Source organism: Ooceraea biroi, chromosome 14 (assembly GCF_003672135.1).
Source record: "Ooceraea biroi isolate clonal line C1 chromosome 14, Obir_v5.4, whole genome shotgun sequence".
NCBI lineage: Eukaryota > Metazoa > Arthropoda > Insecta > Hymenoptera > Formicidae > Ooceraea > Ooceraea biroi.
In genome coordinates, this window is record NC_039519.1 from 5957596 (window position 1) to 6029684 (window position 72089).

Here is a 72089-nt window from a genome sequence, read left to right on the forward strand (position 1 = left end):
CAAATCGCTCTTAATTTCGGAACGATTCGCCGCGGTCGGTCGTACGGCGATATCGAGACCAATGCATGAAGCGTATTTTACTTCTTTTTCCTCCCGCCTCCTGCTTGACCTGCCCTGAGCGCATTTACTGCCAAACTGACTTATAGTATAACGGATGTTACATAATTTATCCTCAATGTTAGAAATGTGGAGGTACAGGTATCGTTTATTGTACGTATCTCGATGTATCTCGATATCTCTCGATATTGCAATTACTGTAAACACTTGTATTTTCTCTCTACAATTAAGTAATTGTGTTATAGTTACTTCATGATCGAAAGGTTAACGTTATTATAATGTTTTATTATTAAATATTCCAATAATATGTGATAATTTCAAATGAAACTTTATCTTCTTTTAATATCAGTAATGCCATTAAAAGATTGTTGGCATGAATTTTGCATAATGTGATAATTTTGAATAAAATTTTATCTTCTTCTAATATTATTCGTAATATCATTAAAAGATTATTTAAAATGAATAATGCATAATGTAACGATATGTCGTCGTTGCTTTTATCGTCAGTTTTTTAGTAATACAATAAACCGTTACGCGTGTAAATTGCATTTTATTTCAATAATTGAAAAATATCTCGAATATTCTAGTGCCGCGTATACACGTACGGTTCCGTACGTACGTATATGCGCGTATATGTAGTCGATTACTGATTTCGGGTCATCGCCGATGGCGCAGCAGCCGCTTTTATGGTGTGGAAAAATGAAACGCTCGTGAGTAATCGCGTTCAATAACCAGCGTTGTCTTTTTTAATTAAATCTCGTTATGATCAATTTACTCTACAATGGCACGTGCGAGCCATCGAATAGCCGTCCTCGCGATAGGGAATCGTCGACTCGCAGTTGGTTGGCCAACACCAATGCGAGGCACAGTGGTTTTTAATCGAGAATATCGATCTGCAGCGCGAAATTCTCTACTTGCGTCGACGCAATTGTTACATTCTGCCGGCTCGATCCGTGAAAATATTTGCCTCTTCCTGACACGCAAAACGTTTTTATTCCCGTTTCACTCGTTAATTCGCAGCCATATTGCTGCAATCCGGAGGACCCCTCTGCGCTTTTATTATGCAATCCGTGTCGAGCCGCGTTCCGTAAGAACCCAATGAAGAATGCATCAATGGCAGAACGGAACACGAAAGAAACCCTCGCTGTGCGTCGCAAGATTTACGCATTACTAATTATGCGTGCGCGGCGGGGGAACGCAACAAAGGGAAATAATAGCGCTGTCGATCACGCTAATGACCAGAGCGAAGGCGAAGATGGGTGGTGGATGGGCGGCAATAACTATGTTATGCGCGTGTACCAGCGGTCGGCGCGATAAGGACGACGTTAAGCTACAGCTACATGCAAATAACGTTGCTGTAAAGTTCCCCCGTCGTTGTCCGTTCCCTCGATACGACAAGAATAATCTGAGGAACGTGTTAACTGTGCCACCCTCCGTTGTAACGTATTAATATTAACGTCCGCGCGGCGCACACGTAGGCGGTGATACATCGATAAGCAGCCGATGTATTCCGAGATTCGAGTGCGCCAGAAAAAGTACACAATTTCGCGACGCGAGAGACGTCACGTAATTGCGCTACATGCGGGATCGCAGGATCGATAAATCCACCCCTTTGAACGATCACGTCGTGCATCATTGCTCATTCAGGTGGCGGGTGATTCCGTTATCCGCGAGATTACATTTCCGGAATTTACGAGCGGCATTCAGATTAGTTGTGCATTACGTCGTAAACAAGGAATGTCTTAAATGTAATGAGGCCAAAAAAGCGATTTCGTACATATGCAGGGTGTCCCGGGTTTTAACCGACAAACTGCGGGAGCATATTCTACTAGTGGAAATAAGAAAAAATTCTTATATCGAGTTTGCTTAGAAATGCTTCATTACAAAGTTATAAACCAATATTGAAAAGAAATATGAGATAAGTAACAACGGATTTTTTCACAAAAATAAAAATTATCTACGCAATGATTTAGCGACGCATTTCAAAATGTTGTCCTTGCGCATCGATACAAGCTAGACACCGACGTAGTACAGAATTTGTTACGGTACGACGTTCCTGAAAATTTTGTTGCATCTCAGTGACTGAATTAGTAATTCGTTGCTTTAAATCTATCTGGTGCTCTCCTGTTAGGAAATCTACGTTGATACTCTCGTACGGCAGCTCGTGCATTTCCGTCACAGAATCCGTACACGAAATGAATATCGGTGTATTCCTCGTTTGAAAACACCAGATTGGCATTCTGATAGTAATTGCTAGTTGACACGACGATTGAAATCTAACGGCTACTGTTGTGAAAGTAACAATCATACTGAATCGTTTCAACATAGTGAACATGAATACATGTGAATACACGTAACATAAACATCTTCGACCTTGCAAATTCTACACTATGTTCCGTTGTTACTTATCTCATATTTCTTTTCAATATTGGTTTATAATATTCATATTAATTAATCATTATGTATATATATACAGGGTGTCCCGGGTTTTAACCGACAAACTGCGGGAGCATATTCTACTAGTGGAAATAAGAAAAAATTCTTATATCGAGTTTGCTTAGAAATGCTTCATTACAAAGTTATAAACCAATATTGAAAAGAAATATGAGATAAGTAACAACGGATTTTTTCACAAAAATAAAAATTATCTACGCAATGATTTAGTGACGCATTTCAAAATGTTGTCCTTGCGCATCGATACAAGCTAGACACCGACGTAGTACAGAATTTGTTACGGTACGACGTTCCTGAAAATTTTGTTGCATCTCAGTAACTGAATTAGTAATTCGTTGCTTTAAATCTATCTGGTGCTCTCCTGTCAGGAAATCTACGTTGATACTCTCGTACGGCAGCTCGTGCATTTCCGTCACAGAATCCGTACACGAAATGAATATCGGTGTATTCCTCGTTTGAAAACACCAGATTGGCATTCTGATAGTAATTGCTAGTTGACACGACGATTGAAATCTAACGGCTACTGTTGTGAAAGTAACAATCATACTGAATCGTTTCAACATAGTGAACATGAATACATGTGAATACACGTAACATAAACATCTTCGACCTTGCAAATTCTACACTATGTTCCGTTGTTACTTATCTCATATTTCTTTTCAATATTGGTTTATAATATTCATATTAATTAATCATTATGTATATATATACAGGGTGTCCCGGGTTTTAACCGACAAACTGCGGGAGCATATTCTACTAGTGGAAATAAGAAAAAATTCTTATATCGAGTTTGCTTAGAAATGCTTCATTACAAAGTTATAAACCAATATTGAAAAGAAATATGAGATAAGTAACAACGGATTTTTTCACAAAAATAAAAATTATCTATGCAATGATTTAGTGACGCATTTCAAAATGTTGTCCTTGCACATCGATACAAGCTAGACACCGACGTAGTACAGAATTTGTTGCAGTACGACATTCCTGAAAATTTTGTTGCATCTCAGTAACTGAATTAGTAATTCGTTGCTTTAAATCTATCTGGTGCTCTCCTGTCAGGAAATCTACGTTGATACTCTCGTACGGCAGCTCGTGCATTTCCGTCACAGAATCCGTACACGAAATGAATATCGGTGTATTCCTCGTTTGAAAACACTTTTGGCATTCTGATAGTAATTGCTAGTTGACACGACGATTGAAATCTAACGGCTACTGTTGTGAAAGTAACAATCATACTGAATCGTTTCAACATAGTGAACACGAATACATGTGAATACACGTAACATAAACATCTTCGACCTTGCAAATTCTACACTATGTTCCGTTGTTACTTATCTCATATTTCTTTTCAATATTGGTTTATAACTTTGTAATAAAGCATTTCTAAGCAAACTCGATATAAGAATTTTTTCTTATTTCCACTAGTAGAATATGCTCCCGCAGTTTGTCGGTTAAAACCCGGGACACCCTGTACATGCAAATATATGTACGAAAATTTCGTTACGAAGTTCGTACGCGGACATACTTTCGCGACATAACTCCACATCGTTGCCTCTCTCTGCCGTCGTTTTTGCTCCCTTCAGATTAAATTCGACTTTACGAGCAAGCTTGCGAGGCAATGTGGTGGCCGGGAAGTTCATCATCATCAAGTCGCAAAGAGCGCTGCGTGACTCGGCGAGGCCCGAACGTAAAGCGAATTTATACCTTTTACGGCTACCGCTCGTTAGCCGCGCGATTCAATGACCTTTGCACTTTACTCCGCAAAAACCTCGGTACTTGTCTACGAATCTCAAGAGCGATCGCGTAGATAGAATGAAATTTTTTCTCACCATATATACCCGTGTGCTGTATTAATATTTGAAAGAAGATCCGCTGCTAATTTTTATTTATCTTCACATCTTTGCAATAAATTTCTCTGGCCGAGTGAAGACAAGTGCGAAAACAAGCAACGATCGAGTAGTCGATAAACGCATTCTCAGGGCGTTAATTCACACGGCGGACGCCTCGAGTTCTCGCTGTTTCGCTGGCTTCGAGATGGAAGCAAGGATGATTACAACCTGCCGAACCGAAATGTCTCGCTCGCGTCGAACGTTACGCCATACCGCGGAGATGGTCCGACGAAAAGGAACGATGAGAGGTTTTATATTCCCTTTTTCCCTTCACTATTTCTTTCTTTTCTCGCCGGCGAACGAGCTGCCGGTACCGCTCTCTATGACGTTCAGCACGCCCCTTTTCTGCTGTCGACCTCGATGGCTCTGCTAGTAGCCGCGGTTCACGGTAATTATTCCCCCTTGCACTTTAAATACAGTAATCCCCGAGTTTCTTCGCCGCGTTGTTTATGGTAATCCCCGTTGCCGCTATAAATATTCCTGCAAATACAAAAATTGCAACCCTCGCCCGGACGATGGCCGCCACTCACGCTAGTGGAAAACACCCGCGGACGCAGAAAGAAAGAAAGCGATATTAGAGAAGAAACGCGGTTAGGACGCTGTCGTGCGAGTCGCATTGCACGTCGCGCGGAAACCGCTCGCTGAAGTATTCAGAAATCCGCCAGGTCGAACGCGCGGCGGCTCTAACTCGGGGAATTTTGCATATCTAACGGTGGATCGCTTTGCCGCTCGTACGGGCATAATAACGCGATACAACGTAATTACGCCTAAGTAAATTCCATGTGTAATGCACTTTGAAACTGAGCGCATGGGATGTTAATGCTCGAGTCGGCGATAGCGCGGAAGAGACGCGATTCCGTGCGGTTTCCACAGTAACCGCTGATTGGCAAACAATTTTTTCGATAACGTCGATGTTGGAATTACATTCGGAGTCGAGGAAGAAGCTGCCACCACGCGGATCTTTCGTCGCGGAATCGCACGAGACATCGGATCATGATTTACGGACTGCAGCGGCGGCGATGCCTCTCGCGCGGGAGAGCAAGATAAATAACGGATCCTCCTTCGCCCCGCCGCCCATCCGCGGCCGTCATTATCCGTTTTCCCATTTAGCTGCGGCGGATTCAAACTCACGATTCCAATTCACTGGGAGACGTCGGTAAATACGTTCGTGCTCGCACGATATTTGCGATAGACAGTCCCTAACGAACAACCGGCCGCGAGAAGACAAACGAGTTATCCGGCCGATTATTGTCTCCACCCATGGGGGCCTCGATTCTCTCGTCCTTTCTCCCCCGGGCGCTATCGATCGCCGCTGTTAATATTAGATGAGCGAGACACCTGCCGCCCTCGTTCTCTAGCCATTGTCACATACCCCTGAAAGTTTAATCGGCTTCTTCGCTCGGCCACCTCGCGCTGACCTTTTTGTCTTGGAAGCAGCTGCTGTCGCGGTCCGTGGATGCCACGAGGAAAAAAATACGATACGGCGAGGCCGCTGATTATTTTATGCCAGCAGAAATTAGGGAGGCGCCGTGCCGCTTGATGCAACGTCGCCACTTTGGACGTTCCTTGTTAGCCAAGGCGAGTTTTATTATATCGCGTTTATGACCGGTCGCGCACCGACATCGGTTACTTCGACCGTGGTTTAAGCGTTTCTCGTTTCTCCTGCTGCATCTTTTTATACTTGGAAGGAAACGATCTGATAAACTGTGGTTACAGCTAATCGACGTCGTCGAATTGATCATCGTTATTGCGTGCGCTTGTAATTAAATCAAAGTTTTTACATCTGTAAATAATCACCACCGAGGTAACGGATAGCAGAAGATAAATTTACGGCGGTAACTGATACGGCGAGATTGATTCCAGCAATAACAAGTATTAATTCTGAAAATATTCTCGATACATTTTTCCGCGGACTTAATAAGACACGCGTGTGCAATTCCGCGGAAATCTTTTAGCTCTTTCGTCGCAATAGAAGGAACGAAATGCGCTACAAATTTGAAAGGAATGCAAGGGATAATAACCGATCGTCGAGATAAGCTCCACTCCAATTACGTAGTAGTCGACAATCACAGGACTCGCGACTAAGTAATCGCGTATATTACCGAGTAATTACCGGCGCGGTATCATTAATTTATCGGCGGCGTGGCGTTTAAAGTAGCCTTCTGCATAATGAGATAATGCCGGGAGGTAGTTTATCTCGATCTCAGAAGACGCTGCAACTGTGCGAGTGCGATTATCTAGACGCTCATCTACGCGTTCTTAACGTATAACAAGTTGTTATTCGATCGCGCGATTTCGCCGAGTCGAGCAATCTTTCGCGGATAAAGAGCGGCATCGATTTCCGCGAAATTACAACAACCGTCACTGATAGATATTTAAATTGTCATCTCTCGCACTCGCCGTATTCATGACGTTACATTATGCCTGAATTATCTGCTGCACGGGCGCCGGATACTTGAACGAGCAACCGGAGAACTCAGCAGACGACAATTTACCTGCTTCGTAACGAACATTTTTATGAAAGCCAGTATGCGTACGCAGCGTCTCATCCGTTGCAGGAACTAATTAAAGCCCAATATAAATAACTTAATTAACTGGCACGCCGAGCGGCATTGCTTCCCGGGTGCAGCCTCGCCTCTCTGCTGAGAAATTTTAGGCCGCGTCGTAGAGATGCATCGTCCGAGGAAAGTAAGAGTCCGCACGTTTACCTCATTCTTTTACTTAATTGCAACGTGTTCATGCAACATGCTTCCGCGTAATATTTCATCTTCTCGTAGAACGCGTTGCATACACCCACAGAAAAGATTTCTGGACTTAATGCTATTACTCTTTAATCTATCATAAAATAAGATCGCTATAGCGACAATCATATTTATTATTCAAAAGAAGCATATTTTAATCTTGAATAGAAAATTCGAAAATCTAGATTCAAATAATCTTCGTGCTATCTCGTTAATTTTCTCAGAAGGATTTAGATAAAAATTTGCAGCAAGTTCAAAATATTCTTGATTTAAGAATATTGTCAGATCTAAAAAACATCTTATTCTATTCTTCTAAGAGAATTTGTAGAATCTGCACAAAACGGCCAATATTTATATGTTGCAATCGAAAATCGGGAAAGTGTTTCTGTGTTTCTGTTATTTACAATGAATAAGTGCAAAAGATATGGAAATGTCTTATCTCGAATCTTATTTCTCAAGTAAGTATATTGTATATATTTACTTACATTTCCATATCTTTTAATATTTCTTGTAGAGTATTGCACTTATTCATTGTAAATAACAGAAACACTTTCCCGATTTTCGATTGCAACACATAAATATTGGCCGTTTTATCGGAATAAAGGACGCAGGAGCGCCGAGTCGACGAGCGACTGTGAGAAAATGATGCGTCGACATCGACAAAGCCTACTATAAAGTGGCGCTAATATCAAATTATTCTACATAGAAGAATATATAAGCATAAATTTGTATACGTTACTCTTGTCTCAAGACAGTAAGACAATCTTGTTTAATTCGAGAGAGAAGAATAGAAATTACTGATTTAAATTAAAAATTGTTTTATTTTCATATTTTTTATACTTGTAATACGATTAAATTAGTGAAGAATATTTTTCGTCTTGTTATCAGAAATCCTTTCCGAGGGTGTACAATAGCCCGCAGACGCAGGCGCGCTTGCGTTCCATCTCTCGTAATCGTCATTAACAATTAATGCAACGCGCTGGCGCGGCTCGCTCTCGAATTCGGCGCGCATCGTCGAGGACGGATACGTCGCATTTTTCCATTCAATTGCCTGGCGCGTACCAGCACCGCGGCCTCGCGTCGGTTAGAAGGAGGTAGCTGAACGTATCTGGAGATACGGCGTGGAGGTCTCTCGGAGCTGGCGAGAATGTAATTATGAAGCGGAGATCCACGGGACGAGATACGGACCCCGCGAGCGTGATGGATGTTTTCAGCGTCTGCTCCGCGTCTGCTCCGCATTACTGAGTTACGAGCTCGCGAGTATAGACACGTCGTCCCTCTCTGCCTGCCTCGGGAAGTGCGTTCTCTAAGCACCGCCGATGTATGCGCCGACGGGACGACCATTCTATGTAAATCGTGTCGCAAAAGACCCGACACCACGAAGGCCGGCGCGCCTCGGGGAGAACGAGCGCCTTCGGCTCGTTCCTTGCGGTAGGATCGTGTCCGTCGATGACGTTAAAATGGCTACCCGTACGGAGCTGTCCCGCGAAAGTCGCCAGCTGAATGATCCCGCCGAGATCACGAGAGAGTATGCCGCGTATTATCGTATGAACGCGCTCTTTATCGTGCCCGAATTAAATTTTAATTCCACGTGTTTAATTCCAGGGTAATTATACGTTGCGAATATAGCGTTATATAGTAGATCCTCGGATTTAATGCAAGGATCGCTACATAAAGCGATGCCCGCAAAAGTTTAATCAGATCTACGCGACGCATCCAAGTTGAGATGATTCCGCGTCTACTTGCGGAAACGATCAAGAACGAAGACTACGTTAACTCGAGATTGGAAAGGTTCCAAGCCTCCGCGAAGGAGCTTTATTTCGGGCGCTTCCATCAGGTGTTCCAATTCTGGATGACGTCGAGCGAGTATATCATACGTCATTTACCAGAAGAAGCGTTTTACTGTAACTACATCCTGCTGTACGGAATCTCAATGATTCGCTGCGTTCGCTGATTCGATTTTCATGTTTCATGCCGGTGCTACTGAAAAGCCGCGCGTTCCGCGGAAATAGCCGGGAGGGAAAGCCCAAAAGGTTTCATAACCGGCCCGGTATACGTGGAGGAACAGCTAATGCAAGACGGGGTTCCTGCCTCTCGTACACACGTGCGCTTGTATAAGTGTGTGCACCGGGCGAGCTCTGGTCCCGCCCAGGTCTGCTGGCCAATAGTCATTAGCTGGGCCCATTAAACCCCCAGCGTGCACGCACGCATGCACGCACGCACACATGCGCGCTCATGCACGTGATCGTGATCACGCGACAAGCTCGCCCGCTCGCGCGCTTGGAGAAGGCGGCAAAGAAGGACGAAGATGAACTGACGTGGAGCACCTTGATGCGAAAGCGAGAGGAAGAACGCCGGCCAGGCGTTCGAAGGGAGCGGGTGAAAGCGGAAAGACGGAAAGAGCAAGAGATATATATGCTCGTCTCCGCGGACCGGGTGCTAGTATGGCGCGCCGCTCTGCCTGCTTCGGCCGTGGTTTGCGCGAGCGTTCGCCAGCTTCGCCGAGGCGAACGCTCGGCTCGGCCGCCAGCTTCATGGCCCGCGGCGGGTCTGGTAGCGTCTCCCGGTGAGAGACGGTGAAACGAAACGGTGGGGAGCGTGCACGGGAGGCAGAGGCGGGTCCGAGAGGCGGCTTTAACGCCCGCCTTCCATCGGCTTTATAGCAGCTGATAGCGGACGGCGTAATCAAACGGCACTCGCCGTGATGTCGCGCGTATCGTGATCCAGGGGGAAGCCGATGCCGGGTGCGCGCACCATTTCCGACGGTCGAACGGGGCAACTGATTTGTCCAGCTTTTCCCTCTTGGACAGACTGGGGGTCTTGATAAAAAAGAAAACCGCAGGCTTTCCTGGCCGACACTGATTCTCGCGTTCTCGCGCGATTGATAAGCGGGCGTTTTAGAGAAGCGCTGATGTCGCAGCGCGGACTAAAGCTTGATGTAACTTCAAATTTATTCTATGGAATAGGAAACTTGTATCTTGATGTTGAGACTCAATTTCCTCTGTTCGAAATACAAAGAGATCTTTATTGCTACATAGATGTCAGAAATTACGCGCGTGCACTCCACCGCGAGTGACAGGCATTTGCCTGGGAATAAATATTGTGTATGGAAAAAAGAAAATAATTATCGGCTCTGAGTAGCAAGTTTTTGCGTTTACAAACTGGTGTAATTACAATTTGCTTTTATATAGCTCTCGATACATGTAATCATGATGTACCAAATCACGCAAGCAGTCTCTTCTGCAACTGGCGCACCAACGTCACTGTCTTTCGAATTCGCGTAAAACATTCCGTTCACTGACGTTCAGCGAGGCCAATAGTCTCCCTTGCACACCTTTCCGAGGTTTTATTCGCGACATCACAGGTCGCGGTCGCAACTAAATCGAGGCATCCACGATGATCCACGATGACCACGTCACATAGCTCCTTCCACAGCACGTTTCACTTCTTTCGAACTCGCGACGCGCATGAAAATTCGCTTATCCTTCCTCCCCTGCGGAATTCCTCGGTACAGGAGACTCCTCTTCCCCTCTCTCCTCGGCGTGCGTCCCGAGGAACGTCGCTTCCTGGCATCGTGCGGAGGACTGCGGCCGCGGAGCGAAGCCGCAGCAGAAGAGCCAGCAACGGGCAACGACGAGCGGATATTTCAGCTGGCGGCTCCTGCTGAGATGCGGCGATTATGTTTGTCCATTAATATGCGCCGAGACAAGGCAACGAGGTCTTTTATCCGTTCCTCCATGGCGGCGTGGCGAGTGGGTCTCTGGGTCTTCGGGTCTAGGGCCGGCCCGGTACGTCCTATCATTTATCACGGCGTTTCACGCACATTTTTCGTCCTACCCACGACCACGAGCCGACGCGTCGTTGGCTTCCATTCACCGGTGCCAAGTGCAGAGTGCGGTTCACTCCGACGACAAAGAGATTGCGCCGCGCGCCTTCCGCGATCTACCGATTCATCATGAGTTTCATTAAAGTGTCGCGTGTTATTGTTATGCACGAAGGAGTGTCGCGTGGCGCAACGTGGACGGTGCAAGTTATCAATATTATCTGCGTTCAAATAGAAAGCTGGAGAAAGCTGGAACATTACTCGTTAACGTTGAAAATAATCTGACGAGCGATATCGTACACGTTGTGTAGCTCTTTTAGGATAGGGCACCATGAATTGCGAGAATTTCTCCATTGTCATCGCGCCATCATTTTTCCGAACGGTTAGCGGCGATCAAAATATCCTGCCTCCGAGTTCCGACTTTGAAACGGCGCACAGTGGTCAAAACGACTGAAAACGTGGCCAAAATCCATTTCAAAAACAGTTTTTTTATCGTCATTACATTATTGTTTGTTAGTTCTAAGTCCGTACTAAATTTCTCTAACGTTATAGTCCAAACAAATTTCATTCATGAGAGCTATAAATGTATAAAGTTCATTATCGTAAGTCTCTAATATGATTTTCGCCATAATCGGTGTCACAATTGTGATTTCATTCACGAAGTTATCACGTACCGGGTTATTAAATCTTTTCATCCTTGTTTTATCGTATCCTTTGTGCTTCTGATAACGCTGTTATTTATTCAATTTTCATTACAGTTAATAGAAAATAAAATAAGATAGTGCTGTTGTGATGTAACACTAATGAAATATTGCGATTCAAAGTCCCCGTCGTGAGTCGGCGCGATAAATCAAACAGAATTTAAAATTTAATTATATATCAAAAGAAATAAGAAAAAGTTTATCTGCGCCAAACTGCGCCGAAGTTTTTTCTCAAAATGCTTCCCTGAAGACATATTTCGGTGCAACTTTTAAAATGGGACACCCTGTATATATAATTAATATTATATTAATTACATTGCATCAGAATTATGGGAAAATCACTAAATTGCAGTTATATATCAACGTTCGAACAGTGTATTGTCGAATACCGATTTACGTAATCACGTTTGACATTGTCGATATTCGACAATACACTGTTCGAACGTTGATCTCCATACACGACAGAGAATGTGGATACAACTAGACGGGTCATTGTTTATCGAAATTCTAACTTCCGGTCTGAAATTTTTTTTTAATGAGATATGGTATTTTTTATTACGGATTCGGATTCTACGCGAGAAAACATGCAACTTTTGTCTGAAACATTTTTCCGAAAAATGTCATCTTATGTCCTTAAAATGATCTTCAAGATGAGTTTTGAGGACGTTTTAAGGACATAAGATGACATTTTTCGGAAAAATGTTTCAGACAAAAGTTACTTACTTTTCGATGGAGAATAAGAATCTGCAATAAAAAGTTGGGGTTTCAATTTAAGAAATTGAAGGTGATCTTCGCGTGACCTTCAAACGACTATTCAAGGTCAAACCAATGGTATCATCTTATATCCCCCTCGAAATCGTGACATGTTTGTCTGAAACATTTTTTCGTATCTCTTTTAGTGTTTTAAAAAATCGACTGTATAAATTAAAATGGGCCACCCTGTATATGATTTAGAATAATTTGAGTATGTACAGAATTTCGACCAGGTTTTTGGTAATCTTGACCACTGTGCGGCTCGTGACTGATCCCCTACGGGTGGTGGACGAAAGCAGAAGTGCGAATCGAGAAATCGCGCAATCTGAAAAAATGACGGATTGCAAAGCCTGACAACGAGCGCCGCGAGCGAGCTTTCGTGATTACGCGCGTTCGCCACGTAGGGACAACCTTGGACCTAAGGAGGCTGACGCTTCCGAGACCAGGCCGCGAAGAGACCGACGAGGGAGTCGTGATAGGAGTCTGTCAGGTATTTCGAATAGGTGGGTTACCAGTAGAGAGTAATAATAATTCCTCTTCGGGAACGGTTATACGGGGCCGGGGCCGCGAGTGATTTAGTAACTCGGTTCTTAACTTGTTTCCTTTTTTCTGCCTTGGGCCGGCGCGGCTCGGGCCCCACGAAGACCGCGTCAATATGTTAATCCAGGGAATATAATCCCCTCGATACGAGTCCGAGAACGATGGAGCGAGGTTATTAAAGCTCCTGAGGAACTCGTCTTCCCGCCTGCCGGTATCGCGTCCCCTCCTGCCACCCCCTCCGTCTCTCTCGCTGGACCCGGAGAAACGTTATGCTCGCTGCGTCGTCGTAAATATGAAATATCGAAGTCCGGATTCACGGATCGTCGGTTTCGTCGATGCCGCGACGACGATGATCATTTTCGGCGTCTCCACCTTTCCCCTTCGAGCTCTTCGTCTTGCTCCGCTTCCCTCCCACCCCCGCGGCGTCCCATTCCACCCGAATGCCAATTAAAAATCTTCCTTTCGGCGATTTTACGAGAGAAGGCCTCGTTTCAGGGATCGTGGGACCGACCGGCCCGGAAAGCTTCGTTCCTCTCTTACGAGGAGAAGGCGCCTGGCTCTGCATCCTGGACCGCCGATGGACTCCTCTTTTCGCACTCGCTGCGACGTCGCGAAATTAGAAATTCCGTACTGTTTAATTTCGTCGAAATTCCACGACGCGGCGTGTAGCCGGGGAAATTGCGCGGGCTGGTTTATTTCCGAGCGTGCCGCCGCGTGCTGCGAAGGAGACGGCCGGATATTCCGGACGAGGCACCTATACCGGGCAGGAAGTGTGTCAGGATACGCCACGTGGTTCCTTGCTCGTCACGGTTGATTGGCGTTTGCATAGTTAATGCATAATGCGAGCGAATTCGCGCGCCGCCGATGACTATGCAGATTTAGACACGAGCTCGTGTACAGCGATTTGCTTGCGAATTGGATCAACGACCCTCTCTCCATCCTCCTCCTATGTATAGCGCGAAGATGAGATGTGACGGAAACGAGGCGTCCGTGGAGTCATCCGACGAGATCTCCCTCAGGGAAGGGAGGGAGAGAGGGAGAATCCGGTATCCGTATATACACCGTATATACGGAAGCGTTTGAATTAAACGGACGAGCGGAATTTATCTCGATGCCGCTGTTAATCCTGCCTCGTTAACGTTCGTTCGTCGGCGCAGGCGAGCACGCGCGACCAAGCAGGAATTTATAAAATCGGCGAGACGTGATTACATCGCGCGACCGCGGTAGATCTGGATTAACGGCGGGGCTGCAAATGCGAGGTTGCACGCAGATTATTTTTTCCCGTCCCCGGAGCACGAAGCCCGCGGGGCCCGATGATACGCGGGCCCCGTGTGTATTGATCGCGGTAAATTTGGATCAGCGTCCCGACGCTTCCTACATATATAACGCGCTCACGAATCGCAGTTTCTTAATACGCACGCAACATTGTCCGACCCCCGCGGCTCCCTCGTCCGGTTTCTCAATGGAATACCGAGTCCAAGAATGAGGGGAGGATAACGACTATTTCTTTTCGCCTCTCGTTCTTTGCGCGCCGGGGCGGCGTGCGATGCAACAGATCAGAAGAGCGAGAAAGTGAAAAATGAAAAAGAGGGGTCAGCGGAGGAGGGTTTGAAGGCGCGGCGCGGCTCCACGCTCGATTTTTCAAAAAGGAAATTATAAAAGCGAACTGGAAACGGGAGGGGCGGCAGTAAAGAGGGATCTTTACGAGACACGGGGCCCCCGAGGCCTGACTCGCAAAGGGAAGTGGTAGACGGGGCCCACCGTGACATCCCAACGTTGTTTATCGAGTTACGGAATCCGAAGATAAAATCGTGCCACTGTACTCCACGCAGGCGGGGTCTACCAAGAGAACGAAGAAACTAACAAGAGAGAGAGAGAGAGAGAGAGAGAGAGAGAGAGAAGCACTCTCGAGTTTGGCATTCGTTAAGAATAGTGTGCGTATCGATTTCGCTGGAAACACCGTGAATGTATCTTCGCACGTTGTAGAGATTTACTTATTAAGAAATACTATCTGCATAAAATTTTATACAGATTTGCTTTTTCCGTTTTCCATTCATTTATATAAAATGATAACGCAGAAAATGTATTTTATATAAAATAAAAAATTATGATAAACCGGCATTTAGAAATCGAAAGTTATGTAGAGAAATTGTAAAATTAATAACGGACAGTGTGTGTTGGGTATTAAATATATATAAAAAAAAGCCTCAGTTTTTTATTTAAATTAATTTGTATCAAGATTTACTTTTTACATGTGAATCGCTATACATGCACAATTATTTTACGTATTAAAAAATCTCATTACACATTTTTATAATAATTTTATTTATCTATTCAATCGATAGGAACATTACATGATTGCCGTTACATGGTTGTCTTGTAAAATTAAATATATTGTTACATAAGAATACCGCCAGTTATTGCCATTTCGATTAGCAACGAATTGCTCTTATTTTACATCTACTATTATGCAATGCACTCCGGTTCTCGTAACAGGGAGTGAATAATTTGGCACGCGAATTGCAAATAATCTGACACGTGAGGTTGAATATGAATTTACGTATTACGAGCAACAGTAGATTTATGCTGTGTCACGAGCCACATAACTTAAACGTCGCGTCGTGCTGCCGGCTCAACAAACTCGCGCGGTCGCGTGATCCGAAATGCGCTATTCCGTGATTTACGTCAATTCTTTTATCCGAAATCTATTAGAGACACGACTCCGCGCAAAATACCTGATCAACAATAAACGTAATGGTTCGTTGCAGGAGCTGCAGGAGCTGCAGCGCGCGCGCTGGAGCGTTTAAGGGGGGAGCCTGCTTTAGAACGCTGAAAATAAGGTATATTTTACGAATTGTTTTTGGAGAAACTATACAGCGGATCATTATAAAACTTTGATGCATTTATTAGTACATGTTTAAAGATAAACAAAATTATTTTTTGATTTGAATATATCGCTTGTAGAGGTCGTCCTGGAGAAATCTTAGTGCAGCCGCGTCGCCGGCATTGCAAATTGGTGAGCATTCTCCTGCCTCCAAATTTCGTCCAAACTGAAAAATTGAAATATGTTCTCGTTATTTATGAATTCCCATCGTCGATGAACCAAAGAGAGAAGAAAAAAGTTGAAAAGTGCCAAAATGGTGGAGCTTAGAACACAAAAGTACGATTTTTAGGCAAAGTGTTTGAACTTTTTCGTGCAAAAATAATTGTTTAACTTAATGTTTTTATGAATATTAAAAGTTCATCGACGATGGGAATTCATAAATAACGAGAAAATATTTCAATTTTTCAGTTTGGATGAAATTTGGAGGCAGGAGAATGCTCACCAATTTACAATGCCGGCTGCACTAAGATGCCTCCAGGACGACCTCTACAGGCGATATATTCAAATCAAAAAATAATTTTTTTGTCTTTAAACATGTACTAATAAATGCATCAAAGTTTTATGCATTTATTAGTACATGTTTAAAGATAAAAAAAATTATTTTTTTATTTGAATATATCGCTCGTAGAGGTCGTCCTGGAGAAATCTTAGTGCAGCCGCGTCGCCGGCATTGCAAATTGGTGAGCATTCTCCTGCCTCCAAATTTCGTCTAAACTGAAAAATTGAAATATGTTCTCGTTATTTATGAATTCCCATCGTCGATGAACCAAAGAGAGAAGAAAAAAGTTGAAAAGTGCCAAAATGGTGGAGCTTAGAACACAAAAGTACGATTTTTAGGCAAAGTGTTTGAACTTTTTCGTGCAAAAATAATTGTTTAACTTAATGTTTTTATGAATATTAAAGGTTCATCGACGATGGGAATTCATAAATAACGAGAAAATATTTCAATTTTTCAGTTTGGATGAAATTTGGAGGCAGGAGAATGCTCACCAATTTACAATGCCGGCTGCACTAAGATGCCTCCAGGACGACCTCTACAGGCGATATATTCAAATCAAAAAATAATTTTTTTGTCTTTAAACATGTACTAATAAATGCATCAAAGTTTTATGCATTTATTAGTACATGTTTGAAGATAAAAAAAATTATTTTTTTATTTGAATATATCGCTCGTAGAGGTCGTCCTGGAGAAATCTTAGTGCAGCCGCGTCGCCGGCATTGCAAATTGGTGAGCATTCTCCTGCCTCCAAATTTCGTCCAAACTGAAAAATTGAAATATGTTCTCGTTATTTATGAATTCCCATCGTCGATGAACCAAAGAGAGAAGAAAAAAGCTGAAAAGTGCCAAAATGGTGGAGCTTAGAACACAAAAGTACGATTTTTAGGCAAAGTGTTTGAACTTTTTCGTGCAAAAATAATTGTTTAACTTAATGTTTTTATGAATATTAAAGGTTCATCGACGATGGGAATTCATAAATAACGAGAAAATATTTCAATTTTTCAGTTTGGATGAAATTTGGAGGCAGGAGAATGCTCACCAATTTACAATGCCGGCTGCACTAAGATGCCTCCAGGACGACCTCTACAGGCGATATATTCAAATCAAAAAATAATTTTTTTGTCTTTAAACATGTACTAATAAATGCATCAAAGTTTTATGCATTTATTAGTACATGTTTAAAGATAAAAAAAATTATTTTTTTATTTGAATATATCGCTCGTAGAGGTCGTCCTGGAGAAATCTTAGTGCAGCCGCGTCGCCGGCATTGCAAATTGGTGAGCATTCTCCTGCCTCCAAATTTCGTCTAAACTGAAAAATTGAAATATGTTCTCGTTATTTATGAATTCCCATCGTCGATGAACCAAAGAGAGAAGAAAAAAGTTGAAAAGTGCCAAAATGGTGGAGCTTAGAACACAAAAGTACGATTTTTAGGCAAAGTGTTTGAACTTTTTCGTGCAAAAATAATTGTTTAACTTAATGTTTTTATGAATATTAAAGGTTCATCGACGATGGGAATTCATAAATAACGAGAAAATATTTCAATTTTTCAGTTTGGATGAAATTTGGAGGCAGGAGAATGCTCACCAATTTACAATGCCGGCTGCACTAAGATGCCTCCAGGACGACCTCTACAGGCGATATATTCAAATCAAAAAATAATTTTTTTGTCTTTAAACATGTACTAATAAATGCATCAAAGTTTTATGCATTTATTAGTACATGTTTGAAGATAAAAAAAATTATTTTTTTATTTGAATATATCGCTCGTAGAGGTCGTCCTGGAGAAATCTTAGTGCAGCCGCGTCGCCGGCATTGCAAATTGGTGAGCATTCTCCTGCCTCCAAATTTCGTCCAAACTGAAAAATTGAAATATGTTCTCGTTATTTATGAATTCCCATCGTCGATGAACCAAAGAGAGAAGAAAAAAGCTGAAAAGTGCCAAAATGGTGGAGCTTAGAACACAAAAGTACGATTTTTAGGCAAAGTGTTTGAACTTTTTCGTGCAAAATAATTGTTTAACTTAATGTTTTTATGAATATTAAAGGTTCATCGACGATGGGAATTCATAAATAACGAGAAAATATTTCAATTTTTCAGTTTGGATGAAATTTGGAGGCAGGAGAATGCTCACCAATTTACAATGCCGGCTGCACTAAGATGCCTCCAGGACGACCTCTACAGGCGATATATTCAAATCAAAAAATAATTTTTTTGTCTTTAAACATGTACTAATAAATGCATCAAAGTTTTATGCATTTATTAGTACATGTTTAAGATAAAAAAAATTATTTTTTTATTTGAATATATCGCTCGTAGAGGTCGTCCTGGAGAAATCTTAGTGCAGCCGCGTCGCCGGCATTGCAAATTGGTGAGCATTCTCCTGCCTCCAAATTTCGTCCAAACTGAAAAATTGAAATATGTTCTCGTTATTTATGAATTCCCATCGTCGATGAACCAAAGAGAGAAGAAAAAAGTTGAAAAGTGCCAAAATGGTGGAGCTTAGAACACAAAAGTACGATTTTTAGGCAAAGTGTTTGAACTTTTTCGTGCAAAATAATTGTTTAACTTAATGTTTTTATGAATATTAAAGGTTCATCGACGATGGGAATTCATAAATAACGAGAAAATATTTCAATTTTTCAGTTTGGATGAAATTTGGAGGCAGGAGAATGCTCACCAATTTACAATGCCGGCTGCACTAAGATGCCTCCAGGACGACCTCTACAGGCGATATATTCAAATCAAAAAATAATTTTTTTGTCTTTAAACATGTACTAATAAATGCATCAAAGTTTTATGCATTTATTAGTACAGGTTTAAGGATAAAAAAATTATTTTTTTATTTGAATATATCGCTCGTAGAGGTCGTCCTGGAGAAATCTTAGTGCAGCCGCGTCGCCGGCATTGCAAATTGGTGAGCATTCTCCTGCCTCCAAATTTCGTCCAAACTGAAAAATTGAAATATGTTCTCGTTATTTATGAATTCCCATCGTCGATGAACCAAAGAGAGAAGAAAAAAGTTGAAAAGTGCCAAAATGGTGGAGCTTAGAACACAAAAGTACGATTTTTAGGCAAAGTTTTGAACTTTTTCATGCAAAAATAATTGTTTAACTTAATGTTTTTATGAATATTAAAGGTTCATCGACGATGGGAATTCATAAATAACGAGAAAATATTTCAATTTTTCAGTTTGGATGAAATTTGGAGGCAGGAGAATGCTCACCAATTTACAACGCCGGCTGCACTAAGATGCCTCCAGGACGACCTCTACAGGCGATATATTCAAATCAAAAAATAATTTTTTTATCTTTAAACATGTACTAATAAATGCATCAAAGTTTTATGCATTTATTAGTACATGTTTGAAGATAAAAAAAATTATTTTTGATTTGAATATATCGCTTGCAGAGGTCGTCCTGGAGAAATCTTAGTGCAGCCGCGTCGCCGGCATTGCAAATTGGTGAGCATTCTCCTGCCTCCAAATTTCGTCCAAACTGAAAAATTGAAATATGTTCTCGTTATTTATGAATTCCCATCGTCGATGAACCAAAGAGAGAAGAAAAAAGTTGAAAAGTGCCAGAATGGTGGAGCTTAGAACACAAAAGTACGATTTTTAGGCAAAGTTTTTGAACTTTTTCATGCAAAAGTAATTATTTAACTTAATGTTTTTATGAATATTAAAGGTTCATCGACGATGGGAATTCATAAATAACGAGAAAATATTTCAATTTTTCAGTTTGGATGAAATTTGGAGGCAGGAGAATGCTCACCAATTTACAACGCCGGCTGCACTAAGGTGCCTCCAGGACGACCTCTACAGGCGATATATTCAAATAATAAAATAATTTTTTTATCTTGAAACATGTACTAATAAATGCATCAAAGTTTTATAACGATCCGCTGTATAGTTTCTCCAAAAACAATTCGTAAAATTATACCTTATTTTCAACGTTCTAAAGCAGGCTCCCCCCTTAAGAGAGATATCTCCTCGAGACGAGATGAAGCATCTTGCATCGGTTTTTGTCGAAACTAAAATTTGGATGCTTTTAATATTTTAAAAAGGCGAATAGCTTGCCAGAAAAAATAAGAAATGGAAATTAATTTTAACAGAGACACATTTCGTTTGCTCCGCAGTCACTCATCCCGACGTGTAACGAAATTAATTCGAGCAGATCACCAAGTCCGAGAAGATTAATCAAACAGGTGGCTTTAGAGTCATCCCCACCGGCGGTTGATTACGGAGACTTTGCCTCGAAGGTGGCGGATTATGATCAGAAGATTAAATCGAGAGATCAATTTCGCATTCAACGCGAGAAGTCGAAGAAGACCAATACCACGACGGATCAGGACGCGATTACTCGTGCGAGACGGACGGAATCCTGGTAAATAATTTCTCTATGTGAAGATATAGACACGCTGTGCTCGTACTATTTCATAAGGAAATTCGATTCGATTAATGTGATACAGGTGCTCGGAATGCGGAACAATAAAAGAGGAGTATTCCGATGAGGAACTTGGATTATGTATAATAACCTTGGGGACCTTCATACACCGAGAACCGTCTTTAGCCGCACCGTTATTACCAGATATACTCGGCGTAGTTACCAAGTAAGATAAGAACATACGAGTATGATTTTGAGTCGATATTCTCACATGCCAAGTTCCTTTTCCTCTTTTAATTATTATTTATTTTATTTTACTCTTTATTCGCTTTCTTTGTTTCCCGTATCGTGCATAATAAAATAAGATACATCAATGCATTGACAGAGTTGCACTTAACGCGATGTATCCTTGGCAAAGCGAAACGAACATGCATTTGCCGGGCGGTGCGGTCAGTGTGGCACATCAATTTCTCAGATGCGTCCTTCATCAACTGGCACCTAACGGAGTGTTCATGCAGATGTTTCAGACTCATCTAAACGGTAAGAACATCACATCTCGCTGGTGAACATTGTTTTAACAAACTGCTCGAAATAATTTTCTAATTTCATGTCAGTTGTAAAATATAAAAATTTTTCTTAGCCAATTTCAAGATTGACATTTAAAAGATCAAAAATATTCTTGCAGAAACGACAAGATTGCAGTTCTTTAAGAGCGTCGCGCAAGCTTTGATCGACTTCAACGAATTAAATCCCATCGCGCCGTTGCAGTTGCTGCTCGAGGTAAGGAAGCAATTTCACCCGGTTCCGTGTTACGAGTACAAGCTAATTGACTCTTGATTACGTCTTGTAATTCTCCGAGCCGATTTTTCACGCAGGAGCGCGTGAAGGAATGAATCGCGCACTGATCTTACAAATTCATCTTCACATTCTAGACATTAAACATGAAGAAATCGTTGCCGCTGGAACGGCTGCCAATAATATTGTACAATATCGCGTGTTACTTGGACTGTCTCCCGCTAGAAGCAGGATTGGGCCCAGGCGCAGCCACGTGGAGCGGACTGTTAACACAATTCGACGGACTTTTCCGAAGGCTCGTCCTTATGCTTCCCTCAATCGAGGACATCACACCTCTGCTGCGAATTATGATTTCTATCTTGAAGGTTCCAGGGATTCAGCAATCAAAGGTAGGTACTTGACGCACGCGGAATAGAGAGTATGAAATTTTTCCTCCGTGATTAAGGGGAGCCTGCTTTAGAACGTTGAAAATAAGGTATAATTTTACGAATGTTTTTGGAGAAACTATACAGCGGATCATTATAAAACTTTGATGCATTTATTAGTACATGTTTAAAGATAAAAAAATTATTTTTTATTTGAATATATCGCCTGTAGAGGTCGTCCTGGAGGCATCTTAGTGCAGCCGGCATTGTAAATTGGTGAGCATTCTCCTGCCTCCAAATTTCATCCAAACTGAAAAATTGAAATATTTTCTCGTTATTTATGAATTCCCATCGTCGATGAACCTTTAATATTCACAAAAACATTAAGTTAAACAATTATTTTTGCATGAAAAAGTTCAACAACTTTGCCTAAAAATCGTACTTTTGTGTTCTAAGCTCCACCATTTTGGCACTTTTCAACTTTTTTCTTCTCTCTTTGGTTCATCGACGATGGGAATTCATAAATAACGAGAACATATTTCAATTTTTCAGTTTGGACGAAATTTGGAGGCAGGAGAATGCTCACCAATTTGCAGTGCCGGCGACGCGGCTGCACTAAGATTTCTCCAGGACGACCTCTGCAAGCGATATATTCAAATCAAAAATAAGTTTTTTTATCTTCAAACATGTACTAATAAATGCATAAAACTTTGATGCATTTATTAGTACATGTTTAAAGATAAAAAAATTATTTTTTATTTGAATATATCGCCTGTAGAGGTCGTCCTGGAGGCATCTTAGTGCAGCCGGCATTGTAAATTGGTGAGCATTCTCCTGCCTCCAAATTTCATCCAAACTGAAAAATTCAAATATTTTCTCGTTATTTATGAATTCCCATCGTCGATGAACCTTTAATATTCACAAAAACATTAAGTTAAACAATTATTTTTGCATGAAAAAGTTCAACAACTTTGCCTAAAAATCGTACTTTTGTGTTCTAAGCTCCACCATTTTGGCACTTTTCAACTTTTTTCTTCTCTCTTTGGTTCATCGACGATGGGAATTCATAAATAACGAGAACATATTTCAATTTTTCAGTTTGGACGAAATTTGGAGGCAGGAGAATGCTCACCAATTTGCAGTGCCGGCGACGCGGCTGCACTAAGATTTCTCCAGGACGACCTCTACAAGCGATATATTCAAATAAAAAAATAATTTTTTTATCTTTAAACATGTACTAATAAATGCATCAAAGTTTTATAATGATCCGCTGTATAGTTTCTCCAAAAACAATTCGTAAAATATACCTTATTTTCAGCGTTCTAAAGCAGGCTCCCCCCTTAAGTAACATAGAAAAGCGTAGTGAGAACAATATGCCTACTAATAAACATCATGCGAAAAGAAATTACACTACGAGTAAAATGATCGACCTCAAAAGTCTGGGCAGAGTATTCTCCTGGAAACAATAATCGATAACATTGCTCTAAAACGAGTATCACGCAATCTGCTCTACTGTTTAGCTAGATAATCTCTCGTTACTTGCGCTTTTCGCGTATAGCATCGCTCGATCACAGGGTCTACTGACCTGGTGAAGTGCTTATTGTAGTAGCGGCATGACGGGCCATTACTCTCTTCCCAATGGGTTTCCATCTGTCCATGCGTCCCACCAGGACTACGCTGATGCACGGAGATAATCGGCGCGCGCATTGAAGCAGTTTCCGTATCTATCTCGCCCAACGTGTTCGTCGCCAATTCGTGCTCCACTCCGAGCGACGGTTGGGACACGTCTGAAGAATATTGGTTACGTAAATTACTGTAATAATTATTCCTCTAGATTGTTCATAAGAGTTTATCAATATCTGATAGTTCCCTGAATTTTACCACGAGATCTGGAAGGTGGTGCGCCCATGACAACAGTCGCAGGAATCCTCTTGCACTGATGATACTGCGTGTCGAGCGTGTTTAACACTATCTTCACCAACGTTTGAAGCTGACTACACCACGTTTGTTGTCCGTACTGACACTAAACAGGCCAAACAACAACGAAGTCTAGTGTTATACGTCCGCTTGTGCAGATACAAAAATTCACTACATCATTACTTTCTCATACGTAAAATGATTTTACCTTGTACAAAATAACAAGTAAGGACATTAACCAGGATCGCCTAATCTGCGGCTCCAAATACCAAAGACTATAGCTTGGTACCTGATGCTGATCAGTAGGAGCTTGTTGCGGTGTAGCTTGCGGCGGACAAGGACAATATTGCAATATCGCCAAAACTTGCGGCGTTATCGACCAGCCCATTATATGATTTTGGTCCAATAACTGCGCCAAGTTGGCGATGAAAACGTTGAATACCGGTGAAAGCCTACGACAGAGTAACATTTTATCATCATAAATTTTTAAGTATAGAAAAAAAGCCAAAAATAAATCGTAAATACGCATGTAAATCGATCTTGCGCAATTTGAAGAATATGCTAAAGGTAAGAATTATTTTTAACTCTTGTTTGTTTAAAAATTACGGGCAGGCATATGTTTGGAAATTTAAAATTATCTAAATTGCGATTCAGTTATGTTTACTTAAAAATTATATTTATATCAAAAATCTTACCTTAGACGTTGCGGAGAGGTATGGAAGGTACGCTCAGTTTGATTATATCCCAAAAGAAGGTATAAGTGTCGTAAGACTATACCCTGTGTCTTTGACACTGGTTTCTCGTTCGTCGGATAGGCCTAATTAAATCGTTATCGTTTTAAAACATCTTGATGTTACATGCAATTTTGCTAGCTGTTGTTTTAGATTGAATATATCAAGATGGAAATGATTTACCTGATCTTGTCTCGAGAGAAACTGCATTAAGAGGAAAACAAGAAGATGCATCGTTTCTTTATCTGCTTCCTCAAGATCCACAATTTTATGAGTGTACGCCGGTAACGTGCTAGCTTCGTCGACCATGTTCAGCGAATGGATGTGACCATCTGTAAGATTCGCTAATATGATTTTGCACTCACAAATTGAAGATATTCGCTAAAAAGAAAAAATCAGATCTACAAGGTTCGAATAATTTGGATTCATTTCTATTCCTACCATTAATCATTTCTAGATCTACTTGTCTAATCGTTCATGATTGGAAAAAACGAATTAATTATAAGTAAATTAATATCAAGCAACAAAGAAAAAGCGTACATACATTTGACCTCGAAAACTTGATGAAGCAATGTACGAAAAAAAAGAGCCACTAATGCAAAATCACATCTGGAGGGTAACGCGAATTTTTTAATTTTTTTAATTAAAAAAAATATAGTTTCTGCTATGAAAAATGATCTATATCTCTATGTACTTTTAAGGATCTACGAATTCTCAATCTAAAAGATCATCTAATCTAATTGTCAAAACATTTTTGTTACTACAAATATGTAATATGAGCAAGTTACAAGCCTTTTTTCCTAAAGCGAATTGTAAGCGACAGTTTTATATACAGGGTGTTTCCTCTAACTGTAGCACTTAGAATATCTCTGCTTCCTTTAATGATATGAAAAAAGTCAAAGGACGAAAATTGTTCGATTCAAAGAGACTAGTACTCTGGTAAGAAAATTATTTTTTTAATGTGACCTTTCACAAGATATCAAGGTCATCAACATTTTTTTAAACGAGATGGTATATTTTCCTTAGCGAAATGATGTAGCTTGTAAAAAAACAAATTCAACCATACAGAATATGTTGACCTTCATTTGCACGGAACATACTCAACGAATCGTTTCCTGATCGCTGGATTGGACGTGGTGGAAGAATTTCTTGGCCGGCTCGATCACCAGATCTTACGCCTCTTGATTTTTATTTATGGGGAACTTTAAAAAATAAAGTTTACAGTACAGAAGTAATCTCGCTTGAAGATTTAAAGCAACGATTACTAATTCAGTTACTGAGATGCAACCAAATTTTCAGGAATGTCGTACCGTAACAAATTCTGTACTACGTCGATGTCTAGCTTGTATCGATGTGCAAGGACAACATTTTGAAATGCGTCACTAAATCATTGCGTAGATAATTTTTATTTTGTGAAAAAATCCGTTGTTACTTATCTCATATTTCTTTTCAATATTGGTTTATAACTTTGTAACAAAGCATTTCTAAGCAAACTCGATATAAGAATTTTTTCTTATTTCTACTAGTAGAGTATGCTCCCGCAGTTTGTCGGTTAAAACCCGGGACACCCTGTATACAGGGTGTTTCCTCTAAACTGTAGCACTTAGAATATCTCTGCTTCCTTTGATGATATGAAAAAAGTCAAACGACGAAAATTGTTCGATTCAAAGAGACTAGTACTCTGGTAAGAAAATTATTTTTTTAATGTGACCTTTCACAAGATATCAAGGTCATCAACATTTTTTTAAACGAGATGGTATATTTTCCTTAGCGAAATGATGTAGCTTGTAAAAAAACAAATTCAACCATACAGAATATGTTGACCTTCATTTGCACGGAACATACTCAACGAATCGTTTCCTGATCGCTGGATTGGACGTGGTGGAAGAATTTCTTGGCCGGCTCGATCACCAGATCTTACGCCTCTTGATTTTTATTTATGGGGAACTTTAAAAAATAAAGTTTACAGTACAGAAGTAATCTCGCTTGAAGATTTAAAGCAACGATTACTAATTCAGTTACTGAGATGCAACCAAATTTTCAGGAATGTCGTACCGTAACAAATTCTGTACTACGTCGATGTCTAGCTTGTATCGATGTGCAAGGACAACATTTTGAAATGCGTCACTAAATCATTGCGTAGATAATTTTTATTTTGTGAAAAAATCCGTTGTTACTTATCTCATATTTCTTTTCAATATTGGTTTATAACTTTGTAACAAAGCATTTCTAAGCAAACTCGATATAAGAATTTTTTCTTATTTCTACTAGTAGAGTATGCTCCCGCAGTTTGTCGGTTAAAACCCGGGACACCCTGTATACAGGGTGTTTCCTCTAACTGTAGCACTTAGAATATCTCTGCTTCCTTTGATGATATGAAAAAAGTCAAAGGACGAAAATTGTTCGATTCAAAGAGACTAGTACTCTGGTAAGAAAATTATTTTTTTAATGTGACCTTTCACAAGATATCAAGGTCATGAACATTTTTTTAAATGAGATGGTATATTTTCCTTAGCGAAATGATGTAGCTTGTAAAAAAACAAATTCAACCATACAGAATATGTTGACCTTCATTTGCACGGAACATACTCAACGAATCGTTTCCTGATCGCTGGATTGGACGTGGTGGAAGAATTTCTTGGCCGGCTCGATCACCAGATCTTACGCCTCTTGATTTTTATTTATGGGGAACTTTAAAAAATAAAGTTTACAGTACAGAAGTAATCTCGCTTGAAGATTTAAAGCAACGATTACTAATTCAGTTACTGAGATGCAACCAAATTTTCAGGAATGTCGTACTGTAACAAATTCTGTACTACGTCGATGTCTAGCTTGTATCGATGCGCAAGGACAACATTTTGAAATGCGTCACTAAATCATTGCGTAGATAATTTTTATTTTGTGAAAAAATCCGTTGTTACTTATCTCATATTTCTTTTCAATATTGGTTTATAACTTTGTAACAAAGCATTTCTAAGCAAACTCGATATAAGAATTTTTTCTTATTTCTACTAGTAGAGTATGCTCCCGCAGTTTGTCGGTTAAAACCCGGGACACCCTGTATACAGGGTGTTTCCTCTAAACTGTAGCACTTAGAATATCTCTGCTTCCTTTGATGATATGAAAAAAGTCAAAGGACGAAAATTGTTCGATTCAAAGAGACTAGTACTCTGGTAAGAAAATTATTTTTTTAATGTGACCTTTCACAAGATATCAAGGTCATGAACATTTTTTTAAATGAGATGGTATATTTTCCTTAGCGAAATGATGTAGCTTGTAAAAAAACAAATTCAACCATACAGAATATGTTGACCTTCATTTGCACGGAACATACTCAACGAATCATTTCCTGATCGCTGGATTGGACGTGGTGGAAGAATTTCTTGGCCGGCTCGATCACCAGATCTTACGCCTCTTGATTTTTATTTATGGGCAACTTTAAAAAATAAAGTTTACAGTACAGAAGTAATCTCGCTTGAAGATTTAAAGCAACGAATTACTAATTCAGTTACTGAGATGCAACCAAATTTTCAGGAATGTCGTACCGTAACAAATTCTGTACTACGTCGATGTCTAGCTTGTATCGATGTGCAAGGACAACATTTTGAAATGCGTCACTAAATCATTGCGTAGATAATTTATATTTTTGTGAAAAAATCCGTTGTTACTTATCTCATACTTCTTTTCAATATTGGTTTATAACTTTGTAATAAAGCATTTCTAAGCAAACTCGATATAAGAATTTTTTCTTATTTCTACTAGTAGAGTATGCTCCCGCAGTTTGTCGGTTAAAACCCGGGACACCCTGTATACAGGGTGTTTCCTCTAAACTGTAGCACTTAGAATATCTCTGCTTCCTTTGATGATATGAAAAAAGTCAAAGGACGAAAATTGTTTGATTCAAAGAGACTAGTACTCTGGTAAGAAAATTATTTTTTTAATGTGACCTTTCACAAGATATCAAGGTCATGAACATTTTTTTAAACGAGATGGTATATTTTCCTTAGCGAAATGATGTAGCTTGTAAAAAAACAAATTCAACCATACAGAATATGTTGACCTTCATTTGCACGGAACATACTCAACGAATCGTTTCCTGATCGCTGGATTGGACGTGGTGGAAGAATTTCTTGGCCGGCTCGATCACCAGATCTTACGCCTCTTGATTTTTTTCTTTGGGGACACCTAAAACATGAAGTTTATCGCGATATTCCGACAACACCTGAAGATACGCGAGAAAGAATTCAGCGTGCGTGCACCGCAATTACTCCGGAATCTCTCAAAAACGTAAAACAATCGTTTATTCATCGAATTCGAAAGTGTATCGAAGTAAACGGTGATCATTTCGAACATCTGTAAAAAAGGTATATCTTTGTAGTTATACGTACAATAAATAGAGTTTCTTTTCCTAAACGTGATTTTTGTGGTTCAAAGTCATTTGAAGGTCAACATATTCTGTATGGTTGAATTTGTTTTTTACAAGCTACATCATTTCGTTAAGGAAAATATACCACCTCGTTTAAAAAAATGTTGATGACCTTGATATCTTGTGAAAGGTCACATTAAAAAAAATAATTTTCTTACCAGAGTACTAGTCTCTTTGAATCGAACAATTTTCGTCGTTTGACTTTTTTCATATCATCAAAGGAAGCAGAGATATTCTAAGTGCTACAGTTAGAGGAAACACCCTGTATATAAAATACATAGTGTAACATATATTGGCAAGCACATCATTAACTAACTACAACTGCCAGCGGCGATGACTCCGCGTTGCTACTTACCATTCGACCTGTTCGACACCGAATGTTCTACCTGGCTGGAATCGAATGCTTTAACATCCTTTTTTTATGGGCCATGTTATACAAACGAGCAACATTTGCGCGTACACAGCTTTATTGCTTCGTCTACATGCTAGGCAGGCAAGCACACTACTCTACCTGGAATACTGTTATTAGGCGGGGTAGACCCCAACAACTGACCCAATCCGAATCTCGAGCTCTTCCTTTTCAGAATGGGCGCGGAATACTGTCGGCTGTACACCTTTTCCTTTTCTGCGCGAAAGAATGCGGAAAAAAAGAAGAGAGAAAAAGGGTAACACGTATGTGTACGACGTCTGTGAAGTGCGCGAAGAGAGGCGATAGGGGATAAGAACTTAAACGGGAAGGAATTTAGGGTACGTACCCTGCTTGGTGTCTTGTCGGGGTATCATTGACGCGGGTGCGGACATTGTGCGCTTGTACGGCCACTTCGTACCGAAACTCGCGCTCAGCGTCTTCACGGAGCTCGCCCCGCTGCCGTCAGATTGAGACAGCGCTTCCTGTGCCCGATGCAACTTCTTCATGAACACCTCGCTGTTTAGATCCGTATTCTTCAGATCTGCAAGAAAAAGTTCGCTCATTACTCGTCCATTCACGCTCTCCCTTTGATACCGACGACGATACTAACCGCGCAGGTAAGCCACGTCTCCCGATTTCTCCAAGTTGATTTGTGCCTCGAGGAATAGCGTGTCAAATCGATTCAAGAAAAATTCCCACGTTAAGATGCGTCGATCGCTGAGGCTGTTGTGAAGTTGATAAAGCGATTGCAATACCATCGGCCGATCTACGATCACGGAATCGAACTGTGTCTCCAGACATAAGATTAACGACTGAAATAAGTAAAATGCGATATTAATTTACAGCTTCAAGATTAATTTCAGAGAGTACAGCTAATTGAAATTGAAAGTATTTTTCTTGTGTCGAAATCTAGAAGTTGATGAAGCAATGAATCGGTAAGACATAATTGATCTAAACGTGTTTTTTACACGCGTAAATTGAGTATTACGCAATTTATTTAAAGAAGATAAAATTTACCCTGATCGCCGTGTCGTGAACAGTACCGAGATATAAGGTCGCACGCTGCGCAACGTATACATTATTATCATCCATGCTCGTGATTAGGTAACAGAATGCGTTTGCTAATGCGGCTTGGAGACTCATCATATTCCGCAGCGGCGTTGAGTCCATAAATCTTGCGATTAACGTGACACGCTCGACTGAAATATTCGAAACGCTCGTTACAACACATAAATTATCGGCGGAAATAGCATCGTCAAAATGCTATTTGATTTGCTATCACATAAAGTTATTCTGACGCAATGCATTTTACGCTACTGCTTAATTATTTAATTATCGGTGATTCAATAACGTTATAAATATTAAAATTATAGGCAATAGAGGCGTATAAAAATTATGTTACAATCACCTGCGACGAATCTAACGCGCCAATCGGAATTGTGAAACTCTTCTTGTACAAGCCGCCAAAAGGTATCGGTGCCGCAAGGCAGTGTTACACAGTGCAATAATAGCGGCACGGTCACTTGCGCTATGTGCGAGTGTTCCGCATTTAGCAGCTCCCATAAACTAAAATTCATTAACACAATAATATAATAAAATAAATAAAACTTGAAGAGAAACGAAGACCGAGTTCTCGCGTGCTTTCTCTGTCTCAGATAATAATTCATCCAAAGTACGTACTTCTTTATTAACAAGTTTTCCTGGCACCATATGAAGAATCCTTGATGATCCTTTACCGCTGTACTGAACGCGTCGCCGTACAAGCACAACACGTTCAAGCACTGCAGCATGTAGTACAAAATGTCAGGCTTGTCGATCGTCATCATCTCCTGTAAGTAAAATTCTTATGAAAAATTATTTCGAACTCATTTGGTTGACATCATTGGCGCGCAGTAATACTATGGAATTTGTTCTTATAATTAGTTTGTACAGTACCTTTAATAATTTATGGATGTACTGAAGCTGCTCCGGCAATTCTTCTATCGTGAAACGAAACTTCCCCACGGAGGTGTGCCAAAAGTCATCGAGGTCAGTCTCCGGACTCAGGTTCACGGGTTCGTCGTCCTCGCCTATCAGATGTGGTTTCGCCACGCTCACCGTTGCGGTAGCTGAAGAAGATTAGATATATTTATAACGATTACTTTTACTACTCGAGCGATTAATTATTAAAAAGATGTAATAAAAAATTGATTTACCGACGTCGGTCTCCGATAGCGTAACCGTCCTCGCAACAGCGGACATGACCTTCTCCGTTGGCATGATAGCTGCAAGATCCAGCTGTTCCGAAACTGTCTCTACTGTGGCTGTCATAATCTGTTCGAAGAACTGATATAAACGATCAAAATAGCTACTCCGATTACATAGATTAGCCTACCGTGTCGTTTGTGATCAGGCCGTGTCGTAGAAGAAGAGACAGAGAGAGAAGCGCACGGACACACACACAGTTAGAACGGTTTACGTACGCATGCTGCTTTCATAACGGAGAAAATTGTGTAATACACAGTGACAGTAGAGATGTTTCTCGTGACATTTATCTCGTCGCGGAGTAAAATCTCCCTTCCTACCCCCATTTGTCGATTATGAAAATCATGGAAACTCGTGATTCGTGATTGTGATCAGTTTTAACCCGTAACCGCTACAGTTACTTTACTTTTTAAAGTTGCGCAAATGGCGCGATAGAATCTGCAACTTCGTACATAAAAAGTTTGCATCGCATGTTACGCTCTATCTCAGACCCAGACGAGGATTAATTGAGTCGCTTTGCGACAGGGGGAAAAAGAGTTGCGTGTTTTGTCAACTTGGAAATAACCGACAATGAAAGAAGAATGACAACGGAATTTCCAAGTTCTCGCGTAAACTGTATCAGTTACGGATTTCCCCAAGAAGACAAACATCAAACATGTTACGAGCGCAAGAGGAAGAGTGTGTGTATTTCCATATTATTTATTCGTGAAGAAACATACGTGTGGCATGTGAACTAGGACGCCGCCTACGGAATGCATTTCCGGCACTGGCATGTTGATAACTACATCCGGTTTCGAATCGTTCTTCTTTGTTGTCTCCGGCGAGCCTTTGCGATCGTTCTCCGCGGTTTCGTCCACGATTGTCTGCGGAACAATGGATGTTGTAACAATAAATCTAATATCTTCTCTTACTCCACATTCTGATACCAAAGTAAATTGTTATCAATCAATATTAATCAATATCAATTTTTAATTACATTAATTTAATTGTTATATATCAAAATATATCAATTTATTATATCGATAATAAAAAAAGAATTATTGGGTTGGCCAAAAAGTAATTGCGTTTTTTTTATATAAATAAAAGGCGAATTTTTCATGGGAAACAAAAACTTTATTAAACAATATATTGTCCATTTTGTTTGATTATCTTTTGCCATTTTTCAGGCAACTTCATGATTCCGCGCTCAAAAAAGTTCTTATCTTTTTCAGCAAAAAACAATTCCAACAACGATTTGATATCCTCATCAGCAGTCAAGGTTTTACCATTCAAGGCGTTTTGCAAAGAACGAAACGAATGGTAATCTGATGGTGCCGGGTCTGGCGAATATGGTGGATGTGGTAACATCATGGTAACACATCCCATCCAAGCTGCAACAATTTTTCACGAGTGACCAAACTTGTACGTGGTCTAGCGTTATCGTGGTGAAACACAACACCCTTGCGATTCACCAATTCTCGACGTTTCTGTTTGATGGCATCATTTAATTGATCCAGTTGACGACAGTATACGTCTGAATGAATGGTTTAATTCCTTGCAAGCAGCTCAAAATACACAACACCTTTAAAGTCCCACCAGACTGACAGCATAATCTTTCTTTGGTGAATATCTGCTTTTCAAGTGCTTTCAGCAGGTTCATCACGCTTGCTCCACGATCTTTTTCGTTTGACGTTGTTGTAGACGATCCATTTTTCGTCGCCCGTTATCATACGTCTCAAAAATGGATCATTTTCCTCACGTTTCAAAAGAGAATCGCAGATGTCAATACGCTTAGTGAGATGAATTTCTTCGAGCTCATGTGCTACCCAAATATCGAGCTTACTAATGTATCCAAGTCGTTTTAAATGGTTTTCAACACTCGATTTCGATACGTTAAGATTCTCAGCAATCTCTCGTGTCGTTAAACGCCGATTCGAATCGATCAGTGCCTTTATTTTGTCATCATCAATTTCGATTGGCCTTCCTGAGCGTGGTGCATCTTTCACATTAAAATCTGCAGATCGAAATTTAGTAAACGAATTTTGACACTGCCGCAGCTTTAAAGCATCCTCGCCATATACATCAGATAACTTTTTATGAGCTTGCACGGCGTTTTTCCCTTTTCGGAAGTAATAAAAGAAAATATGAGGAAAATGTTCTTTTTGATTTTCCATTTTGAAATCGACGGCAAACAAACAATTGTTAACGAAATCGTGTACTTTCTTTTTGTAAAACAAGCTTGAACTGTGTGAGTTGTTAACTTACATAATGAATTTGCGGTTTAGAATGAAGTTAGTTACATTTGAAGACACGTATGTCCATCTATTGGAAAAAACGCAATTACTTTTTGGCCAACCCAATATTTAATTAATTATTCCTTGCGCGACGTTGTGTGAAACAGAACTTGAGTAGGTCAACGGGAAAATAAATAAAGAAAAGCGCAATAGAATTTGCAAGCATGCGATGTTCGTCGCCCGTTATCATACGTTTCAAAACTGGATCATTTTCCTCACGTTTCAAAAGAGAATCGCAGATGTCAATACGCTTAGTGAGATGAATTTCTTTCAGCTCATGTGCTACCCAAATATCGAGCTTACTAATGTATCCAAGTCGTTTTAAATGCTTTTCAACACTCGATTTCGATACGTTAAGATTCTCAGCAATCTCTCGTGTCGTTAAACGCCGATTGGAATCCATCAGTGCCTTTATTTTGTCATCATCAATTTCGATTGGCCTTCCTGAGCGTGGTGCATCTTTCACATTAAAATCTGCAGATCGAAATTTAGTAAACGAATTTTGACACTGCCGCAGCTTTAAAGCATCCTCGCCATATACATCAGATAACTGTTTATGAGCTTGCACGGCGTTTTTCCCTTTTCGGAAGTAATAAAAGAAAATATGACGAAAATGTTCTTTTTGATTTTCCATTTTGAAATCGACGGCAAACAAACAATTGTTAACGAAATCGTGTACTTTCTTTTTGTAAAACAAGCTTGAACTGTGTGAGTTGTTAACTTACATAATGAATTTGCGGTTTAGAATGAAGTTAGTTACATTTGAAGACACGTATGTCCATCTATTGGAAAAAACGCAATTACTTTTTGGCCAACCCAATATTTAATTAATTATTCCTTGCGCGACGTTGTGTGAAACAGAACTTGAGTAGGTCAACGGGAAAATAAATAAAGAAAAGCGCAATAGAATTTGCAAGCATGCGATGTTCGTCGCCCGTTATCATACGTTTCAAAACTGGATCATTTTCCTCACGTTTCAAAAGAGAATCGCAGATGTCAATACGCTTAGTGAGATGAATTTCTTTCAGCTCATGTGCTACCCAAATATCGAGCTTACTAATGTATCCAAGTCGTTTTAAATGCTTTTCAACACTCGATTTCGATACGTTAAGATTCTCAGCAATCTCTCGTGTCATTAAACGCCGATTCGAATCGATCGGTGCCTTTATTTTGTCATCATCAATTTCGATTGGCCTTCCTGAGCGTGGTGCATCTTTCACATTAAAATCTGCAGATCGAAATTTAGTAAACGAATTTTGACACTGCCGCAGCTTTAAAGCATCCTCGCCATATACATCAGATAACTTTTTATGAGCTTGCACGGCGTTTTTCCCTTTTCGGAAGTAATAAAAGAAAATATGACGAAAATGTTCTTTTTGATTTTCCATTTTGAAATCGACGGCAAACAAACAATTGTTAACGAAATCGTGTACTTTCTTTTTGTAAAACAAGCTTGAACTGTGAGTTGTTAACCTACGTAATGAATTTGCGGTTTAGAATGAAGTTAGTTATATTTGAAGACACGTATGTCCATCTATTGGAAAAAACGCAATTACTTTTTGGCCAACCCAATATTTAATTAATTATTCCTTGCGCGACGTTGTGTGAAACAGAACTTGAGTAGGTCAACGGGAAAATAAATAAAGAAAAGCGCAATAGAATTTGCAAGCATGCGATGTTCGTCGCCCGTTATCATACGTCTCAAAAATCGATCATTTTCCTCACGTTTCAAAAGAGAATCGCAGATGTCAATACGCTTAGTGAGATGAATTTCTTTGAGCTCATGTGCTACCCAAATATCGAGCTTACTAATGTATCCAAGTCGTTTTAAATGCTTTTCAACACTCGATTTCGATACGTTAAGATTCTCAGCAATCTCTCGTGTCATTAAACGCCGATTCGAATCGATCGGTGCCTTTATTTTGTCATCATCAATTTCGATTGGCCTTCCTGAGCGTGGTGCATCTTTCACATTAAAATCTGCAGATCGAAATTTAGTAAACGAATTTTGACACTGCCGCAGCTTTAAAGCATCCTCGCCATATACATCAGATAACTTTTTATGAGCTTGCACGGCGTTTTTCCCTTTTCGGAAGTAATAAAAGAAAATATGACGAAAATGTTCTTTTTGATTTTCCATTTTGAAATCGACGGCAAACAAACAATTGTTAACGAAATCGTGTACTTTCTTTTTGTAAAACAAGCTTGAACTGTGAGTTGTTAACCTACGTAATGAATTTGCGGTTTAGAATAAAGTTAGTTATATTTCAAGCATGTATGTCCATCTATTGGAAAAAAACGCAATTACTTTTTGGCCAACCCAATAGATTATTTAAGCGACTTTACATCGGGTGGATATGCTGGATTTTCCGGTGCCATGTAAGTGATCAGTTGAAAGCACAGCTGATACCAAATCACCCTCGATTCGCAATAACTGCACTCAGTGTCGGACGTGTCGCACACGTGACAGTTGTTCCAGTTGGACGCAACTATAGATTTCATCAGGTGACAGGCGTCTCGGCAAATCCACGTGTTGATACCAGTGTGCTTGTCCACGTTTTGAAGTTCCATCTGTTGAAGCCGAATTTCTCATCAGTTTTTTTATTACGTAAAACAAAGACTCTATGCATCATCAGTGATGCAGAGATGAGCGTACGCGTTATGTTCTTTGTGCAAGATTACGCGAAATATTTTTATCTAATTCATTTCTCTCTCACCTGCTTCAAAAGTATATCAAGCATAAGAATGCAACAGGATAAATTAAGCTCGGCGTTCGTCGTAAATTCCATGTGTCTCTGCACTAGTACGATGTCATCGGAGAGCGGAGTTGATTTGCCCGAAGCATTTTCTACCATGGTACCTAAACATTTTGGAAATGTAATTTCCATGTGTAAAATAAAAAATGGTAAGCTGTAAATAAGAATATCTATAACTTAAAGCTGCATTTATAGTTGTAAATGAAATTTTGAGAACATTTAATTTTTTACTTAGTTCATAATTAAATTAATTTTGTTGCAAAGATGTGAAGTTTTTGATATCGGATATTGATACATATATGTATCGTAATTCTTTTTAAATATTTTTTTATATGAGTTTTTCATTAATTATATTTGAATGTCGGTAATATAACACTTGAAGATGGCGAAACTTATAAATAATAATTATTATTACATACATGTGACATTTTCCTCATCGTCCTTCGTAGATTTGCTTGGTTCCGGTTCCGCGGAGCTCATCGCTTGCATAACGGCGACCCCGTCGCTGAATATCGAAAACAGTTGATCTAATGGTAATGTTATTTCTAGCATGGTGAGTGTTTGCAACCAATTAAGGGCCTGCTCTTGTACTTTTGCGCTCGTGTTGACGAACCGCTTCGCCACGAAGTTGTACATCTTCTTCGTGTCGAATCCCAAAGAGTTCATATCTCGGTCCAAGATCTTGCTGTATAACGTAATTTTACGGGCACCTTTCGTGAATATGGAAATGCAAATCTATAAACGCATGTGTTCGGGTTAAAGACACGTAGTACCTCAATATTATCTTTAACTCGTGAAGCTCGTGCTCGGGAACATCATTTACCACCGCTTCCATCCAATGCGGCATCACGTAGTCCCACACATCAGAAGTGATCACTTCGTACGGTATCAAACAGAATAGCCGATGCAGTCCGTCTTTCAAATGAGACGTTCGCGAAGCCAAGGTCTCCCTTTTGAATAACAAGTGGTGCCTATCAATTCTCGTGTGATGCAATTAATTATGACGTAATTCAAAAACAATTAAACAACAATATTATTGTCAAAATAATAAAATCACGAAAACCGCCTTTGGTAATTATGTACTTTAACGGGCCCAGCTCCGATGACCTTGACCTTGGCATATGTTGTCAAGGTCACCCTCCTGAGTGACCTTGAAGAGGTTTTAGCCGTCGCTCGTTGTTTATTAAAAAGTTATTAACAAAAGAAGTTTAATAATTTTGCACGAATTTTCAGCTGTCCACGCGAAGCAAGGACTTGAGTTTGACATGTATTACAAAGGTCACCTTTCTGAATAACCCGCACTAGGTTTCACCCTTCGCTCGTTGTTTGTTAAAAAGTTATTAACAAAAATGTTTAATGAATAAAGCATAATTTTACGATGCCATATACGTTTACGAAAGAGTATAATTGATGGAATTTTAGCTTTAAATCAGAAATAGGGTTAGGTTATATTTTCCGAAACTGGAGCCCCGGACACATACGCTCGTTTTCAGGCCGCTTCGCGGGAGGGCAAAGCCCCTCCCCCCGCCGGGGCCAGTGTAACAGATTTCACCGTGCAGATTTGATCACCTGGTACACGCCACGGATTCCGGCGGGGGGAGGGGCAAAGCCCCTCCCACGCGTATGTGTCCGGGGCTCTAGTTTCGGAAAATATAACCTAACCCAACCCTATTTCTGATTTAAAGCTAAAATTCCATCAAATATACTCTTTCGTAAACGTATATGGCATCGTAAAATTATGCTTTATTCATTAAACATTTTTGTTAATAACTTTTTAACAAACAACGAGCGAAGGGTGAAACCTAGTGCGGGTTATTCGGGAAGGTGACCTTTGTAATATATGTCAAACTCAAGTCCTTGCTTCGCGTGGACAGCTGAAAATTCGTGCAAAATTATTAAACTTCTTTTGTTAATAACTTTTTAATCCGGAATCCGTGGCGTGTACCAGGTGATCAAATCTGCACGGTGAAATCTGTTACACTGGCCTCGGCGGGGGGAGGGGCTTTGCCCTCCCGCGAAGCGGCCTGAAAACGAGCGTAATGTGTCCGGGGCTCCAGTTTCGGAAAATATAACCTAACCAGGTTAGGTTAGGTTAGGTCAAGTTAAAGCAGAGAATGCTTTGTATTTAACTGTTTGTGCTTTTGGTTAAAGTGAAGACTACTTTGTACTTATATTAAAAGAAACTATTCTATATATCAACAATTCGCTGCTTTAAATGACTTTCCTTTCTTCGTTCATATACATATTCGTCGTTTATATCTTTCAATATTCAATGTTCTTTCAAAATAACTACTATATTTTCGAAATGTCTTTTGTTAGTAACTTTTTCATAAACAACGATCGACGACTAAAACCTAGTGCGGGTTATTCGGGAAGGTGACCTTTGTAATATATGTCAAACTCAAGTCCTTGCTTCTCGTGGACAGCTGAAAATTCGTGCAAAATTATTAAACTTCTTTTGTTAATAACTTTTTAATCCGGAATCCGTGGCGTGTACCAGGTGATCAAATCTGCACGGTGAAATCTGTTACACTGGCCCCGGCGGGGGGAGGGGCTTTGCCCTCCCACGAAGCGGCCTGAAAACGAGCGTAATGTGTCCGGGACTCCAGTTTCGGAAAATATAACCTAACCAGGTTAGGTTAGGTTAGGTCAAGTTAAAGCAGAGAATGCTTTGTATTTAACTGTTTGTGCTTTTGGTTAAAGTGAAGACTACTTTGTACTTATATTAAAAGAAACTATTCTATATATCAACAATTCGCTGCTTTAAATGACTTTCCTTTCTTCGTTCATATACATATTCGTCGTTTATATCTTTCAATATTCAATGTTCTTTCAAAATAACTACTATATTTTCGAAATTTCTTTTGTTAGTAACTTTTTCATAAACAACGATCGACGACTAAAACCTAGTGCGGGTTATTCGGGAAGGTGACCTTTGTAATATATGTCAAACTCAAGTCCTTGCTTCTCGTGGACAGCTGAAAATTCGTGCAAAATTATTAAACTTCTTTTGTTAATAACTTTTTAATCCGGAATCCGTGACGTGTACCAGGTGATCAAATCTGCACGGTGAAATCTGTTACACTGGCCCCGGCGGGGGGAGGGGCTTTGCCCTCCCACGAAGCGGCCTGAAAACGAGCGTAATGTGTCCGGGGCTCCAGTTTCAGAAAATATAACCTAACCAGGTTAGGTTAGGTTAGGTCAAGTTAAAGCAGAGAATGCTTTGTATTTAACTGTTTGTGCTTTTGGTTAAAGTGAAGACTACTTTGTACTTATATTAAAAGAAACTATTCTATATATCAACAATTCGCTGCTTTAAATGACTTTCCTTTCTTCGTTCATATACATATTCGTCGTTTATATCTTTCAATATTCAATGTTCTTTCAAAATAACTACTATATTTTCGAAATTTCTTTTGTTAGTAACTTTTTCATAAACAACGATCGACGACTAAAACCTAGTGCGGGTTATTCGGGAAGGTGACCTTTGTAATATATGTCAAACTCAAGTCCTTGCTTCGCGTGGACAGCTGAAAATTCGTGCAAAATTATTAAACTTCTTTTGTTAATAACTTTTTAACAAACAACGAGCGACGGCTAAAACTTCTTCAAGGTCACTGAGGAGGGTGACCTTGACAACATATGTCAAGGTCAAGGTCATCGGGGCTGGGTCCGTTAAAGTACATAATTACCCTGCCTTTTCTACATTTAATTTGCAATTAAAAATTTTTGTGCGTATAATTTAATTAATTAGTCTCAAGATTATACATTTATGCTCAATCCACATTACGTAATTTCAGTAAACTTTAGTTCATAGAACGCAGAGTAAATCCTTACCAATGACCTCCAACTCTGACATAGTCCATAGGATGCGGCAGAAGGCAGGAAATGAATACTTCGTAATGAGTTTTCATAACTTCCGAAAGCCAGGTACAAACATACTCCGTTTTCAGCTTCTCGAGCGCGCTTTCCGCTTGGCCTGAAATAGTTTTCGATCGCTTGAGAAGCTGGATAATGGCAAACTAAAGAAATATTAAAATCAATAGGAGGATGCAAATATGATTTAAACTACTAATCTGACTATCTACGAGATACGATAAATGCGTCGACATCCTTCATTTATCGTTTCTCCGATTTTCTACGTTTTTTTTAAAATTAAGCAACAATGCGAAGCAATCCCTTTGCGGGTTATTTGTTAGGTCGATGCATAAATTTCTTGTCGATGGATCGATAAATGAATTCTCAAACGATGACTCAAGGAGTCACCTTGTGGTATTTGCATGTTGCCGAACAGATGAGAAAAAGTCGTAGAAAACGATGGAAAGTACTTTGATTGCTATATCGATTGTTTCATTTGGATAAAGAAAAATCGCAATAGTCGACAAGATGACTCGTGTACCGACCTAATAAATATAAATGTTGTGTGTGTGCTGTGTGGATATATATATCTTCAATCATATATATCACGTGGAAAATAGATCGATGTGTCGAGTGTGCAAGTATTCTCGATATATTGCGTGCATTTCTTAATAGCGAATTTATTCTCAGGTATAAATACTTTCTTATATACGTTAAATTTATAGAAAATAGATTAAATTCGGCTAAATATCTAGGCGTACCCGGCCTAATTTTTTCGGAATAATAACATTTTATACATCAACATATATAATAATGACTCTTGGTGAGAGATCTTTCCTCGAACAATAATGAGGGCCAAACGTATGTCATGTTGTGGCATGAACAGAGACACACTTAATACCTTGTACATCGCGCATATTTAGCCGACCACGCTACGACGCTACGTCTGGCTACGTCTACTTGAGTAAAGTGTATATATGCAAAGTGTTAAATTACCAACAGAAAAGATAAGGTGTATAAGTCTTTTTTCAATACCATCGAAACAGTAGGCAGTGACATGAAACCAATGAAATAACATTGACAACAAACGGCCCAGTATTTCAACCGGGGTATCCTTGTTCGGGGTACAAAGTCCCACGAGCAGCCACACGCCGTATCTGCCGAGGAGCTGTCGTTCCTCCAGGCTCATCGGGTCGTAGTGACCACCGAACGCGCTACCAAACCCGCCGCCACCGCTACTCCCTGGATATCCTACACTCTTGTTAGTACTGCTCGTACTTTCCATCATGTCCCGATTACTATCGATACTTATCGGTTCGGCCTCTCGGAGCAAACTGTAAAGTACAAAGATTTGTGTTGAATCGTTAAGGGGGGAACCTGCTTTAGAACGTTGAAAATAAGGTATAATTTTACGAATTTTTTTTTGGAGAAACTATACAGCGGATCATTATAAAACTCTGATGCCTTTATTAGTACATGTTTAAAGATAAAAAAATTATTTTTTTATTTGAATATATCGCCTGTAGAGGTCGTCCTGGAGGCATTGTAAATTGGTGAGCATTCTCCTGCCTCCAAATTTCATCCAAACTGAAAAATTGAAATATTTTCTCGTTATTTATGAATTCCCATCGTCGATGAACCTTTAATATTCACAAAAACATTAAGTTAAACAATTACTTTTGCATGAAAAAGTTCAACAACTTTGCCTAAAAATCGTACTTTTGTGTTCTAAGCTCCACCATTCTGGCACTTTTCAACTTTTTTCTTCTCTCTTTGGTTCATCGACGATGGGCATTCATAAATAACGAGAACATATTTCAATTTTTCAGTTTAGACGAAATTTGGAGGCAGGAGAATGCTCACCAATTTGCAATGCCGGCGACGCGGCTGCACTAAGATTTCTCCAGGACGACCTCTACAAGCGATATATTCAAATCAAAAAATAATTTTTTTTATCTTTAAACATATACTAATAAATGCATAAAACTTTGATGCATTTATTAGTACATGTTTAAAGATAAAAAAAATTATTTTTTTATTTAAATATATCGCCTGTAGAGGTCGTCCTGGAGGCATTGTAAATTGGTGAGCATTCTCCTGCCTCCAAATTTCATCCAAACTGAAAAATTGAAATATTTTCTCGTTATTTATGAATTCCCATCGTCGATGAACCTTTAATATTCATAAAAACATTAAGTTAAACAATTATTTTTGCATGAAAAATTTCAAAAACTTTGCCTAAAAATCGTACTTTTGTGTTCTAAGCTCCACCATTTTGGCACTTTTCAACTTTTTTCTTCTCTCTTTGGTTCATCGACGATGGGACTTCATAAATAACGAGAACATATTTCAATTTTTCAGTTTGGACGAAATTTGGAGGCAGGAGAATGCTCACCAATTTGCAGTGCCGGCGACGCGGCTGCACTAAGATTTCTCCAGGACGACCTCTACAAGCGATATATTCAAATCAAAAAATAATTTTTTTTATCTTTAAACATGTACTAATAAATGCATCAAAGTTTTATGCATTTATTAGTACATGTTTAAAGATAAAAAAAATTATTTTTTGATTTGAATATATCGCCTGTAGAGGTCGTCCTGGAGGCATTGTAAATTGGTGAGCATTCTCCTGCCTCCAAATTTCATCCAAACTGAAAAATTGAAATATTTTCTCGTTATTTATGAATTCCCATCGTCGATGAACCTTTAATATTCATAAAAACAGTAAGTTAAACAATTACTTTTGCATGAAAAAGTTCAACAACTTTGCCTAAAAATCGTACTTTTGTGTTCTAAGCTCCACCATTTTGGCACTTTTCAACTTTTTTCTTCTCTCTTTGGTTCATCGACGATGGGAATTCATAAATAACGAGAACACATTTCAATTTTTCAGTTTAGACGAAATTTGGAGGCAGGAGAATGCTCACCAATTTGCAGTGCCGGCGACGCGGCTGCACTAAGATTTCTCCAGGACGACCTCTACAAGCGATATATTCAAATCAAAAAATAATTTTGTTTATCTTTAAACATGTACTAATAAATGCATAAAAGTTTTATAATGATCCGCTGTATAGTTTCTCCAAAAACAATTCGTAAAATATACCTTATTTTCAGCGTTCTAAAGCAGGCTCCCCCCTTAAGGGGATCCTGGAGTGGCCAGTGAACTCCGTCGCGGCGTCTGAATTACCGGCGGAATCGGTGATTTTCCTGCATTTTCTTTTTATTGAATTCACAGAATGAAAAATCCTTTTCCACGATGAAAGTACACACAATAATGTAGTGTGGAAAATAGGACTTAACTTTCCAAATGGAAAAAAATCACAATTTTGATTTCAACACAATTTTCATTTGTGGGAAAGGATTTTTTATTCTGCACAAGCAATAAAGAGAATTTTCGAAACTGCAATTACCATCGCTATAGTGAAAAAATAGTTCACTAGCAAATCCAGCATCCCCTTAATTTAAGGCGATCCTGGAGTCGTCTGTATTACCGGCGGAATCGGTGATTTCCTGCATTTCAAGAAATATCTTTTATGAATTCACAGAATGAAAATCTTTCACGATAAAGAACAAAATTAAGGAAAAAAAACAAAAAAAAAAAAAAATACCACGATTCACAGTACTGATACATTTTTGCACGATCTGTCTAAAACCATTTTATTATATCAGTCCGATAGAATACAAAAACTGAAAAAATAAAAAATTAATGTACGAGGTGACGTTACAATAAGCCGATAATAAAACTGTAAATTTTTTTGTCGTTTTTAACATAAAGTCGAGTTTCGCTCGGTATATTTCTTTGTATACTTTAATCGTGGAGAAGGATTTTTCATTCTATACAATCATCAAAGAGTAATTAGTACAGTAAGATCGACCAATTCCGCCGGTAATACAGACGACTCCAGGATCCCCTTAAGCTTACACGCAAAAAAAAAGAAAAGAGGTCTCAACGGTAAAATGCTTGCCTGACGATCGCTTGAACCATGTAAGTTTGCGCTTGCGAGTCCAATTGCGAGATATGAGGGAGTGCGGTGTGATAAATGTGATTACTGCCATCGTTGTCTTTGTCGGGATCGTTGTACTTTTTCTTCTTCGCGTGGCGATGATTGTGACACGCTTGGCAATACCGTATCGGATGATTTCCGTTGAAGCTCGTGCACTCGGACGAGAAGCAAATGCTGAACGCCGATCTGTCCTCTTCCTTCTGTTCCTTCGGTTCCTTCTGTTTGTCCTTTATTCCCTTGCAGTTCTGCGCGATTTCAAGGGGATTTCACGTTACGGTACAGTAATATTTTAAATATTCGTGCGAGACGCGCGGCAGTTGAAAGCGCGACGGGATTTGTTCAAATTTCAACAACGATTTGCTCACCTTACTTTCGCAAACCATGGACACCGGTTGCATCGGACGGAGAATGTCGTTGAACTTCTGTTTCGGATACTCCCGACAAATCTCGTTCGCGCACTCGATACAAAGGTAGAGAGGGGGTGGAGATTCGACAGCGAAAGTGATGGAAATACGATGATCGTAGCAAACCTTACCGGCTTCGGCGTTGCCAGCATTCGGGCAATTATCCCGCTGACACACAAATGGTATAAGATCATCTGCAACGTAATAGTCTCTATTTTAAAACATATTCTCCATTTAAATATACAGGGTGTTTCCTAAGTAAGTAGACAAACTTAAGGAGGATATTCCTTGGCTTATTTTAAGAAGAAAAGGTCATATAAACAATATGTCCTAAACTGCTTTGTTTTCCAAAAAAAAAGTATCTGTCATTGTAAATACGTCTTGCTTGACGAGCGTTTCCATTAGCAAGACCGTATACGAAATGCATATCTGCCATTTCGGCGTTTGTGTAATTTACCATAATTAATAAAATTACTAAACTTAATAGGAACTAATAAAGTTTGCGTCGAAGATAACGTGATAGCGGTGATGCCGGATAGCGTGCTTTTGCAGTACGAGTCAACAGCGGTGGGGATGGAGCGGGCCGCGCGGCGCAGTCTGAGACGAGTGTTCACTTGCGGCGCCGCGAGACCATCCCCACTCCATCCCCACCGCTGTTGACTCGTACTGCAAAAGCACGCTATCCGAAAAGTGAACGAAAACAGTGATGTACTTTTTTGGAAAACAAAGCAGTTTAGGACATATGTTTATATGACCTTTTCTTCTTAAAATAAGCCAAGGAATAGCCTCCTTAAGTTTGTCTACTTACTTAGGAAACACCCTGTATATAATAATAATCTATCTTTAAACATGCATCCTTTATGGATAAAACACATACGCCTAACTAAATATTATCAAGAAGTTTGAGTAATAATCTCGGCTATTTAACACTCACTGGCAAATTTTACCAGCACTGCACGACGATCGAATAGATTTGGATTAAACGACGGCCAATAGTAAAAGAGCAACTTTGCAGCTGATGCTCTCGCTGGTGCAGTACCGTAAGCGATAACGCAAAGTATATCCTTTACAACACCCGGTTTTAAGGCCATCAGACACTCCACCAACTGACAGTGATGCGCTGAAAAAAGTCCTTTTATTTATTATTATTTTTATAAGAATTTTGGTGACAATCGACTTTATTTAATTTGAATGCTATAATATATCGCGAAGATTTTTGCATTATTTTCTTAATTCTGTAATGTGATAATTTCCTATTTTCGATTATGTTATCTTCCGAGATATTATTGTGCACGAATAAAATTAGACAATTTTATTTTAAACAAAAAGATTCGTAAAAGTGTGTGTGTAATTTGCGTGTGCGATAGTTTTGTTAAATAATACATTTATAAATCTTAATATATTTTTACTTCAATAATATATGTACATATAAAATAAAATGCAATACATTCACACACACACGTAAAATACCTGCATTATTGGAATATTGAAAGACTGTCATTATAATAGCAGCGACTGATTGACTAGCTGCACTTTCATTTCCAATTTCGTCCTGCCTCTCTAAAAGTTAAAACACATAAAATATAAAACGAATGGATTCTATCACTACCTTTCAATGATTAAATTGAAAATTGATAATGTAACTACAACTACGAGCTACTTAAGCTGAATAATATATTATAGGAATAAAGCTGTTAAATCTAATTAAATTAATAATTTCGAAACTGTGTATTAATACTAAAATATAAAATATGCATTATTCTACATTTTGTCAACCTGTTTTTCTAGTCGGCGATTCAATTTCTCGTTCAACAGAAATGCTTATTGATAAAATAATAAAATTTTCTTTTTACTCTCACTTCGTCTCTTTCTCTTATTGTTAGAAGGAGAGATAAATTTGCTTGTCGTACAGTAAGTTCAAATAATACTTGATACAAATGTGTGTAATGAAAGAACTCACGTATAGTAAACGGTAAAATGTAAAAACAGAGATAATTCATAATTTCTTCGTGGAGCTCCATAGGGAATATCGATATCGTACTGGCAGTTAAGTACGGTAAATTGTCGATGAGGTCGTGATCGAGAAACGGCAGCATGCATGCAAGACATTGCAGCAAGGCTTTCCCGAATGCTAGAAAAGTTTGTGTTATACTTATTATATGCGTAAGACCAAAACTTGTTTAATCGCGATAAGAAAAAAGAAATAATAAAAATAAGAAATTTAAAATATTCATTTTAGTAAATATTTTTTCACACACTTTTTACTATTCACAGTAATAATAATACTTTTCGAATAATGGTAATGTAAAATAATGGCGAACCTTGTAGACCGATGTGTATTTGCGGCACAATGTCAATCAGCTGTGTCACTGCGTTATAAAGCTGCTTGTAATCCAAATTTGGATAAAACGCCATTCGTTCCGCATCTTTTTCCTGCGACTTGATTAAGTCGAACGGCTTTTCAGGCACATCTTTTAGTAGAGCTAAAATATTTTATTATTGTTGTATTTTTAAATAAATTATTAACAACAGATGCACCAACTAATGTTAACATAAGTTGCTGCATTACATGAAAAAATATGCTGTACTTCCTTACAATTTTTTCATATAATTACTTACACAGTAAAGTTTGAGAAAAATATTTCAACGTATTTGCGATGTCCAGACCAGAAGGCATGGGTTGACTCCCATAAAGTAGCCGTTGATAGTGGCCATGCAGACTGGCCAATTTTAGGCTGTCTAAAATTCAAAAATTTCCACAAAAATACTATCTTTATATTTTTATATTCGACAACACGTTTATCAAATATTGCACGTTATTCGATACATGAAATAAACGTATGATCAAATATACAATTTTATTATATATATAATTAGTTTAAATTATATACATTATTATATATATAATTTAAACTAAATATGGTAAACATAAAAATGTACACGAACATAAGTTATCGTACACAGATCTAATTATCAAACAAATAGAAGGTAATTACATCCTGCAAATCTAGTTCCCATCGTGTAAAGCAGTTCAATTAAACGGCTCACTTTCACGCTGTACACAAATGTAAATACTTTCGGTCGCGATCATTCTGCTGCAACTCTAATGAAAATGTTTTAACTATAGGTAAGGCGTCAACTTGAGGATTAATCGGCAAGAATCATCGTCGAATGACAACATCTCTAGCGGTTTTCTGATAAATGCGGATTTACGCGGACTCGCGACAGAAGCCACCCGAGACACGCGAGGATGAACGAGGAAACGAGGATATGCGCACGTTACGTATTGATCCGTACAGCTGGGGAAGATGTGCGATGCTGCGCGTTGATACCTTTCTCATTAACTCATTCGCGGTATTCAATGATTGTAAGATGGCGTAGGAATAATAAAATTAAATCCACTTTGACAATTAAGAAATTACAAAAATACCTCCCCCCCCCTCCCTCTCTCTCTCTCTCTCTCAGTATGTTAAAGATATATTGGAAAATAAGGCCGGTAATCAAGTCCGTTTTATATTAAGATCGCCCTAATGATTTAAAGATGTATTTAGTCAGACAAATGTATTAATATCTAAAAGATATAGAGACTATCTCGTTACATAAGAACGGATTATAAATATCGTCCTAAAACTCACTTTTAGAGCGCGAATCTCTACTTCGTCTTTTAGTGGAGATTCAAACCCATTTAGCCGAGACTCGAACCTTATTTCTCGCTTAGCGAAGATTCGAACCTGTCCGGGCAAGATTCCCGTCTAGAGAGAGAGAGAGAGAAAGAGCGAAGACCTGAAGCCTCTTTTCTCCTTGAGAGCGTGCGATACATGTTCATGCATAATATGGCCACGGCGAGGGTTCGATTGGATAAGATGGAAGAAAATGGCATGCGAGGAGTTATTAAATTTTAGTGAGATGTTTATTTGCTCCATTTGCGTAGGATGGGAGGCTGCATAGGTATAACTAGGGCAAGAAATGCCTCGATTAACGATACGTCGGAAAACTCAACGAGAACCAATTCAGGTAAGATCAAAATCTGTCGTAAAAAAGCATCGAGCATCAACTAACCTTGAAAAATCATTCCGACTTTATTTTGGTCTTTATATCTAAAATACACGTTATCTGTTAAGTGCATGCGCTTTTATCTCGACTCGATTTCGTGCGAGATCTGCGGAAAGTTAAGTTCAATATATAACGTCCTGATAACACAATATTGGATATATGCAAATTACATGGAATATATGCTTGATATTTGTACAAACTTTTTGACGCTTTTAATATAACAATATTCTCTATATAGAAAATTCCATTTGTAAAAGTGAGATTTGTTTAAATTATGTTACTGGCAAAATAATTTTGAAGTGCATGTAAGCGCACAGTCATACGACTGATCGAATAACATGAAAAACGTCTAGAAAATTGGTGAATAACTGAAACATCTTTCATATATCTCTACAATTTCTTACAATTTTTCCATTGTTTTATGATACAAGTTGAATTATAATAAATATATGATAAATGATTATAATAAGAAATAAGCTTCTTTTGTGTTGAATTTTTCAAAAGTATAATCCTTTTCTTAGTATTGTGCGTTATTACTTATCAAAGATGAAGATGTATATTAAACCAAATCGATATTGGAAGCCTAGATACATTGCCATAAAAAAAGCTAAATTAATCCATCTTCATATGTATTTGCATGTAGGAAATTCAAGAAGAAATCATCTCTTGTGTCACGAGGTAATCAGATGGAAATCGGATGTACCTCTAACCGAGGGTCAGCTAAGGAGCAAGCGAGATGAGTTTTGGGACACTGCGCCAGCGTTTGATGGTCGCAAAGAAATTTGGGATGCGTTGAGGGCAGGCGCGACCGCGGCGGAAGCGCAGGATTATCAGTTGGCACAAGCCATATTGGACGGAGCTAATATTTCTGTACCAAATGGATTCTTAACGGAATGTTACGATGAGTTGGGAACGCGTTATCAAGTACCTATTTATTGTTTGTCCTACCCGATTAATATCGTAAAAGAAGACAGCGGAAGGGACTCTCCCGCTGATTGTTCAGGTATGAAGACTTCAGTTAAACAAAAGTTTTAATATAAATTTGTTTTATTATTGTCACGACAATTTTCCATAGAACCAGTCGACGAAGGAACAGAGCAAACTTTGAAACTTAGACTATCGACCACTCTAGGAGAGGTGAAACTACCCGTTTATAGCAATGACACGATTGGTATTGCCAAGAAAAAATTACAGGTTCGTACAGGGTTGATCGTGCACGTAATTGTGTGACAATTTGAAATTTTCTTTACTCTGATGTAACGTTCGCAGAGCCAGGAAGGTCTGGAACCGTCACGTCAGAGGTGGTTCTTCGGTGGCAAATTGCTGGGCGATAAAATGCACATAGAGGAAGCGAAGGTACAACCAGGTTATGTGATACAAGTGATCGTGAATCCGGAGAAAACGGATAACAGCCCCGTGAGAGCTAGTTGAACTTGTGCACCGGCATGACGAAAGTACGTCATGTACAATAAGAAATCAATAATAGGCATATTTCTACGCTTGTTAACAAAAACCTTGTTAACTTATATACTGAAGTAAGGATATCATATTTTTTAATTTTGTATCACAATTATCATGCGATATCATCACACGGAATGACCGATCATTTTAGGATAAATTGGACATAACAATATACTTGAATTAGAGATTTCTCTATTTAACAAAAAATCGCCAACTAAGTGCAATCAGTTTTCCTCATGTTATTAAATATTTACATATTTATCCAATACATTGTATGTATTGTAAACAATTTGTGTAGGGAAAACACTCTTTTTTTTAAGAGAAAGCTAATTATAAAATGGAAACTAGTATCTTTATTAATTTGGTTTCTTTCAATTTCATGTAATTTCTGCGACAAGAAAATTTACTGAAATACACGATTTGTTTATATTGTTGCGCAATATGTGTGCCTTGTGTACTATTTTTCGTAACGTCGCCATAATGTGGAGGAGTTCACAATTCTGCGGTATCAAAATTTTTTGTTACAATTGTAAATGTCACTATATATATAAAGAGATGGAATATCGAATTATATATTAAAGCAAAACGGCCATTTATGTGATAATGTTTTATAATAGGATATCTACATAATGTACACACACATAGGATACTTTCTCTGGTTTTTGCGAAACAAGAAATAATTCTGGGATGAATTCTGATCCCGTTTGCGTTATGTCCCATTGTCCTCTCTCCACAAATAAAATCATGCATGATACATGAAGGGAATATCAATATTTGCTGGACAACAGTGGAAAAAGATAAAATAATACTCATGCACGAAGTATATACCTAGGGATTGTGTAATAGTCTACGTTTTATTTGCAACTGCTCTCATTTCTCTTATTTCTTCGTAATTTTTATCGTGTGGGTACCTCTGATTCTTAGTACTATATTCTTCGCCAAACTAACATTTCCGTACCGACACACCGCGATTGTCCTACTAATATTACGTTAGTAAAATAATTCTAAATTATTGTCGTCATATCTTCTATTTCTATTATTTAGTTATTACATACTCTCGTAAAGGCATAAATATAAATTCATACAGACCTAGTATTACTTTATAAGCATAATTATACGAGATATTAAATACGACTTTGACAGCTGAATTTCATTTCGAGTGAACTACGATAATAAAAGACCAGGAGTATATATATTTGCACTTGTGTTAAATGAACAGAATTATAATTTTTATATCTAAGAAGATTGCTACGGTGCAGTTATATACACTATACGTAAGTGTATACATATTGTGTATAATTGCACATAGCAATCTGTCGCATATAAAATTTATATTTTTGTTTATTTGAGATAGGTAAAATATATACATTGTATATCTGGTGCAATGATGAACTTTGATTACTGCTATCTCATTTGATTTATATAGATATACATAATAATTTAAATATGTATATATATATACTAGGTACAAGTTTTCAAAGAAGTGCTTTGCATCGAACAAATCAATAATTATTATTATTGAATAAGGAAATACGTTCACGATGCTTTTGTATTTTACATATGTATACGTATCATTTAAATGTGCGTATAAAGGATATACACTGCCTAGTCTTGACTAGTTTAACAAAATTTCGGAAATTTATTCTGCAGGGAAAGAAACAGAGGAAACCTAATGTTTGAAAAAAGATTAATGATTGCGGGGGTATTACAATTAATAAGATTGCATTTACATGCATATTAATATGTAGCGTTAACTACTAAGCACTGTTCGTTGCAAATGAGTCACAACAGTATGATGCTAACAAAAATTTTTTATTAAACTAATGTTAAGCCTACCGGATACTTTGCGACCATTTTAAAGATGTTCAAGTAACGAGGGAAAGAATGAATAACGGCTTTTACATTTAACTTGAGCGGAACTTGGTGATTACTACATACCACATTTCTTTCATCAAAAAGACATAATACACAAGCACATAGTGACAGCTCAAAACAATATTAATAAGATTTGTAGATTACGTAATTTACATATATTTGTATTTATAGATTATGTCTAATATAATGATTAGTATAAATTTGATCGTTTCGATCATACTTTCGTTCGTATGTAGTATTCTACATGATATCACATACAGATGCATACAGATTTATTAATACTAATGCTCAGTTTAATATTAAGCAAACGTGCGAGTGTGTGCGTGTGCGTGTGTGTCGCAAAATAGAAAAATATATACGTTTATGTAAATAAACCTTGTTACAATAATGAGAGACGTAATTATAACCATTTGATAAAAATTGGTACTTAATGATGTTATATTGGACCAAAATGCATGGAAAGCACGTTTTGAAATCAAACAATTGGCGATAATAGAATAACTGCCCTACGTCAAGAATACTAATTCTGAAGAGTTCGACTAAATAATAATTATACTTAAGGACATAGAGTATCACACTTATACATATAAGCGTACTTTATATATATATATATATATATATATATATATATATTTGAAAATGATAAATAATACTAACAAGACCACTGATTTTGGTTGTGGTTTAACATTATGTGAAATATGTGTTGCATATATTTCGCGTTAATTAATAATTTTTAAAATCGCGTTTCATGTAAAAACAGAAATTAATTTTGATTATATAATGAAATATAGAAGATGATTATTTCATGTTACATGTATTTAATAATGTATTTAAAAAATACATATGTTGAGAAAAAAATGTATATATTATAGTTCCTAAGTTTAAGTACTAATCATTACGACACGTATTATATAATATAAAGTATTGTAAAATAAAGTATGAAAATGTTGCGAAACCATTGGAGAGCTCTATATATTTTAATACGTAATTTGTTACATAGGTAATAATTATGTGGCACGAGCATAAATAAGAGAGATGGCACATTAATAAATAACCTTTTTTATTACATAGAAATATGTGAAAATATAATGTTATAAGTCTAATTAATTTTATTGCGTACTTTTTCAAGGACTTTATTTAACAAACTTTCCTATATGTCTCAATTCGTGGCACAGCCAAATTATGCTGCTCAAAAGTATAAGACTGCCCGATTGGTGAGATGCGGCCAGCGTTACCGGGACGTGGGTCAATAAAGTTGAGATGCCTAAGAGTACTTGGAGGTAACCAGCACAAAGTACCGCGAGCATTGCCTGTCTCCCCCGACCAGGAAGTTTATGCTTCCGGGACACGAGGGCCAACCAAGTTATTAGCGCCAGGGTGCTGATTCCCTGCAAATAATATGCGCGTGAACAAATATAAGATATCGATCGATATGTTAAGGGGGGAACCTGCTTTAGAACGCTGAAAATAAGGTATATTTTACGAATTGTTTTTGGAGAAACTATACAGCGGATCATTATAAAACTTTGATGCATTTATTAGTACATGTTTGAAGATAAAAAAAATTATTTTTGATTTGAATATATCGCTCGTAGAGGTCGTCCTGGAGAAATCTTAGTGCAGCCGCGTCGCCGGCACTGCAAATTGGTGAGCATTCTCCTGCCTCCAAATTTCGTCCAAACTGCAAAATTGAAATATGTTCTCGTTATTTATGAATTCCCATCGTCGATGAACCAAAGAGAGACGAAAAAAGTTGTAAAGTGCCAAAATGGTGGAGCTTAGAACACAAAAGTACGATTTTTAGCAAAGTTTTTGAACTTTTTCATGCAAAAATAATTGTTTAACTTAATGTTTTTATGAATATTAAAGGTTCATCGACGATGGGAATTCATAAATAACGAGAAAATATTTCAGTTTTTCAGTTTGGACGAAATTTGGAGGCAGGAGAATGCTCACCAATTTACAATGCCGGCTGCACTAAGATGCCTCCAGGACGACCTCTACGGGCGATATATTCAAATCAAAAAATAATTTTTTTGTCTTTAAACATGTACTAATAAATGCATCAAAGTTTTATGCATTTATTAGTACATGTTTGAAGATAAAAAAAATTATTTTTGATTTGAATATATCGCTTGTAGAGGTCGTCCTGGAGAAATCTTAGTGCAGCCGCGTCGCCGGCACTGCAAATTGGTGAGCATTCTCCTGCCTCCAAATTTCGTCCAAACTGAAAAATTGAAATATGTTCTCGTTATTATGAATTCCCATCGTCGATGAACCAAAGAGAGAGAAAAAAGTTGAAAAGTGCCAAAATGGTGGAGCTTAGAACACAAAAGTACGATTTTTAGGCAAAGTTTTTGAACTTTTTCATGCAAAAATAATTGTTTAACTTAATGTTTTTATGAATATTAAAGGTTCATCGACGATGGGAATTCATAAATAACGAGAAAATATTTCAGTTTTTCAGTTTGGACGAAATTTGGAGGCAGGAGAATGCTCACCAATTTACAATGCCGGCTGCACTAAGATGCCTCCAGGACGACCTCTACGGGCGATATATTCAAATCAAAAAATAATTTTTTTGTCTTTAAACATGTACTAATAAATGCATCAAAGTTTTATGCATTTATTAGTACATGTTTGAAGATAAAAAAAATTATTTTTGATTTGAATATATCGCTTGCAGAGGTCGTCCTGGAGAAATCTTAGTGCAGCCGCGTCGCCGGCACTGCAAATTGGTGAGCATTCTCCTGCCTCCAAATTTCGTCCAAACTGAAAAATTGAAATATGTTCTCGTTAGTTATGAATTCCCATCGTCGATGAACCAAAGAGAGAAGAAAAAAGTTGAAAAGTGCCAAAATGGTGGAGCTTAGAACACAAAAGTACGATTTTTAGGCAAAGTTTTTGAACTTTTTCATGCAAAAATAATTGTTTGACTTAATGTTTTTATGAATATTAAAGGTTCATCGACGATGGGAATTCATAAATAACGAGAAAATATTTCAGTTTTTCAGTTTGGACGAAATTTGGAGGCAGGAGAATGCTCACCAATTTACAATGCCGGCTGCACTAAGATGCCTCCAGGACGACCTCTACGGGCGATATATTCAAATCAAAAAATAATTTTTTTGTCTTTAAACATGTACTAATAAATGCATCAAAGTTTTATGCATTTATTAGTACATGTTTGAAGATAAAAAAAATTATTTTTGATTTGAATGTATCGCTTGCAGAGGTCGTCCTGGAGAAATCTTAGTGCAGCCGCGTCGCCGGCACTGCAAATTGGTGAGCATTCTCCTGCCTCCAAATTTCGTCCAAACTGAAAAATTGAAATATGTTCTCGTTATTTATGAATTCCCATCGTCGATGAACCAAAGAGAGACGAAAAAAGTTGTAAAGTGCCAAAATGGTGGAGCTTAGAACACAAAAGTACGATTTTTAGGCAAAGTTTTTGAACTTTTTCATGCAAAAATAATTGTTTAACTTAATGTTTTTATGAATATTAAAGGTTCATCGACGATGGGAATTCATAAATAACGAGAAAATATTTCAGTTTTTCAGTTTGGACGAAATTTGGAGGCAGGAGAATGCTCACCAATTTACAATGCCGGCTGCACTAAGATGCCTCCAGGACGACCTCTACGGGCGATATATTCAAATCAAAAAATAATTTTTTTGTCTTTAAACATGTACTAATAAATGCATCAAAGTTTTATGCATTTATTAGTACATGTTTGAAGATAAAAAAAATTATTTTTGATTTGAATATATCGCTTGTAGAGGTCGTCCTGGAGAAATCTTAGTGAAGCCGCGTCGCCGGCACTGCAAATTGGTGAGCATTCTCCTGCCTCCAAATTTCGTCCAAACTGAAAAATTGAAATATGTTCTCGTTAGTTATGAATTCCCATCGTCGATGAACCAAAGAGAGAAGAAAAAAGTTGAAAAGTGCCAAAATGGTGGAGCTTAGAACACAAAAGTACGATTTTTAGGCAAAGTTTTTGAACTTTTTCATGCAAAAATAATTGTTTAACTTAATGTTTTTATGAATATTAAAGGTTCATCGACGATGGGAATTCATAAATAACGAGAAAATATTTCAGTTTTTCAGTTTGGACGAAATTTGGAGGCAGGAGAATGCTCACCAATTTACAATGCCGGCTGCACTAAGATGCCTCCAGGACGACCTCTACGGGCGATATATTCAAATCAAAAAATAATTTTTTTGTCTTTAAACATGTACTAATAAATGCATCAAAGTTTTATGCATTTATTAGTACATGTTTGAAGATAAAAAAAATTATTTTTGATTTGAATATATCGCTTGCAGAGGTCGTCCTGGAGAAATCTTAGTGCAGCCGCGTCGCCGGCACTGCAAATTGGTGAGCATTCTCCTGCCTCCAAATTTCGTCCAAACTGAAAAATTGAAATATGTTCTCGTTAGTTATGAATTCCCATCGTCGATGAACCAAAGAGAGAAGAAAAAAGTTGAAAAGTGCCAAAATGGTGGAGCTTAGAACACAAAAGTACGATTTTTAGGCAAAGTTTTTGAACTTTTTCATGCAAAAATAATTGTTTAACTTAATGTTTTTATGAATATTAAAGGTTCATCGACGATGGGAATTCATAAATAACGAGAAAATATTTCAGTTTTTCAGTTTGGACGAAATTTGGAGGCAGGAGAATGCTCACCAATTTACAATGCCGGCTGCACTAAGATGCCTCCAGGACGACCTCTACGGGCGATATATTCAAATCAAAAAATAATTTTTTTGTCTTTAAACATGTACTAATAAATGCATCAAAGTTTTATGCATTTATTAGTACATGTTTGAAGATAAAAAAAATTATTTTTTGATTTGAATGTATCGCTTGCAGAGGTCGTCCTGGAGAAATCTTAGTGCAGCCGCGTCGCCGGCACTGCAAATTGGTGAGCATTCTCCTGCCTCCAAATTTCGTCCAAACTGAAAAATTGAAATATGTTCTCGTTATTTATGAATTCCCATCGTCGATGAACCAAAGAGAGAAGAAAAAAGTTGAAAAGTGCCAAAATGGTGGAGCTTAGAACACAAAAGTACGATTTTTAGCAAAGTTTTTGAACTTTTTCATGCAAAAATAATTGTTTAACTTAATGTTTTTATGAATATTAAAGGTTCATCGACGATGGGAATTCATAAATAACGAGAAAATATTTCAGTTTTTCAGTTTGGACGAAATTTGGAGGCAGGAGAATGCTCACCAATTTACAATGCCGGCTGCACTAAGATGCCTCCAGGACGACCTCTACGGGCGATATATTCAAATCAAAAAATAATTTTTTTGTCTTTAAACATGTACTAATAAATGCATCAAAGTTTTATGCATTTATTAGTACATGTTTGAAGATAAAAAAAATTATTTTTGATTTGAATATATCGCTTGCAGAGGTCGTCCTGGAGAAATCTTAGTGCAGCCGCGTCGCCGGCACTGCAAATTGGTGAGCATTCTCCTGCCTCCAAATTTCGTCCAAACTGAAAAATTGAAATATGTTCTCGTTAGTTATGAATTCCCATCGTCGATGAACCAAAGAGAGAAGAAAAAAGTTGAAAAGTGCCAAAATGGTGGAGCTTAGAACACAAAAGTACGATTTTTAGGCAAAGTTTTTGAACTTTTTCATGCAAAAATAATTGTTTGACTTAATGTTTTTATGAATATTAAAGGTTCATCGACGATGGGAATTCATAAATAACGAGAAAATATTTCAGTTTTTCAGTTTGGACGAAATTTGGAGGCAGGAGAATGCTCACCAATTTACAATGCCGGCTGCACTAAGATGCCTCCAGGACGACCTCTACGGCGATATATTCAAATCAAAAAATAATTTTTTTGTCTTTAAACATGTACTAATAAATGCATCAAAGTTTTATGCATTTATTAGTACATGTTTGAAGATAAAAAAAATTATTTTTTGATTTGAATGTATCGCTTGCAGAGGTCGTCCTGGAGAAATCTTAGTGCAGCCGCGTCGCCGGCACTGCAAATTGGTGAGCATTCTCCTGCCTCCAAATTTCGTCCAAACTGAAAAATTGAAATATGTTCTCGTTATTTATGAATTCCCATCGTCGATGAACCAAAGAGAGAAGAAAAAAGTTGAAAAGTGCCAAAATGGTGGAGCTTAGAACACAAAAGTACGATTTTTAGGCAAAGTTTTGAACTTTTTCATGCAAAAATAATTGTTTAACTTAATGTTTTTATGAATATTAAAGGTTCATCGACGATGGGAATTCATAAATAACGAGAAAATATTTCAGTTTTTCAGTTTGGACGAAATTTGGAGGCAGGAGAATGCTCACCAATTTACAATGCCGGCTGCACTAAGATGCCTCCAGGACGACCTCTACGGCGATATATTCAAATCAAAAAATAATTTTTTTGTCTTTAAACATGTACTAATAAATGCATCAAAGTTTTATGCATTTATTAGTACATGTTTGAAGATAAAAAAAATTATTTTTGATTTGAATATATCGCTTGTAGAGGTCGTCCTGGAGAAATCTTAGTGAGCCGCGTCGCCGGCACTGCAAATTGGTGAGCATTCTCCTGCCTCCAAATTTCGTCCAAACTGAAAAATTGAAATATGTTCTCGTTATTATGAATTCCCATCGTCGATGAACCAAAGAGAGAAGAAAAAAGTTGAAAAGTGCCAAAATGGTGGAGCTTAGAACACAAAAGTACGATTTTTAGGCAAAGTTTTTGAACTTTTTCATGCAAAAATAATTGTTTAACTTAATGTTTTTATGAATATTAAAGGTTCATCGACGATGGGAATTCATAAATAACGAGAAAATATTTCAGTTTTTCAGTTTGGACGAAATTTGGAGGCAGGAGAATGCTCACCAATTTACAATGCCGGCTGCACTAAGATGCCTCCAGGACGACCTCTACGGCGATATATTCAAATCAAAAAATAATTTTTTTGTCTTTAAACATGTACTAATAAATGCATCAAAGTTTTATGCATTTATTAGTACATGTTTGAAGATAAAAAAAATTATTTTTTGATTTGAATATATCGCTGTAGAGGTCGTCCTGGAGAAATCTTAGTGCAGCCGCGTCGCCGGCACTGCAAATTGGTGAGCATTCTCCTGCCTCCAAATTTCGTCCAAACTGAAAAATTGAAATATGTTCTCGTTATTTATGAATTCCCATCGTCGATGAACCAAAGAGAGAAGAAAAAAGTGAAAAGTGCCAAAATGGTGGAGCTTAGAACACAAAAGTACGATTTTTAGGCAAAGTTTTGAACTTTTTCATGCAAAAATAATTGTTTAACTTAATGTTTTTATGAATATTAAAGGTTCATCGACGATGGGAATTCATAAATAACGAGAAAATATTTCAGTTTTTCAGTTTGGACGAAATTTGGAGGCAGGAGAATGCTCACCAATTTACAATGCCGGCTGCACTAAGATGCCTCCAGGACGACCTCTACGGCGATATATTCAAATCAAAAAATAATTTTTTTGTCTTTAAACATGTACTAATAAATGCATCAAAGTTTTATGCATTTATTAGTACATGTTTGAAGATAAAAAAAATTATTTTTTGATTTGAATATATCGCTTGCAGAGGTCGTCCTGGAGAAATCTTAGTGCAGCCGCGTCGCCGGCATTGCAAATTGGTGAGCATTCTCCTGCCTCCAAATTTCGTCTAAACTGAAAAATTGAAATATGTTCTCGTTATTTATGAATTCCCATCGTCGATGAACCAAAGAGAGAAGAAAAAAGTTGAAAAGTGCCAAAATGGTGGAGCTTAGAACACAAAAGTACGATTTTTAGGCAAAGTTTTGAACTTTTTCATGCAAAAATAATTGTTTAACTTAATGTTTTTATGAATATTAAAGGTTCATCGACGATGGGAATTCATAAATAACGAGAAAATATTTCAATTTTTCAGTTTGGATGAAATTTGGAGGCAGGAGAATGCTCACCAATTTACAATGCCGGCTGCACTAAGATGCCTCCAGGACGACCTCTACAGGCGATATATTCAAATCAAAAAATAATTTTTTTGTCTTTAAACATGTACTAATAAATGCATCAAAGTTTTATGCATTTATTAGTACATGTTTGAAGATAAAAAAAATTATTTTTTTATTTGAATATATCGCTCGTAGAGGTCGTCCTGGAGAAATCTTAGTGCAGCCGCGTCGCCGGCATTGCAAATTGGTGAGCATTCTCCTGCCTCCAAATTTCGTCCAAACTGAAAAATTGAAATATGTTCTCGTTATTTATGAATTCCCATCGTCGATGAACCAAAGAGAGAAGAAAAAAGCTGAAAAGTGCCAAAATGGTGGAGCTTAGAACACAAAAGTACGATTTTTAGGCAAAGTGTTTGAACTTTTTCGTGCAAAAATAATTGTTTAACTTAATGTTTTTATGAATATTAAAGGTTCATCGACGATGGGAATTCATAAATAACGAGAAAATATTTCAATTTTTCAGTTTGGATGAAATTTGGAGGCAGGAGAATGCTCACCAATTTACAATGCCGGCTGCACTAAGATGCCTCCAGGACGACCTCTACAGGCGATATATTCAAATCAAAAAATAATTTTTTTGTCTTTAAACATGTACTAATAAATGCATCAAAGTTTTATAATGATCCGCTGTATAGTTTCTCCAAAAAAAATTCGTAAAATTATACCTTATTTTCAACGTTCTAAAGCAGGCTTCCCCCTTAAGCAGGGTAATATTCCGCGCGTATCGCGAGCATGCGATCGCCGGACGAATAATAAAGCAGGCACGTCTTGCTACCTATCCCGGCAACTCGCAAACATCTGTATACATACTGCCTTATTAGCAGCACGCGGCCAAGCCGCAGTTTCGTCCGGTGTGCCTGGAAACGATTGATCAAGCATGAACCGCGCGGCTCCGATCGAAGACGCGGCGAAGCTGATTGCGAACGGATTACTCCACCGTTCTCCATCAAGTCCCACAATTTTAATTGTTCGCTAAGTTTATCGTTAGCGCAGCGACCGGATCGACTAATCGCACGGATGAATTTCTCGGTCGTCCCATCCCGCGGCAGGCTGACACGCTCTTCCTCTTTATCCTTCGGCGAATGTCCTCTCCCGAGGCAGCGCGAGCCAATTTATTTAGCGAGCCTGCGTATGCAGGTCTCCACCGCACCGAGAACATCCGAGAGGGAGGCATCGCATACATAATGTTACACATATTACAAGCAAGTAGCCGGCATCGAGAGCGCGCGCGCTCGTATGCACCGGCGCGCGTTTGTGCGCCCCAGCGCACGTCGGTTGATTTAGTGTCAGATTGGTCACGGGTTGTCGCCCCACCCTCCGACTCGATCGTCCTCTCTTTCTCTCTGTCCTTCTCTTTGGTCTTTTCTTCGTCATCTTCTCATTGCTGCGAGGAAAGAGGGAGAAAGCACCTTCCTATCCTCGTCCTCGTCCCTCGCATTTTTGCTTCTTTTCTAGTTTGTAAGGGCGCAGCCTGGGATCTTTGATCACCCCGCCGACCATCGAGCGACCTGATCATACGCCGCCCCGCGTCGGAAAGAAACCGATCTCTCTCTCGGTGCGCTCCTTTTTTCCCGTTCCCCAGCGTTCTCCATGGCGAACGGCGCGACTATACGCGGTAGGTACGGATCGTTAGCTGTCCTTTCTGCCGCGTCACTGTCGCGGTGGGTTTTCCGAAGTTGTTGGTCACGTTTGTGTACATCAGCTATTATTGAGATATTGACCCAATCCGCTATTTTTCTAAGTTCTTAAATTTTACATGGCTGCAATTGATATAGCATTATTTACTTATTAATATAAATAAAAAATAATGTATTGTTACCTACGTTAAATATTAGTACACGTTTGCGCGATCAAGAATCTGTGTTTTGCTTCAATGTTTCATGATCCATTGAAATCCGTTAGGTTTCAACCTTTCGCCCAGTTTTAAATCAGTGGAACGCTTTTCGGAACTTGAATAATTTCTCTTCAGTCTGGAAATTACAATATTGTGGCGTATTTTCTGCTGTCTCACGTCATGAAATTTCAGGTGCCATCACTTAATCGCGCATCTGACATCTGATACCGCCGTTTCGCCTGTGATATTATTTAATTTGTCTGCGTGCAGTTGACATTACGGGGGCGCTTATCCTCGTCACATCCTTAAATAAAGCTATCGTGCCCTGCAAGCAAATGCTCGCGCGAGCGTATCGACAATCGACGACGGAAACGTCATGTTACGCGAACGTGGCCATCTGTTCATAATCAGTCACATCGCTCGGTTTGCTTGGTTTATCAAAGGTTTAATTTCGCCGTGCAATAATTTTATTCGGGTTGTCCGGGTTCCTGTCTGGCCGCGCGCGTGTCATTGCATTATCGGCAGCAGCGCATTATCATTCGGACTTCCCAATGCATCTATTTATGGACGACTTAAGCGTAACACCATATAGACAATGATGTCCTTACGCGTCAATTAATTCAACTCGCATTACACAATTTCTCAATAACCATTCTCAAATCCGTTCAGACTTGTAACAATAAATATCTGCGCACGTCGCACAGGTCATTCATCCCAAACTAGAAAGCAAAAAATTAATCAAATCCATAATTTTTGCATATTGAAGTCTGAGACCTGTTCAAGACGTGTCGAATATTTTACTTGATTTTTGCATCCATGTTCGCGAAATTTCACATTAGATGTCATAGCTGACGGATTCTTGTGCCCTCTACTTACAATTAATGTTGGTGTTTATACATGAATATTTAATGCATACATATGTAAATGAGTTACTATGTTTGCGGAAAACTGACTTATAATCTTGAATAATATAATAACTACACTGCATGTAGATAAAATAAGATGGGAAAATAAATAAATTTGCACCTGTACAACTACATCTCCGATTGATCGCAAAGCCTTCGCAGTCCTCAACCTAGAACAGATGGACGAGCAAGCGGCCGCTTGAAAAAGGAGGGAGGAAACGGTCTCGAGCTAAGCTGACAGGTCGAATGCATCCCGCGATCCCTCCTTCGATTTCGTGATTTAGGGTATCGTTTTGAAAGTACCACTTTTTTGCCATTCCACGCTACCAACCGATCCCACAAGTCATTTCCACACCTAGGCATTAAAAGTTGGAACGAGAGGAAAGGCGAAGCGGCGGAAACAGAGAGGAAGAGAGAGCCGGCACTGGCACGAGCAGTCGGTCGGTGAACAGATCCCAGCTGTGTGCCACAAAATTGCAGCTTACCGGCAGCCACGAACGTTTTGAGCGTTTAATCGCGGTAATGGAGGTTCACGTGACAGAACAAATTTTCCGCCGGCGAAGACCGCGATGGCTCCGGAAAAAGGGTGAGAGAATCGGTAGCAATTATTGATAGCGTGCTTCAGTCTTCGCCACGCGAGTTTCGAGTCATCGATCACAATTGCTAGTACACGCACATAGGATATTTTATATATAGTATATGTACTATAGTTCTATACATACACATATATCTTTGTCCTTTCTGTTAATTATTAATAAATAAAAATTAATAAATAAAGTAAATGATTATCCTCGAGATCCTCTATGTTGCACTCCGTTTGAAAGTTCTGCCTTGCAATTTCGCAAATTCCATCTTAGAAATCTGGATGGAACGATTGCAATTTCGGGAATCATTTCATTTCCTTGTTCCTCGTAATGTCACGCAACTTTGCGTCGAGATACATCGGGAGGAAAACGGCGCCGGCGGTCGAGGAGCATCTCACGTCGGGCGTTTCGTCGATTGTAATTATGTACAGGTAGGTGGTTGCACGGGGAAGCAAAAAAGGGAAGCGAAACGAAAGTCGGGGGTCGCGGCGGGAAATAGAACGAGAAGAAGGGGGATGACGGCTTGACGGACAGGAGGCGTCTCAGGGCGGAGGGGGCGTTTCCGAGGCCCTCTCGCGCTCATCCGTTCGCCGGCTGTTGATCTTTTCTCTTTTCCCAGGTATCCCCGATCCGGCTTTTCACCGAAAAACGGTCGAGGAGTATCGCTAATCGACAGGCGGCGGATGAAGGGCATTGTCTATAAAAATTGCATTAGGCAGAAATTCAATTAGATGCGCGGGCACACAATAGCCGCCGGAAGAATCGTCATTTCGTAAAAGCGCGTGGTGATTATAAAAACGTGTAGCGATTATACGGGAATAAAAATATCGCGATGCATTATCGACATGTTTGCTTTCGTGCTGATGATAAATATCTTATAGCGTCACCCGTTATGACGCATAGCTGCTTCATAATGCTTTTTTGTAGAAACAATGTCACATTTCTTAAAGATGTAAATTGGCACAGGGTAAACAATCAATTGATCTTTCGTTCGCGCCGCAACGGATGACTAAAAAGCACGCCTGTCTATGCAACGAGGCGGATTACGTGCAACGGTTTGTACGTGGTCAAAATGGATGAAGGATGGCCCGCTCGCAGTCGGAGATTATATGACAAATTATCAATAACTTTACCGTGAGTCTAGCAAGACAGCCCGGGGCAGGGGTAGGTAGTAGAGCGGGAAGACTAATGACGAGATTGATGTCGACCACGCCGTAGGAATGTTGTAAGGAGAGCTCGACGATGCGCGACAGTGACAACTTGAAAAGATTCTCTAAACGGACGCGTGTCAACCTCGAAAGTTGCCGGAAAGTCGTCGGATCTACGTTATCCACACGTTTATGGGTAATTTCCATATGCCGTCACAATGCGTGTTACGCACGAAGCACTGAAGGGACAATTGGGATAAAATCAATTTCTCCTGAAACGGCGCAATTTCTCGGCGAGCTTAATTTGCACTTAGCGTCGCGATAAAAGCAATCTCGAGTTCAAAAAGTTAATTCTGCCCAAGCAGAATTTACTTATCTAGCTCGGCCCCGCGTGGAATAAATTACATCGAGCAAAGTTGATAAAAAGGAAAAAGAAGGAAAGAAAGGGCGAACCACACGAATCGGCGCGACGCTTTGATTTATACGTGGGCGGTAGCCGCTTTTCATCGATCTCTCCCTCGAAACGGCGAGTACGTCTCGAGTTAACGGTATATACAACGGGGATAAGGACTTAAGATCCGACTCGACAGTCGGAGTTTCACTTAAACGAGGAGTTTATCCGAAACGAGCTCGTTCCACGGATTAAAGCGTCGCAAACTAAGCGGACGGAACTGTCTACGTAAGTAGGAACAGACAGCCCGGGAGTGCCCGCTCGAATTGGGCGGTAAACGCGGCGCGATCGATGTTAAAACGACTGTAATGAGTATACACGCGGCCGCGGCACGTGAAATAATAACCGCGCGCTCTCGGTGCACGCGTGCAAACGAGTACGTTTATGCGCGCACACGTACCTACGTGCCACGCTATAACTCACGACGAAGATTTATACCTCGTTCGTGAATGCCTTGGGTGGGTGTAGGCAAGGAGCGAGGATATCCCCGGTCCAGATTCCGATCGCGCGGTATCAAACTGCGCCATGACAAAACGATAAATCACGCGCGGTGCCCGTGCACGACGCTGCGTAATCGAGATCGAACGGATCGGGTACGTCGTGCAACGCTTCTCGCCTCCGAACGAGATACGAAACTCAAACAGGACAAAAACGGGCATATCTTGCGTGAAGTTATGTATTATTTTTCATAAGATAAAAACACATTTTATTGTGTATTATTGTGTTACTTTACCCAATTCACCCCGCATGGGATAAATTGCAGCAGTTGATAGAAAGAAGTGTAAGAGGCGAAAAATAACTAGGAGACTGCCTTAGATTTGAACTCGAACTCTCCGGGATCCCTGGTTCACACGCCTAGGTCTTAGGCTGTACGGCCAATATTCCTACTGTTGTGATCAACTTGTTTTCATTCCGATCCTCTATACGACCTGTCAGTCTCGACTATCTTTCCAGATCTTACAGCTCGGCCAGCCTGACATTACATTCGTCCCCGAATGTCTCCAAATCGTCGGTTCACTCCACTTGAGTCCCTCTCAACCTCCATTTTTGGTTCACTCTTCCGAGTCCCTCCCAACATCCATTTTTGGTTCACTCTTCTGAGTCCCTCCCAACCTCCATGTTGGTTCACTCCTCTGAGTCCATCCCGATCTCCATGTTCAGGCTTCACTACCGACCAGCTGCTTCTCAACTCCCTCCTCTCCGAGGGGTAGCGGATGAATCTCAACTGTCTTCGAGGGGTAGCGGATTTTATCCCACTTCTGAATTGTAAGAGGCGAAAAATAACTAGGAGACTGCCTTAGATTTGAACTCGAACTCTCCGGGATCCCTGGTTCACACGCCTAGGTCCTTAGGCTGTACGGCCAATACTCCTACTGTTGTGATCAACTTGTTTTCATTCCGATCCTCTATACGACCTGTCAGTCTCGACTATCTTTCCAGATCTTACAGCTCGGCCAGCCTGACATTACATTCGTCCCCGAATGTCTCCAAATCGTCGGTTCACTCCACTTGAGTCCCTCTCAACCTCCATTTTTGGTTCACTCTTCCGAGTCCCTCCCAACATCCATTTTTGGTTCACTCTTCTGAGTCCCTCCCAACCTCCATGTTGGTTCACTCCTCTGAGTCCATCCCGATCTCCATGTTCAGGCTTCACTACCGACCAGCTGCTTCTCAACTCCCTCCTCTCCGAGGGGTAGCGGATGAATCTCAACTGTCTTCGAGGGGTAGCGGATTTTATCCCACTTCTGAATTGTAAGAGGCGAAAAATAACTAGGAGACTGCCTTAGATTTGAACTCGAACTCTCCGGGATCCCTGGTTCACACGCCTAGGTCCTTAGGCTGTACGGCCAATACTCCTACTGTTGTGATCAACTTGTTTTCATTCCGATCCTCTATACGACCTGTCAGTCTCGACTATCTTTCCAGATCTTACAGCTCGGCCAGCCTGACATTACATTCGTCCCCGAATGTCTCCAAATCGTCGGTTCACTCCACTTGAGTCCCTCTCAACCTCCATTTTTGGTTCACTCTTCCGAGTCCCTCCCAACATCCATTTTTGGTTCACTCTTCTGAGTCCCTCCCAACCTCCATGTTGGTTCACTTCTCTGAGTCCATCCCGATCTCCATGTTCAGGCTTCACTACCGACCAGCTGCTTCTCAACTCCCTCCTCTCCGAGGGGTAGCGGATGAATCTCAACTGTCTTCGAGGGGTAGCGGATTTTATCCCACTTCTGAATTGTAAGAGGCGAAAAATAACTAGGAGACTGCCTTAGATTTGAACTCGAACTCTCCGGGATCCCTGGTTCACACGCCTAGGTCCTTAGGCTGTACGGCCAATACTCCTACTGTTGTGATCAACTTGTTTTCATTCCGATCCTCTATACGACCTGTCAGTCTCGACTATCTTTCCAGATCTTACAGCTCGGCCAGCCTGACATTACATTCGTCCCCGAATGTCTCCAAATCGTCGGTTCACTCCACTTGAGTCCCTCCCAACCTCCATTTTTGGTTCACTCTTCCGAGTCCCTCCCAACATCCATTTTTGGTTCACTCTTCTGAGTCCCTCCCAACCTCCATGTTGGTTCACTCCTCTGAGTCCATCCCGATCTCCATGTTCAGGCTTCACTACCGACCAGCTGCTTCTCAACTCCCTCCTCTCCGAGGGGTAGCGGATGAATCTCAACTGTCTTCGAGGGGTAGCGGATGAATCTCAACTGTCTTCGAGGGGTAGCGGATTTTATCCCACTTCTGAATTGTAAGAGGCGAAAAATAACTAGGAGACTGCCTTAGATTTGAACTCGAACTCTTCGGGATCCCTGGTTCACATACCTAGGTCCTTAGGCTGTACGGCCAGTACTCCTACTGTTGTGATCAACTTGTTTTCATTCCGATCCTCTATACGACCTGTCAGTCTCGACTATCTTTCCAGATCTTACAGCTCGGCCAGCCTGACATTACATTCGTCCCCGAATGTCTCCAAATCGTCGGTTCACTCCACTTGAGTCCCTCTCAACCTCCATTTTTGGTTCACTCTTCCGAGTCCCTCCCAATCTCCATGTTGGTTCGCTCCTCTGAGTCCTTCCCAATCTCCATGTTGGTTTACTCTTCTGAGTCCGTCCCGATCTCCATGTTCAGGCTTCACTATCTTTCCAGATCTTACAGAAGTAAGAAAAGATGAAGCATGTATTATTATGTATATTATTAGTTATTACCATATTATTGTACAAGCACTAGTTTGTTTGATATGTAAGTATATTATTAATTTAATGTTTTTTATCCTACCGTCTAAATAATAAAATACTATACATAGGAATTAAAGCTTGAAGCTTGTTTCATTGCCGTGATGTTCGCCGTATTCGTTTATTTGGAGCGACGGTAACGTTTTACACATGTCGTAATTTAATAATTACGGGATACGAGCGATGCAAGTCATAAAACGTGTGCGTGCCAAAGTATACATTTATTAAAATCGCGTGATACGCGGCAACGGTACAAGACATATACATGGCGATCCAATTATTTTAAGATATTCCTCACACGTTAATGGGAGATGCGACGTAAATTATAATTAAGTAATCAATGTGTTTTCTCCGGCATTTATAAGAGATCTCACCGAATCCACACGTACGTTTCGTTGTAGAATCTCAATGTAAGCGGTCTTATAACGGACGCTAATTAGTGGTAATAAAAGACTTTTGCAAATTGCTGCATTTTATGTAAATGTAATTACTTGGTTTTGCGTAATTACTTAGCGTTAAAAGTAAACACTGATATTAAAGTCGGTAGAAAAGTACGCCGAGTACGTGTGTCGGCTTTCGCGTTTCGTGAAACGCACACGATCGCATATGTAACGGGCACGTATAAAAAAAGAATGGGCCGAAAGGATATTGTTTTTCGGATTAACGCGAAATGTTCGACATCCGCGAGAAAACGTCTGGCCTGTCAGATTAGTCTGATGTAGTTTTGTGAACGGCAAGGCCGAAAGTGACAGGCGCGACAAATTTCGGGCATGGAAGAAGCTAATCGGTGCTAATGGAGATCGTACGCTTTGCTGCCGTGGAAATAGACAAGCCGTCGTGAAATTATATCGCAGACTCCACCATTCAATACCCGCGTCTAATTATTTCATACGAGTGACAATCGACCGAGATGATGCAGTGACTGCATTGTATTCTATCATGATTAATACAAAATTCTCGGTGAAGCACGCAGTCATTGTTACGGTCTCGCTAATGATACATCCATTGCAGCACGTTCATATCGGATATCTTCGCTTGACGTTCGACTTTTTCAAAAATTCATCATTCGTAAAATTAATAATTAAATAACCCAGGTTTACGGATATGTAGGATTACGGTACGCCATTGAACGATGCGGACAATGTCCGGAAAGAATCGCGATAACGACGAGCATCGATGAGCGGCAATTATATGGACAATTAACAGGCCGCATTAAGATTTCGAATGCGCTTTACGGTACTTGTTACGACTTTGAATTCGCCATATTTTCCGAATAATTTTGCTTCGGGATAATCGTAAAAGCGGGATATTACGTTTTGCGGCGGGGTATACCGTAATCTAACAGCGAGAGAGCAATGCCGAAGTGCGTCAATTATAAAAGCAAGGCCGGCTAAGCGTCGGGCATAAAACCTGACGGTCTCGTGGAGGAAGTAAGCCGAAGTAAGGAGAGAACCGGCAGAAAACACGGTAGAGAGAGAGAACGCGAGAAAGAGAGGAAACGATGGAGGAACGAGAGAAGAGAGAAACGATCGGGAGTTGGAGCAGACCGATGCTGAAGCCGACGGACACGGTTCAGAGGGCTGAAGCGGTGGGCCGTCCCGCCTGTTCTCCGCCTGTTTTTATTTCTTCGCATTTCGGTGGTGCACCGCGGCTCGTCTGCGAGGGGAGAAAGAGAGAATGAAAATGAGAAAGAGAGAGCGAGCGAGAAGGAGAAAGAGAGAGAAACAACGAGATTGGACGAGGCTCTCGCAGCCTGCGGTATAATTAAAATACAGCCGTGCACCAACTGCTGGCCCGTGCTGCCGTTGTTGCTCTTCCCTCCTCCTCCTCTATATCCATTTTCTACCTTCTCCCGAGCTTCTTGTTTTTCTTCTTCTTCCTCCTCCGTCTTTTTCCCGCATCTTCCACATCTTCCGTTCGCGCAGTCCGATGATTAGTATTTAGAAGCACGCACATTGGCGTCGCCAATCCAGCTAGTGACTCTTCGGAAATGCTTCAGAGCTCTATAGATTTGAATCTAATTGCGCGTTCATCGCGAACCATTGTCGATTGTTTGTAATATGTAGTTCGGATCATAGTAAATTACTAATTCCATGATGCAAGAAAAGGACAACCAAAGGGAAATGAGTGTTTTAACAATTCTAATAATTTCTCGTTTGAACGTCTTTGATAATCGATTCACTTAATTGAATCCCCAAGGGCTGCCGCTTTTACGACGTACAAATCGATCCGCCTTTCGATCGTAAATTTCTTCATCGGGCAGGAATCGGTTTCTTAGGCGCCTATGCTCCGTTATACGTCATCTGCATCACGAGGATGCTCGAGGCAGAAGAGAAGAAAGGACGGACGAAGTCGAGGCAAAAATGCGGAGCGTGCAACCGAAGACGATAGGGACTGCGAGGACGCGTCTCGTCCTAATAATTGCTAACGATTTAATTGTTGGAACCGGGCTGCCGACGTCGAGCACAGAACATAGGCGTTCCACGCGATTTTTAATTATTTGCCGCGCCGCGCGTCTTTGCCCTCAGGAACACGAACCGCAAAGCGCACAGCATGAAGAACGCATGAAGAAAAAGAAATAAAGAAGCTCCACGACTCGCCACGGTTATTTTTATTTTTTCCAAGATGAAAATAGAATTCGGTGCAATATCCTTTAGTGATTCTCGCGAGAGGTCCAGGAACGCGATACTAGAACTGTAGTTCCCAACGACGATTGTCGGAGCGAGAGGTCGAAATGCGATTCCGAAGAGAGGAGGCACCAATGCACTTTCAAGGCAAGCAGATTTTCGAAGTGGCCTGAAGTAAGAAAGCCGCGCATTCGTCTCGCGATGTCTTCACGGTCGCATGAAATATCGTCGCGTCTAAAAGCATATCGAGCGCTGGAGGGTTTCCGTCCTCTCCGGCTGCCCTTTCCTCTCGCTCGGGAATTTTTCATTGCCACTATCGGCCCTCCGCACGCCAGTTTATTACGCGCGCCGTATAACGAAGTGATACTTCATATCGATGCAAAGAGCACGCACCCATGACCAGTCGCCGTGGATACGCACTTTTACTTCGACGGATTACAAATTACAATACCGGGAGGTGCCACCCCCCCTACTTCCCTCCCTCGTCCGCCCTTCGCCGCCGCCGCTGCCGACGTTGCCGGCGCAACGCGCGATCTCATCGTTGGCAAATAATTAATATTCATTACGTATTAACGAAGCTATCGCATAAATTGCGCGCTCGTGGCAAGAATGGCACTGTGGATAACGGGCGAGCCGACAAACAGCCGGATGAAACGAACGCCACGGTTCCCCGTTGTTCCGTGAGATGTAGCAACGTGTGCCTTTCGGCATCGTGATGCTGGGCCCTCGGGAGAGATGATCTCCCCAGGCCGGGAGACGAGAAGAGAGGTGAGAGGAGACGGACGAGAGGAGCACCATCGGACGCACCTGTCCGCGTTCCCTTCCGGTCGTCCCTCCCTTTCTCCGTGCGCCCCGGGCACACGCGCACTGGGCTATTTCATTTTTGATGCCATAAAGAGCCGTTTTATCGCCGCATTTAAGGGTTATTGTACAATAAAAGTGGCATTATTATCAGTTAGCCCGGCGTAAGGTCGCGAGTCGGCCGCGCAC

The 72089-nt window shown here is 39.7% G+C and overlaps 3 protein-coding genes across 3 annotated transcripts; 2 read left to right on the top strand and 1 right to left on the bottom strand.

Moving 5' to 3' along the window:
• The first annotated feature begins 20451 nt into the window (after positions 1-20451).
• Positions 20452-21922, top strand: LOC113563341 (protein unc-79 homolog). Its single transcript, XM_026974810.1, has 5 exons — positions 20452-20726; positions 20812-20952; positions 21112-21266; positions 21412-21506; positions 21659-21922. The coding sequence occupies exons 3-5, from the start codon at positions 21128-21130 to the stop codon at positions 21920-21922; spliced, it is 498 nt and encodes a 165-aa protein (XP_026830611.1). The 5' UTR covers positions 20452-20726; positions 20812-20952; positions 21112-21127.
• Positions 21923-22708: 786 nt separating this feature from the next.
• Positions 22709-48203, bottom strand: LOC105274777 (protein unc-79 homolog; the record flags this gene model as incomplete). Its single annotated transcript, XM_026974800.1, has 29 exons — positions 47905-48203; positions 47528-47647; positions 47230-47391; positions 46869-47039; positions 46379-46468; positions 45843-46028; positions 44870-45102; positions 44466-44749; positions 41497-41834; positions 40480-40621; positions 37416-37592; positions 37062-37327; positions 36604-36746; positions 36233-36457; positions 32333-32476; positions 31565-31682; positions 31305-31477; positions 31050-31198; positions 30778-30935; positions 30387-30568; positions 29980-30181; positions 29716-29910; positions 29472-29585; positions 24718-24866; positions 24499-24620; positions 24012-24255; positions 23768-23909; positions 23472-23673; positions 22709-22742 (listed from the first exon to the last, which is right to left on the bottom strand). Coding segments are annotated over exons 1-29 (4887 nt in total), but the record flags the coding sequence as incomplete, so codon positions are not given.
• A 506-nt stretch (positions 48204-48709) lies between these two features.
• On the top strand, positions 48710-53371 carry LOC105274778 (ubiquitin domain-containing protein 1). The gene is made up of 4 exons (XM_011331195.3): positions 48710-48922; positions 49605-49964; positions 50037-50155; positions 50231-53371. The coding sequence occupies exons 1-4, from the start codon at positions 48841-48843 to the stop codon at positions 50390-50392; spliced, it is 723 nt and encodes a 240-aa protein (XP_011329497.1). The 5' UTR covers positions 48710-48840; the 3' UTR covers positions 50393-53371.
• The last annotated feature ends 18718 nt before the right edge of the window (positions 53372-72089 follow it).

What these genes read in the sequence shown, in the direction of transcription:
- LOC113563341 (XM_026974810.1), top strand. Translation starts at nt 21,128, where the DNA reads ATGTATCCTTGGCAAAGCGAAACGAACATGCATTTGCCGGGCGGTGCG. An exon ending in GTTTCAGACTCATCTAAACG is followed by an intron (nt 21,267 to 21,411) that starts GTAAGAACATCA and finishes ATATTCTTGCAG; the next exon opens with AAACGACAAGATTGCAGTTC. An exon ending in CGTTGCAGTTGCTGCTCGAG is followed by an intron (nt 21,507 to 21,658) that starts GTAAGGAAGCAA and finishes TTCACATTCTAG; the next exon opens with ACATTAAACATGAAGAAATC.
- LOC105274778 (XM_011331195.3), top strand. Translation starts at nt 48,841, where the DNA reads ATGGGAGGCTGCATAGGTATAACTAGGGCAAGAAATGCCTCGATTAAC. An exon ending in CTCTCCCGCTGATTGTTCAG is followed by an intron (nt 49,965 to 50,036) that starts GTATGAAGACTT and finishes AATTTTCCATAG; the next exon opens with AACCAGTCGACGAAGGAACA. An exon ending in TTGCCAAGAAAAAATTACAG is followed by an intron (nt 50,156 to 50,230) that starts GTTCGTACAGGG and finishes TAACGTTCGCAG; the next exon opens with AGCCAGGAAGGTCTGGAACC.